The sequence below is a fragment of the Oreochromis niloticus genome, linkage group LG17, assembly GCF_001858045.2.
Source record: "Oreochromis niloticus isolate F11D_XX linkage group LG17, O_niloticus_UMD_NMBU, whole genome shotgun sequence".
NCBI classification, from domain to species: domain Eukaryota; kingdom Metazoa; phylum Chordata; class Actinopteri; order Cichliformes; family Cichlidae; genus Oreochromis; species Oreochromis niloticus.
The window spans coordinates 22,304,901-22,376,989 of NC_031981.2; the positions used below are offsets into that span (position 1 = coordinate 22,304,901).

The window sequence follows — 72,089 nt, forward strand, 5'->3', positions numbered from 1 at the left end:
TCTGACTTTAATCAGCTCCATAATCACCTAAATCTTCGAGAGCTGCTCTCACTTAATGATTTTAAGGACATTTGAAGTGATCTGGAGGCTATTGCGCTGACGATGATCTGTTCTGATGTGTTAAGGTGCCTGAGCTTTGAAGTTCATAATATCAGTCTTGATCTTCTGTGTGTATTATGGTCCATGTAAGTGATGGCTATCAGGGCATTCCTGCAAATGAGATTTATTGTCCTGGCTAAATAAATAACAAGGAATGGTTCAATTGAAAAAAAGTATCAAATTTTTGATTTAAAGTTGTTTTTTTAAAAAAAAAAAAAAAAAATTCCTGTGTGTAACAAATTGTTCAATATCACCTAAATTCACCCTGCAGATGTGACAGCAGAGTGTTGTGTTGAAGCGACATCAGCTGAAGTGGAGCCGTGGCAGGGCTCCACTTTAGTGTCATACCACTTTGTACCACAAGTAGCGAGTCAGTGTAACCCATATGACTCACCTGAGGGAGGAACCATCACCTGATGATTTTTTATCAGCCATTTATAAAATTATTCTTTATTCTTTGAGCTGAAAAAACAAACAAAATGTCGTCATCAGTCCACATTAAGGACGTCCAGAAACATGGTTTCTAACCTTTTTCAGCCTCTTTAGCTGACATCAAGGATTTCATAAAGGATTTCTTCAGATGTTCATGAACTGAAGTGCTGCAGCGAGGCCTGGTATCGGATAAAGAAGGATTATTTTGAACTCTTAATCATGCAAAGCTGCTCAAGCTGAGTCCAAGAGTTAAAAGCTGTACTTGAACAAATTGAGTCGCCTTTGAAAAGCCTTTTGACTCGAGTACAAATACAAGGTTACATGCAGATTTCCAACAGCTTGTTTTTATTGTGATAGAATAGAATTCCTCTAACATGAACAACTTTTATCTCTGCAGATGAGAGACAGAAAAAGTCAAGATTTCAACTTCTTTCAGCAGACATTTAGGGCTGGAGATGCTGACACAGACACTTAGTGTAGCTCTAAATGATCCTTGCATCTCTGATCCAAAATGTTAGGACCTGCTACTGACTCAAAAAGCTCAAAGAATTATTATTTCACTGAGTTCAGGGAAAAAACTGGAAATAATTAATAATGATTACACACTGAATGTGTCTTTATTGCAGCTGTATTTTAGCAGCTGACCTTCTACAAACCTTCAGGTCTTTCAAACACAATCTCAGCGCCCTTTGTGGCTGCAGAATCCCTGAAGTTATTGTTTGTGTTATCAGTGCAGCTTCCCTTTGAAACCAGCACAGAGTGGCGGCAGTAAATCATCTAAACTGGACGTGATGCGATGGATTCTGCATCGACTGTAATTATGTTCCTCTCCCCACAAGCTCTAATGTGCTTGCCATTATTCTTCGGCTGTATTTCTCTTGGTGTTGGGGCGAGGGGAGGGGATGTTATTCAGAGCTGGGTGATAGTCCGGCAGTTTCATCAAGCATGCTAATAGAGTCTGGAGCGAGGTCATGGCTGCAGACGTCTGCCAGGGACGGCAGCCTGAACGGAGGGAAACAACTGTGCGTAAGAAAGCTGTTAGCACAGAAACCACAAACCTTATAAAGACCCCAAGAGACCAGCTGCCAGTTTACAACAAAGCCAAGGACGCTGAGTTATTAATGAGTCCTGTTATCTGTTAACAAGCCCGGGAATGATAATTACAAACTTAGAGAAAATAAGGCAGCAAATAACAATCAAGTGGCTTCTTATTTATTTTAATCCAGTGAAAAAAAAACATGTCTCATATTTAATTATATAGTAAGTAAATATACAATATCCATTTTGCCTTTTAGTAGAAAGTTACAACAAATGTTCATTTTGAATAACAAGATGTTCTTCTCTGTTGCCGGAACTTCTTAAAAAATTGTAAAGATTTTTTTAGCCATTTTTAACCAGTACGACAAAAAGAAAAAGGAAGACACTCACGTTGGTACTCGCTGTTACTGTTGTCAGGATCTTGGATTTAATTTGGTAAATCGTGAGGAGACACTAAAGCTGAGGATGTGATGAATGACCAAATTTATAGAAAAATGTCCTTACTTTTCTGAATTCTTCAGCATCTAAACTTTTAAAAATGTGTTTCCTGTAAAAATCTCACAATTTACTAAAAGTATTATCGTATAAAGTATTACTTTGCAAAAATATTCACATATAGATTACTTCATCATAATTCAATTTAATAAATCACAAATCAAGTCTATTGACCTGACAGAGGAGGTGAGAGAAGCATCTGGACCTTCAGCTGATCATCTAGTGTTCACTGAAACCTCATCAGAAATGTCTCCGTGGAACGGTCAAGAAGCCATTCTTAAGGAAGGGAAACAGGAGGAAAGGCCGAGGTGTGGAAACTACACAAGAACTGGGCTGAAAATCTGAGACAGCAGGTCTGATGAAGAGATGGATTTAAATCACCATCAATATGTGCAGAGGTTATTTGATAGTTATGAACTGAATGGGACTGTGAATGGCTGTTTGTGTCTCTGTGTTAGCCCGGTCACAGACTGGTGACCTGTCCAGGCTGTGCCCAGCCTTTGGAGCCAGTGCCAGCTATCACAGGGAGAGAGGCAGGGGACACCCTGGACTGAATGCCACTCTGCTGCAGACCCAACGTGTAATTATTAGAGGTGGGAATTTAACGTGTTAATTGTGATTAATTAATTTGAAAAAAAATATCACGTTAAAAAAAATAACGCATTTAATCGCACTTTGCATTCCAAGCAAAGGGGAACTTTTTTCAATGCTCGATTTCCTGGTATACTGATTACACTGATGCAGCTCAGTATTACTATGACAGTAGTTTCCATGCTGCCAGACATTACTGTGCCACGCTCCACCTCTGCACGTGTCATTGGTCAAAGTCAAACTGAAAATGTTATCGTGACGAAAAAAAAAAGACTTCATTAAATGTTATTGATATTCTGGTCAGCTGCGTGTAGGTCAGTGTGACAGGTGACATTTGAAGTCCATCACCATTAGCTGTACTGGTTTGTTTTAAGACATTGGACAGAGCAGGAAATTAATTCATCGGGTTCACTGATAGTGAACCATGTAATCTTCTGATGCACCCCACAGTGGGCAAACAGTCACCTTGACTCAGCTGGCAGCTGAGCAGAGGAACAAACAGCAAATGCAGCTGGATTTATACTGAAGACCTCAGTGAAGACCTCAGGAGCAGCTGCAGGACATACAGGAAGTTATATCAGTTTGACTGCATGTGTTTGGAGTACCCGGAGAGAACCCGCACAAACACAGGGACAACATAAAACAGACAGATTCAAATATAAGTGCAAAATAAGTGTTTCACATATTTTGGTTGAACTCTAAAAATCTGCTCTTCATCTACTTTAATGACATAAAGCAGACATTATGATGTCAGTCCATATATTTCTGGATGCTCACATACTGTACATATACTTAAAAAAATCTCACAATATAAAAACACTCAAGTTCACCATTCATGCTAACATAGCTGAATTTGTACATTTATGTATTTAGTTACTGTGCATTTTATTTCCTTAAAGTTTTTATGTACATATATACTATTATATATACATATGCATTTATATGTATGTATGTATTTATGTAGTATATATAGATATATACTACATACATACTATTTTATATTTTGAAATGTACGTGGATCTTTATATGTTGAATATAAAGTGGTACATAGATTACACATATTTACATATGTTGACATATAGTTGCTTAAATTATTATAAATATGACCCAAAAAATTTAATGAACTCAAATATTTGTTGGCAGGAAGGTCATCTAAAGTACATAATATATAAATCTGTCCATTGTAAAATAAAGAAATATTAAAAAGAAGCTTACGGTACTGAAAAGATGATAAATCAGTGTAATGGAGTACATTTACAAACTATGGTAATTAATGGTAATTTTAAAAAAAAACAAATAAATATTTTCACTTTTCAAGAAAAAAGATAAAACTCAGCTGCATATGAACCTTTTTCACATTCACACATATGAGCATATGTCATACACCATGTTAATTAAAGAACTTATTTACACCTTTATGTGCTTAAAATCACAATAATAGTACTTTAATGTTGTGGTGTAGTATTTCCTTCTTTACGGTTTTAAATATTTTTTTTTAAATATTTTCAACATGTACTAAGTATATTTACTCCTACATAAACATCTAAATTCAGTATTTAGACACTTATTTGCTTATTAATGTTATTCACTTGGATTCTGACTGACTTAAATCTGGACACTGAAGCCAACATGACAGCAGAGAATCATAATCAATCTGATGTGGAAACATTTTCTCTTCCTTCAACCTTTGCTCCTTGAGCTGAAAAGAGTGAAGTTTTATTATCTGCATGTAGCTGATGATTATAAAAAACAAAGCCCGGACGTGTCAGTGACTTCAATTAATGATTCGTGTCAGGAGGAATCAGGGCTTTTTTCTCTGCTGCTGAGATAAGAGCAAATCCTCCTGATGGACAGAGCCAATTATTCTCCACAGAGAAACAAATGCCTTTAAACTGCCGCTTTACTCAAAGCTTCTGGATGATCTTTAGAAAACAGAACAGAGATATTTAACTTGGATATCACGTGTCTCATGAGATGAAGCATGAGTTTGGAAGGCGAGTCTTCCTGTAGATTCCCACATTTTATCGTCAGGAGCCGAAACCAGCATGACCCTTCAAACTTCATGTCAAACCTGAACAAAAATGTGCATGCAGCAACCAGTCAAAAACTACAAAAAAACCCAAACAATTTTTAAATATTTCAAAGTTAAAATAATTTTACAAATTGGAATCTAAAGAAAGTTGCACAGCCATCACGTTTCTAATTTAAACACAACCTGCCACCACTTCCAGGAGCCGATGAACGTGGAAGGTTCACTGAAGAAGTCACCTGGTACCAGTATTAAAGTGGGGGTGATATCCTTCTTTTAATTTGGTAGACTTTCAGTTGTAGAACAGATAACCTGCTTCCTTGCTCCCTGAGGGGGGGGAGCTACAACCATACATGAGCTAGTAACCTGCTGGATTAGTGTGTAATGGAATTAGGACATGAATGTAATGAACACATGAAACGGCCTCCTAAAGTGGGACACATCCCAATTGGTGAAATGTTACGCTCAAATATAAATCCATGTCTACAGCAGAGACTTTCGCTCGGCACGGATACAATTGAACTGAATCCTACTTTGTCTGATTGTGTTTGCTGCTGTGGTCTGACAAACGAATAAGGGATCAACCTTAGCAATCAGATACATGTGTAAAAAGGAAAAGACTGCCTGAAAAAGGTGTTGTAGGAAAGAGATTAAATAAAGGGGAAGATGATGAACCGGATGATGAAGGAGAAGACGGGATTATTTATACACAGGAAACTGATAATAACACCAGACAAAGCTGGGGGGCAGAGGACAGGTGAAGGTGACTGAGGTGGGGGATGGGAGGCAGACAGAGGATGTCAAACTACTGCAAGACAAAAAAAACCCTTCAAGTTAAAACACAAATGAAGAGTTGAGACAAAGAAAGAGTGAAGGAACTACAAAGAAATAACAAATGAAGCTCAATGAAAAGCACAACTTTAAAACTTTAACACAAGATCCCATGAAGTTCACCCAGCACTAGAACAACACCTGAACAGTTTACTCTCATTTAAGGGTCAATATTCTTGAACATGCGCATCAAAAGATCACACGAGTGTCCAAAAAGCCCCACCTCCTTCTGATACTGAAGTCAAGGACACATCAGACTGTTTTATAATCATCAGCTTCATACAGAAAATAAAGCTTCAGCTCCAGGAACAAAGGTTGAAGGAGGAGAAAATGTTTCTGGGTAAGACTGATGATGATTAACTGCTGTCATAAAATCGCACACAAGTGGTGGCGGCAGATGGCCACCCCTCCCAGAGCCTGGTTCTCCCGGATCCTAGTTCCTTCCTGTTTAAACTGAGTTCTTCCTTCCCATTGTTGCTAAGTGCTAGCTGATAGGGGCTATCTGATTGTCAAAGTTTTCTCTGTATTATTGTAGGGACTTTACCTTACAATATTAACACCTTGAGGCAATTGCTGTTGTGATTTGGAGCCATATAAATAAAACTGAACTGAATTGAATCTTGGACATGACGTCTGACAGAAAGCCATATTCGAAGATGTGGAATCTCCACGAGCTGTCAGATGTAAGCCATGACCCTTTGGAGGTAACCTGAAGTTCATTTTTCAGGAATCTAACAGCTTGAAATTAATTCCAACAAGCTGTTCCTGGATCAGCTACAACACTCAAATATAGCCCTGCATTGATGTTAGCATTGTTCTGTAGTTTTTTTTACTTTAAATCGAGTATTTTTTCATATGATTCCACTGAAGTGAAGTATCTGAGAACTCCCCTCTCACATATTGATATTATCTTAAAAAAGCTGACATGCTCCTGGAGCGTTTCAAAGTATACATGTTTCTGCTCTCTGAGGCCTGCCATCCTCGAGGACTTCTGTCATTTTTCATGTCAGACTCCGTAAGTGATCCAGAACTGCAGAGTTCAGAATTTACGTCCACCAACATCCATTAAAGTGACAGTCTAAAGAATTTGAGGGTGGGAAAGAAATCCTCTGTACGCTCTGTGGTCATTCAAAGAGGATGCTGGAGCTGAGCTGGTCAGTGCTAATGAGCTCACTAAATCTCAGTGGTATTTGCATGTCAGCTTGCAGCAAACCATTCATAACTAACAAATAGTGGAAAACAAGCCGAGGTGGTCAGGAGTGGAGTCGTGCAGCAAGAGCTCCTCTTCTCAGACTTAGAAAACTGTCGTGGTAAAAACATCCGAACCAAAAGTAAGTATCTGAAATGTTTCGATGATGGCTAGCTAAGGTCACACCTAGGGACTGGACAGTGGCCCTTGGCAACCTCTGGCCACTATGGAAAAATGTGTGGTCCCCAAATGTTTGGCAAGTGGTTAGTGTCTTGGGCCAGGTACACGGGTGGTCACAATGAGGGTGCAGCTCCTAAAACCTTCTTGTTTCTGCGTTAGTTGGTAGCAGATTGCTGCAGTCTCTCATAGTTTACATGGCAGATGGTAACCTTTCTACCAACTAACCTTTCCTAACCAACTACTCGTGGAGTGATAGTGAAACCTGGAAAAGTGTGATGCAAACTGGAAACATCTTCAGAGTAAAAGTCATGTCTTACTAACCAATTTGGCTAAAAAGGTGCAACTTTTACTTTGAAGTTAAAGAGTTTCTATTTTTGGTTTGCATCGCACTTTTCAGGGCCGAACCTGTTTTGTTCAGATGCTTTAACCACAAGAGTTACTGACTACTCTCTGGATCTGCATAACTGCAGCAATAACAGCAGGTGATTTCACAGCCACTGCCAGAAAACGCCAGTAACCAGTTGCCAACCAGTTGGGAATACACAGCTTTCCCTAGACACCAGTGGTTGCCAGGGAGTCACCAGCCAGCCTCTAGACCCACGTGACTGAGCCACGGTTCAAGCTCTGACCTCTGAGCTGTGGTTTTCTCGCTAACCTTCATCGCATCTGTGTTTCGATAGAAAAGCAGAGTTTTGATGTCAGTTGTTTGAGCCGATATGATTCCCTTTAACTTCAATGACTTCTCAAAAATGATGAAAATTACATAAGAATTATTAATTAACTTTAATGATTAGGTTCACAAAAATTAAATTTCTCTAAATTTCTCTGTGTGGGTTAATAGTAAGAGGACAATGAATCTCTGACACTGCTCAGTTCCTACACTTCCTGTCCACAAATCATCAAAATAAAAGTCAAACAAAATGTTTCTTGGATAAGATTAATGACTAAATAGCATATTTGCAGCGTACAGTTTAAGAGCATCCAGACACCAGGGGGCGCTAAACATAACTATCATGATTTTTAGTTATTTTATTTCCTGAAACATTTTCTTCATCCAGAATATAAATGGAATTTTGCAGAAGATGAGATTATCTCGATCTGACGCTCCTAGAGACAACTTAACTACCTGAGTTGACCTCTAACTATTGGGCATTTGTCAAATTAATATGACATTATGTCACGACTGTAACCGTGACACATGACTGTGTGGGATGACCTCATCTCAGACATTCAGGAGTGTTTTGGAACTGGCGGCCTGGCAGATGTCCTGCAGTAACCTGATGAGCTGCCAGAGAATCCAGCAGAGAAGCATAGTGAGTTTAAAACATCCTCTCAGCAACATGTGGAGAGGAGAAATCCAGGACTACTGTGTGTGTGTGAGTGTGAGTGTATTACACCAATGAGCTCACAGGATACAGGAAATGAGGTAGTGCCAAACTGAAGAGGTCGTCTGCAGGCAGCTGAAGTCAGGACTTCAGTATGAGTCAGAATATCAGGGCCTGAATAATGAGGTGAGCATGTGGGGAAGCACGGAGAAGACTTTAATGTTGGAAACACTGCTTCATAAAACAAAACAGCCCTGTGAGTCCAGCCAGCTGTACTTTGTACTGCAGAGGATTCTTATGCAGCTTCCACAGGGTGAGAAACCAAACAGAAACATTTACACTAGCCTCTAATAAATCGCTAATAATGCACTAATAAAATGCTAATAAAGCAGCTAGTGTAAATATTTATGTCGGTTTACCTGCTCCAACACTGTGCTTGCTATTACAGTGTTCTCCTTTTTGCTTCAGAGCTGCTTTAATGCTTCATGGCTCAGATTCAGCAGATCCATGCATTCGTGCTGTTCACACCAAACATCGAGACTGGTCAGAGCAGTAAGCATTTTACCATCGTACAGTATCACTTTTTGTTAGTCTGTGAGAATTATAGCCTCAGTTTCCTGTTCTTACTGGTGTGGTCTTCTGCTGGTGACCTTATTGGCCTTAAAGCTCAAAGATGCTCTTCTGCAGACTCTGGTTGTACCGAGTGGTTAAACTCAGTGATGGTTGTGGGAAAATCTCAGCAGATCAGCAGTTTCTGAAACCAAGTCACTTAAATCACCTCTCTTCATCGTTCTCGTGCTCAGTTTGAACTTCAGCAGGTTGTCGTCACTCTTTCTCTACAGGACTAGGCAGAAATGATGTGAGCAGGAGGCTCATTAACTTATAAACCTCTATATAATCTTCTTTATAACCAGAGGAGTCCCCTTCATTAGGGAGAATGTGAGTTTTAAATACTATTTTTTCTCAATTTTGGAAAAATGAAGATTTTTACCATTAACAAACCAGCGTTTTTAAATCCTATTAACAAGTCTGAGCTGACCTGAGCCGGACGTCAGAGGCATGAAGTCCTTTTGGTCAGTAATGATTGTTTTTCTGCTCGTGGGTTATTTAATGCCCGAGAGGATGCTCCACACGGTGACCTTTTCACAGTTTAACGATTAAAATTAAACAAGAAAAGCATAAAATGTGTTGATATCACATAAGTGAGCCTGAAGGGCCGGGTTATTTATACTTTATCACATGATGTCAAGTTGTCACAGTTTCAAGATTCCCTGGAAGCACAGTTTTCCTTGATTAACCCCAAACAGCTGGATCTGAATTTAATTTCTACATCATCCTCAGTGTGAACATGTGTAGCACTCCAGGAAATGTCCTCAAAGAAAATGTAATCAGGAGTGTTTTTCCTACTGGGGGTATTTCTGAGTGTTTCCTCTCTGCATGAGTCTGACCCTTTACATGTGACCACTCTGAAAAACAGTTCATATTTTGGCAGCTTCAGAAAAAGGGAGCAGACTTCTGGGTGAGGGGACATGTAGTGTTTCTCCTGCTGTCAGAATTAGTCCAGGTTTCATCCCAGCTGCTGTTTTTATTTCTGAATGACTCACGTGTTGTGTCTTCATCTCTGCTGCAAATCTGTTCTTTCCTTTTCATGTCAGCTTTTTTCATATTCCCCTGCAGCTCCCTCAGGCCATTCCATGGGAAAAGAAACTTTTCCTGAGGCCCTGGGAGAAATCCAGCTATTTTAGGAAAACACGTCACTGCTTTGAGCTGCAGCCCAGAAACTCTCCCTTATTTCCATCCCCCCCCCCAACCACACACACACACACACACCCTCCTCTGGACTTGTTGCACGCGCAGTGTTTACCTTCCATGCTATCACTGCTCTCTCATTATTATAATTGTTATTGTTGTTGTTTTTGTTGTTGTTGTTGTTTCCTGTTTGTTGTTGTTTCATGCCTGCAGCACACACAGCACAGACTCGCAGGTCGTGCACAACTTGTGGATGAGGGAGCTGCTGTGGAAACGTCAGCGCGGGTTTGTGTGGAGCGGCTGCAGCGTGACATTGCAGAGCCTGTCTGTGTCTGCCCGTTCACGCCGCCGTGACAGGAGTGAGAGGGCGGGAGGAGGACGCAGCACGGAGCCACAGGTATTCGTTCGGCTGCAAATTCAGAATGAAAAAGCGGATTTTTTGCCTGAAATTTGAGCGTTTTGCATGAAAAGTCTCGCGCTCTCAGTCTCCACACGTCTTCGCTGTGACTGCATGCGCGCTGTTTCAAACGTGACATCACGTCACGGCATACACGGCAGCCCCTGTGATAACCTTGAGCCCGCGCCGCGCAGGACACAACAGGTTCGTTACGCACGCAAACTCTCTCAGAATCCCGCATCTCTGCGGCGTTTCCGGAGCTCTGTGCCCCTCTCGCGTTCAGCATGTGCGCGTGTTTGTTTCCCCCTCCGTGACGAAGCGTGCACACACACACGTCAGCTCGGGGAGGGCAAAGTCTGCTTAAAATGCTGCGAGTGTGACGGCGGAGTCCAGAGCACAGCGGCGCGCGGACGGACAGGTGAGCGCGGGGGCGGAGAAGGACACGCGGAGGCTCGGCGGAGGATCAGAGAGCCCCGAGGAGCGCGCGGGGATCATGACGGTGGTGCCCGCGGAGAACCTGGACGAGACCGTGGCGCTGGCCGCGCTGTCGGCTCAGGACGCGTGCGAGCCGGAGCGCGCGGACAGCCAGGACTGCTGCGAACGCGTGGTCATCAACATCTCCGGGCTGCGCTTCGAGACGCAGCTGAAGACGCTCGCGCAGTTTCCCGCCACGCTGCTGGGAGACCCGCGGAAGAGGATGCGCTTCTTCGACCCACTGAGGAACGAGTACTTCTTCGACCGGAACCGGCCCAGCTTCGACGCCATCCTCTACTACTACCAGTCCGGGGGCCGGCTCCGGAGACCTGTCAACGTGCCGGTGGACATCTTCTTGGAGGAGATCAAGTTCTATGAGCTTGGAGAGGAGGTGATCGAGAATTTTAAGGATGACGAGGGCTTCATTAAGGAGGAGGAGCGCCCGCTGCCCGAGAACGAGTTCCAGCGGCAGGTCTGGCTCCTGTTCGAGTACCCGGAGAGCTCTGGACCCGCCAGGGGCATCGCCATCGTCTCGGTCCTGGTCATTCTCATCTCCATCGTGATCTTCTGCATGGAGACGTTACCGGAGTTCCGTGAGGAGGCCAGGACTTTTGACGAGCACCTGGCAGCGAACGGAACAGCGCGCGCAAAGAAACCGAACCCATTCACGGACCCGTTCTTCATCGTGGAGACGCTTTGCATCATCTGGTTTTCATTCGAGCTGCTGGTCAGGTTCCTCGCGTGCCCCAGCAAGGCCGCCTTCTTCAAGAACATCATGAACACCATCGACATTGTGGCTATCATGCCGTACTTCATCACGCTGGGACTGGAGCTCGCGGAGCACCAGGGGAACGGCCAGCAGGCCATGTCTCTGGCCATCCTCAGGGTCATCCGCCTGGTCCGGGTCTTCCGCATCTTCAAACTGTCCCGACACTCCAAAGGACTGCAGATTCTCGGGAAGACGCTGCAGGCCAGTATGCGCGAGCTCGGACTGCTTATCTTCTTCCTCTTCATCGGAGTCATTCTCTTCTCCAGCGCCGTGTACTTCGCGGAGACCGACGACCCGCACTCGGGCTTCAGCAGCATCCCGGACGCATTCTGGTGGGCTGTGGTCTCCATGACGACGGTGGGCTACGGGGACATGTGCCCGGTCACCATTGGGGGGAAGATCGTGGGCTCTTTGTGCGCTATCGCCGGCGTGCTGACCATCGCGCTGCCGGTGCCCGTCATCGTGTCCAACTTCAACTACTTCTACCACCGGGAGACGGAGCACGAGGAGCAGTTCCAGTACACGCACGTGACCTGCGGACAGCAACAGCCGGCTTTCGGAGAGTTCAGAAAGAGCGACAGCAGGTCGAGCCTGTCCAAGTCCGAGTTCCTGGGCAGCGAGGACGCGGACTCCATCAAGTACACCAACTGCAGCCCGCACAAAGCCCACAGCGGCAAACTCACCGACGTCTGAGCCGCAGCAGCACGCGCTCTGCTGTGACTGCACACCGGAGAGATCCTTTTTTCTGCCATCCAAGACCCACGGAGAGGACCCACGTTTACCCCCGAAACCGTCTTCCATCACGCGCGTCACGAGCGGACAAACAGAAGCTTAGAAGTGATGAAAGAGCCAGCGGCAGCACTTTATCCAGACATATGATTATTAACGTTTCTGTAGTGGAGCTGGTCACACACACACACACACACACACACACACACACACACACACCTGTTAAAGCTCAGGGTGGATCAGATGATGCTTGTTGGAAAATTCGGTTAATCTAAATTTAAAGTCCAACCCTGACGCCATGTTTGATAAGAATGTTTGTTATTACTAAAACAAACAAACAACAACAAACAGAAACAAACAATCAGGCTTCTGTGGGGAAAACTCCGAGCACGTGCTCCTTGTTATTGCCACGCAGACTGTGTGAGCGTTATGAAATCAGCCTCAGTTTCTCCAATCCAACAGCGCCGCTGTGCGGACGAGCCGAGGCCCTGCGTGTCTCTCTGTGGATGCAGTTTCTATAGCAACCTTCCAGACTTTTCTGTATTGTCTGCCACAGGAATGAAAGCACGCGGGCTGAGACCGCATAGGCCACAAAACCACCATGTTGTGGAAAAGCCTCCATGTTGTCTGAATCCACCGCTGAACATCACCTGCACCCCACAGAGTCATGGTTCACCTGCCATCAGCACACACATACACACACACACACACACACACACACACACAGTGATTCCATTATTTTAGGCTTTAAAATGCTCACAAACCCCTCCAGCTTCACATGAAGACATTAAACTCTATATTTTAGTTTTTTTTTTTTAAAATGTAAGAATCTGAGAAGAGCCTCAAATCCTCGCCTTCAGCAGCTTATTAGAATAATATTAATAATATTTTTGATGTTTTAGAGCTCAACCAATACTGATAAATATATATAATATACATAAAACTATTTAAGGAACAGTGACAGTATATCTGCGAACAATATTTTTGTGCTCTGAACAGCATAAGAAAAAACACTTTACATTTGAAGCAAACAATGAAATACAGAGTGGGATTATTGTATGGCAGCACCGTGAGGCCAAAATTCTTTTAGTTTCAAATCTAATTTACATTTCAGTTTTTCATAAGTTGCTTGTAACATAAAAATCTTAAACTGTGAAACCATCAGAATTATTTTAAAACATGACAAATTAAATCGACACACAAAGAAAACTAAATTTAATCGAGTGAAATTCTCATAAATATAAAACTCAAAGTCAGACAACAAACAAAAATTTAAAAGTCAAATATTTGAGTTGAAGTTTTACTCACTTTTGATCACTTGATCAACTGTTATTACATATTAGCTGCATATGGCAGCACAAAAAGGACGAAATTAATGTCAAATTTCACATCACGACTCAGTGTTCAGATGATAAGGTTGAAATGTTTGGCAAACTCTGATTTTATGTGATTTCTGTTCCCCACTTTAATTATAAATTAAAAATATTTTCAAAAGGAAATTTTTTCAAGCATTTTCAAATTAATATAAAAGACAAAACATATAAAAGTTGCTTAATTTCAACACATAAAATTAAAGTCGAATGAAAACAAAAAATTAACTTGCATAAATGTAAAACAGCGATTAATACATTTTATTACATTTTAGCACTTTAATGGAAATAATGTGACCCCAGAAAAACTGCAGCACAAAGACTCACAATTTCATGGCTATTTCTTAAAATTTATTGGAAAATTATGAAAAGTCGTGTTTCCAGTAAGGAAACTAAAATTAAAGAGGGAATTTAAACCACATACACTCAGAAGCTTTTCAAAATAAAATATTTAGATGCAGCAAGATTGTAACGCCAGCTTCACATATGCAATTTAAATTATTTTGGCACCTTTTTTCTTCCATACCCTGTGATAACGCGGTATTGGGCTGATAGCTAATATTCTTACTGAGCAGACGTGTCACAGGTAATGATTAAAGTCCGTGTTGGAGCCTGTGGGGTCCCAGTCGGAAATGAAGGACTGTCTGGATGTAAAAACAGCTCACCTGTACTCACCTGGACTCCAGGATGAACCATAAAATGGACCTGGAAACAAAAAAGGAGTTTTTAAATGACCTGATGGAATAAAAACAAAACAAAAAGGAAAAAAACAAAAACTATCCCAGGAGATGTTTTCACTGTGAACGTCTAATGGATTATTATCTGAGTGAAGGATGTTTAGATGGATTCATTGACAGATGGATGATGAGACTCCAAACAGAGGTAAGAAGAAGTTCTCTCTCTCTCTCTCTCTCTCTCTCTCACACACACACACACACACACACACACACACACACACACACACCTGTCTGGTATTGAGTAGGCTGCTTTGAGGTATTCCTGGGAATCAGAAGCAGGGTGCAGTGTCTTATTTTGGCCACCCAGTGGCAGCAGAGCAAACCAAACAGAACCACCATATGTGGCTGTAAATGCTCTCTGTGCAGCAGCTCCTCTCTGACTGTGTCTTGTGTTTGCTGCTTTATAAGGCCACAGAAGCTCCTCGGAGCTGCAGAGGTGATGATGACTCTGTGTGGGTTTATTTCTTTAAGAAGAACTGACACTGCAACTAAAATTTGCTGCTAAAAACAGGGAGAGATGCCAGCTACTAATAATTAATACTGTTTTCCCAGCAATTATTCTGTAAAGACAAACAGAAGGAAACCTGTAGAAAGACTGCAAAAAGTCTGAAGTAAAGCAAAACTATCATTCACAGGCTACGGCACTGTGAAGTATACAGAGATAAAACACAGTGTGCTTCGGATTTCGGTCAGGCTGCTCTTTAGGTTCAGTTTACACATTACACTGACTGCCTGCAGTCTTGTTACCTCCTCGTGGCTTTGAGTCAGAGCTCAAGAAGGAAACTGATCTTTGATCATCCTGAAACACAATCAGTGTCATTTTCATCAGCAGCGAGTTTTAAAATGGAACTTTTTATAAAAAATGAACGCATTGAGAGAGGTTTTTAGACCGAGGCTTACCTGATGAGACAGACTAATGCAAATATGACAACAACCACACACACACACAATCACAAAGATTAAAAATGATTTAAAAATCATGACAAACAGATTCCAAACAGCCAGAAAATCATGTATTCTGACCTCAACATGACTGCAGTCAGAGACAAAACGAGCATGAAGATGCAAAACACCAATAAAGACACACAGAAAACTTCAGAGTGACAACAGCCGCAAGGAGATAAAGAAACGCAAAATGATTTCAAGATGTAAGGTAAAAACTAAGGACTAAGGAAAAAAACTACAAAACAGTCATACAATACTTAAAACCTGTTCAGGATGAGTAAAAAACACACATGTAGAATCTCCACAAAACAAAGAAGATTTTAGTTTACTTACTTTTTCATGCTGTGTTAAAACAGAACACTGCATCAGTGTTCATGCTCAAGGTCATTGTTCCTGCAGCAGACCGGTGCATGGGCCTCAAACGTGACCATTATCCCTAAATACATTGAGAATTATTTAATGTGAACATCATGTAAATACAGGCAGTACAGATAGGCTTAGCTTCACAAAAAAGAGTTTTTCTTTAAATGTTTAATGTTGTCATCCTTATTTCAGTGATTATGTGTTTGGATCTTGACTGTTGTGTATATGTGTGTGTGTGCGTGTGCTGTCTCAGTAGTTACCAGGCCACCATGACTGAGACTGTTGTTCCGACTGGATAACAGCAGGGTTCCCGGGACAGTGTGGGTAATGGGGCACAAACAGTTGCGTCTCTGCAGTTAAATGCATAATATAAATGTTGAGTTTAGGCACTTTCTGAGAAGAATCTATAATTTAGGTTAGGGTTAGGTTTAGCTTTTATAAAGTGCTTTTAACTTAAAATTTGACCTTTTTCAACACTGATCTACTCTTAGGTTCACCCTTCTTCAGAACTGTACACTGTAAAGCTGGTGTTACTCACCATCAAGTTAACATTACTATTTTTAGGAAAATAGTTTGCATAATTCAAATTCAAGTACAGCCAGCTTATCATGTTTTACAGTGACATGGGCTGATGGTTTTATCATCAGAGTAAACATAGTTCTGGTGGATAAAATGCACAGAACAGGCGTTTTGTTGTGTGATGATATAATGAATGTCACAGATATCAGAGCAGAGCACGTAGTGTAAAAATAAACTCCAGTGTATTCAAAGTTAGCAGATTTTTAGCTCGTCCAGTTGAAGGACTGATGAGCTCACAGGAATCACTCCTCTGGTCATAATTTAATCAAACATACACACGAGGATCGCCTAAACTATACTCAAGGTCAATGTCAAGGTCAAATCAGTCTTACTATTTCTTTTAATTCTCATTAGTTTGTGCAAAACAACCAATCAGTGACAAGAAAACCTTAAAAGAAAACGTTATTTCTTGCTTCACACATCACAGAAACCTGTGAATTGTGATGGATTGTGAGCCCAATGAGCTCCTTGGTCCTGATGTTCTGCTTGGAATAAAAGATGTTTTAAGGTCTTTTTAGAGACTTTATGACAGCAACCAGAAAATGCACCACACCCATGAAGAGGCTGATCTAAAGTTCAGTTTGCTTTAACCTTTGAACTTCAAACAGGGGACACGTCAACCATCAAGGTTGGTGTTTAGATTCAGTTCATGTCCAACTCTTTATTACTAACTAACACTTCATAGACTCTTCTGCCGTTTCCCAAATAGATTTCAACAGGTAAGAGAGAGCATATTTCTCCTATACTGGCTTCTCTTCATTGGCTCCCTGTTAAATCCATCATTGAGTTTTTCTATACAAAGTCCCGAATCATCAGGCCAATCTTATCTAAACCTCCTGAGACTCTGGAGCTTCACACTGAGGCTTTCCTGCACCTTCATTCAGCTCAACTGTGTGTTTTACGTCTTCATATGAGAACATAATTAAAAAAGAAAGTATGTAACAACTTCCTGTTTAAGGATAAAGATGAGTTTTCATACTCGTCAGATCCAACTAATCCCAAATATCCAGGAGAAAATAAGAATGCCAAAGTTTTTGTATTTACAGCAGAAAAGCTTCAAACTACAAAATGAGGAGAGATGCGATTTATCCTGCTGCTGTCCATCTGTGTCTGTTTTGATCAATCCTGGACTTCACTTCATGGTTTGAGGTCATAAACAGGCTGCAAAGCCAACATCACGCAGCACCTCTGTCGGCCTGCAGGTGGCAGCAACTGCTGCTCTCTGCAGTTGTTTGGACACCGCTGGACCTTCGGTGCATCCAAAGCAGACTCACTTTAATCAGACCTCATTCACATTTAATAAATGTGTAATTTAATATGCAGCACAAAGGCATCGATGAGAGACCTGTGACAGCAGGAAACATTAAAACCACTTTATATCAGCGCTTTATTACATTTAAGGAGATCCTGCTTATGCAGATTTTCCTTTTATTTCATTGTTGTAACCTGCCAGTGTCCTCTCAGATTACTGCTGAGAGGTTAGTGTTATTAGTTGTCCTCTGGATCATCAGTCCTAGACTTTTTTTGTGGCTGTTGAGATCATTTCCATGTAAGTCAGGATGCAGAAATTTAGTCTCACAGACACAAACAGCTGGTCCGATCAGTTGTTCTCAGAACCTATAAATCGACTGAGTCATTATGAAATATTTTCTCAGTTTTATTTGCAGACTGCAGATTGTGTTGTACTCAGTCAGACTGCACATACTCGAGTGCTGCCTACAGTTTCTAAGAGCTAACAAGCTCACAGACAGAGTACAGGGATGCTGTGATTCAGGGATGTGTCCTGTAAATAAAACCAGCTCACAACAGGCCTTTTTTATTTAAAGCCGACCTGTTTGCAGCGTGTTGTGTGACCGGCTCGCTGTTACGTAACGCAGCGTGTCACACAGAGAGCTGGAGAAATGACAGCTATAACAAGCATCGCGCTAACTGCCTGCTCCTCCCTGGGGAGCGTTTTTGGTTAGATTCCCTTCTTGTGACCTCACCCCTTCCTCCCCCTCGTCCTCCTCCCTCTGCATGTCCTCTCTGAACATATGCATGCAGCCGGTGCAGGCGGAGGTAAACAGGTTTCCCCTTGGATGACACGGACGGGGCAGAGTTACACTCTGACAGCTATTGTTAGCGTCTTTGTCAGCGCTGAGGGAATCTGTCCCGAAGCCTCGAGTGGCCTACAGTGAGGTACAACACCACCACCATCACCCAGCCCACTCCTTTTTCCACTTCATGACAGACAAACAGGCAAAAGCAGCAGCACTGAGGTAAAGATGGAGGGAGGACAGAAGGAGTGACAGCACGAGACAGAGAAGATTCATGCTGACAGCCAAACCAGAAAAACAAAAAAAAACAATCACGGAGATCGTGAATCTGAAACAAGCTTCATCCTGAAGACAATCCAAACACCAGAAACACAACAAATGATGCTGAGGCCGACTTACCGAGCTGCTGTACGTCTTAGCACGACTGGAAGATGTATACAGCAGCTGCTTCTCTGCTGGACCGGGCCTTGAATCCAGTTCATGTACAGAGCACTGCTAAAGACATTTTCTCAGAAAAAGATTTAAAAAAAGCCAAACGAATTCAAATCAAAGTCACTTGTTATAGTTTTTTTATCATTGATTGTAAAAACATTGTCTTTATCATTACAGGTTAGATTTAGATGAAGTGTTCATGTTGTCGTGTCTGCTTCCCCTCATCCCAGACAGTTTCGGCAGATTTCTATTTCAATTCAATTCAGTTTTATTCATCCAACACCAAATCATAACAACAACAACAACAGTCAACAGTTATATTGTATTGTAAGTAGCGCCTACAATAAAGATGGCCACCCCTCTATGAGCCTGGTTCTGCTAGAGGTTTCTTCTTGTTAAAAGGGAGTTTTTCCTTCCCACTTTGGCCAAGCTTGTTCATAGGAGGTCATCTGCTTGTTTCTCTGTAATGTTGTTGGCTTTTTAGCTTACAATATAAATGTATTCCTATTGAAATATGTCAGTTTGCACATCAAGCTCACTGTCAGGTAAAAATACAGTGAACATGAACTAAGATATTTTTCACGATTATCTAATTTTTTTATTTGAGACCCAAGTCAGTGTGAACATGACGAGTTAAAAGTGTAACTAATGAAATCACAGCACACAGAGCACAGCCCTCCGCATGACAGCAGGTAATTAAAACCTTGTAAGGAAAAAAAGCAACAGCAACAACTACAACAACAACAACAATAGTAATAATAGTAAAGCTGTAGCTTTACCACTGCTTTGGTTAAAAAACACTGAACTGAATCTGCTGAAAAACTATGACTCCTATGCTGCTGGGAAAAAGAAATCATATACCATGTTGTGGTCTAAACTGTTTTTTGGGCATGAATGTTGCGTTCAAAATAAACTGAGGGCTGCTGCCTGAAGAATGTGAATGACTGGAAGGCTTGAACATGTATTTTTCCACCAAGAAATAGTTAAATAAAAAAAACATGACCTCATGAAAGAGCTTGGAGTTTGGCTGATAAAAGTTGTTTTACGAAACAGCTGTAAATCAATCAAATCGGTGAAAGAGAAAAAATAGAAGCAGAAAAGAGTCCTCAATCTCCGGAGACTCTGTTTACAAAAAGGTGTCTGCCGCCCAATGATATTTGACACGTTCATTCAGGTGGAAGGTCGGTGTTATTTAAAGGCCTTATGTCACGCACACTTGATGGATTACCGACACGAGGCCTTAAACCATCCAGAGCTCGGCAGCAGCTGAGCTCTGGGTGCCACGGTGACGGGTCACAACATCCACATAACCCCACACCGATCTGATTCAACGGTGTTTGTATGCCTGCTGTCATTCAGACATCAACCTCAGCTGTCTGCAGCGCCCCCTGTAGTCTGTTTACATTTGACACAAGAGGCTCCATGAAAACTTCACCCACCAAATAAAGACGACACAAACTCCCTCACTCTGTTCTGCTAATGTCCACCATATTCCGCTCAGTACAAGTGTAGCAGGTTGCTTTTTATCTTATTGATCTGCTGAGTCTATACAGGTTCTATAGCCCAGTGATCACTACACTCAGAGTTGTTCATTTGCACAGAGGCTTCAAAATGCATAAATAACTGCCCGCTGGCTTTAGCCTAGATGGCTGCAGAGTCGTGAGACCTGGGGACCTCTGAAGCTCCTGAGACTCTGATGTCTTTGAGTTTTCTGATATTTGCTCAGAGTATGTTTGTGATACTTTGAGCATGAAACATTTTCAGGAACCTCCCTCTAAAGACCCTTAAACTCACTTTCAGCTCTGCTGAAAGCACCAGCTGACCTTTTAGTATGATAAACATATAACCTGAAGTACCGTGAGAACACAGGCTTGATGACGGTTAATGAAAATTGATCTTGTGTAATTTGTTTCTACTTTTAGTTGAAATGTGTCATCCACGTGGTTCTGTGATGTTTACCAGGGGAAGTACTGAGCAGTAAAAAGTGAGGTGAGCTGGAATTCAGACAGAGAACACGTGCCACAGGTGTTCAGACAGTGGTGGGACAGCTTCAAAAAGGGTACATCGCCCCCTGCTGGTTGGATAACATACTATTTAAAGGCTGATGAGAATATATACGACACATATGATCATCCTAACTGTTGTGAACAGACATGCTAGTACATGCCAAGTAATAAAAGGCTCAGGTTTTGTTTGGGCATTTTTAATCAGTTGTGCTTCACTGTATGCTTTCCTCACACTATAAACTTTAATATGAGCAGTAGATTGGGCTCTGTGTGCGTGTGTGTGTCATCTAGGACAGGTTAGGATTATATTAGTGCCACATATGTTGCATTAGAAAGGTTCAGAGTTAATGCTGGGTGAAGATTGGGTTAGAATTCACTGAGAAATGGGTCAGAGTCAGGTCAGGGTTGGGACAGGGCTGCAGTGAGTTTAGACAAACTCCTCAGCTGCAGGAATGAAAACAAAGCTTTCTGATCAGACTGAACTCGTAGCAGAGCTCTCATGGTGCAGATATCCACTGAGACTTATTTCAAACCCTTTACAAACTCAAACCCCTTCTGTGTTCCTGCTTCACGCAGCCAGCTGCTCCAAAATAACCAAACAGTTGTGAATGAGGGCAGACAGGCCCCTCTTTCTCATGGATGCGGCCATGCATAATTATTCTCACCATTATGAAGATAAAGTTGTTGTAAATATGGCGGGTGCTCGTCAGTGAAGGAGATGATGTAAGTTTGTGAGCTTCATGAAAACTAAACTAAAAATCAAATAGAGTTGACACCAACAGGAAGTCAGACAGAGAGCAAGGGAGCTAACAGGTCGAGTGGATTTAACCTGCCTCTCCGGACCAGGTGTGCCAATCAGCTGACTGACTGCTTAGCATTGCAATACTACATTCCAGGATACCTAGAAAAACAGAGCTGTTAACCAGAGGCTGTTCATTACCACACTGCACACCAAGTTCAAATGTCTGGATTACTCTGCCTACTCAGCTGAAGAGAGAAGACAGCGTTTTACACGATAACACGTCACCTGGAGTAATGAGACATCAGGGTCACCCCTAGTTATCTGATTGGAAGGCTGATGCCTTTGAAAACTTGCTAGTTTTCTCTCTGTGATATTGATTATGATTTGATTCCTCAGCAGTTCCTCTTCCTGGATAACAGCCTATTTTTAGTGGTGGCTTTGTAGAAAATGTGCAGCCATGCTTAAAGATGCCAGCTGATAATACCTTGCAGAATCTGCTGGGGTGAAGTGAAGCTCAACAAAACACAGGGAGCAGTTTCAGTGGATTCATTTATGAATTCCATGCAGTCCACAGCTGGTTCAGCCGCTGCTCTTCATGCTCCAACTCACTGGCTGCTCGCTTGTCCTGGTTCCACTCATCACTTCCTGTCTGGACAAGCTTTTTTTTAAAAAAAATTCTCACCAGTGTCCTGAGATCAGTGTGGGCCAGGCTGCAGGTCTTTGTAATGTCCTGGGCCCCCTGGGTGTTAAATCTCAGTGGGCCACAGCCTATCACAATGCAGCGTGTCGCAGGTTTTTTCTTTTTATTTGGTTATTTAAAGTTTTTCATAATCATAATGATATTATATCCTGGGTTTGTTGATATTCAGCGGGTTATTCAGGTTATTCCACATAAGAGCAACCGAATCTGAGGAAAGTTTCCTCCTCAGCAGTCAAAATCAGCTGATTTTTACTCTGCAATAACCTGAGTGTATTTAACAAAGCCATTAAAAATGTCTACCACGTATATTTTCTGGTACTGGTGGTATTCACAGTTTATGTTTTTGCATTTTTGGTGTTCCAAAGCTACTGTCAGTCTTCACTAAAGAGCCACAGTGTCAGTGATGTGAGGATGGGGGTATTTTTGTGGGTGGTCATATTGCATGTGTTTTTTGGGGGGTTTTTTGGGAGCAGATAAATCAGTCATACACACATAATTTACTGCAAAAAGCATCAGATCTAAAGCTAACCTCTCATGCTTTTAGCCCTCAGTAAAACTGAACTTAATGAACTTACAAAAAAAGATAACTAGATCCAATGTTTAGTTGAAATCAGACTGATAAACTGATAAAGCAAAGTTTTGTCATGAACTGTGAAATGGTGACATACACAGCGGTGTCCTGTTGTTAGCTCTTGTTATCTCTGGATGAATCTTGTCTGCTGTCCTGTGAGTTTTATCCAGAGAAGAACTCAACCTACAGCATCAGTGTCTAACAGACGAGTTCACCTTCAGATCAAAGATCTATTGTCCTCCTTGAGCGGCAAACACAAACACCTGCATTACACTGTGTTATCCCAATAACCTGTGCTGCTCTTTTTGTTGGCAATCACTCACATGAATTTTCTGTGTTGTAGTTTATAAAAATGTGCATTGTCAGCAGATGACCTGCAGAGCTTTCTAGTCACATCAGCTTTATAAATCAAACCCTTCAATGGTGTAAAAAAAACTGGTATTTTAGGTGATTGTATATAAACATTTAATAAGTGCGGCTTTTGTCTGTGTTAGAATAACTGACGAAGAAAACGAAGGGATCCAGGATTGAACCCTGTGGGATGCCACATGCTTGGTGAGGATTAGTATGATGAAAAGACTCTGAATTGTTGTTAAGGGCAGTTCGAAAGTGCAACCAAATCAATTTTATGCCCACTCCAATCTGTGTTTTGTTCTGTGACCCTGAGCGTAGTGGATCTATCACTGCAGCATTTTAACGTCTGTGACAGAGAGCAGCAGAAACCAGTGTTGGTACCCTGGATGTGTTTTATTCAAAAAGTGTATTCTGGGTTAACTTTGAAGACTCATATCATATGTGGACTAAGTGGCTGATCACTTAAGTTGTGTTTTGTTTTGCATTTTATTTATTTTAGTGGCATTTTTTACAATGTTAAGTACTTTGTGCAGTATGGACTTGCTATATAAATAAACTTCACCTTGACCTTGATCACAGATCTATATTTCTCTTACATTTAGAGACTAGTACCATCTGCTAAAAGTGAAAAAAAAGCTGGACAAACAAAGGTGACTTAAACAGAGCTCAATCTGGAGGCATTCATGGCCTGAAATGCTGGAAATATTCATAGTATGAAGGTCAATTTTGCAGGGCATGCAGGGGCATGAATGTTTAATTTAAGTGGACGTTTGAGTAATTCGAGGGTACAAATGACCAGACTGAGAGGACAGAGGAGGAACTATTCATTTAAAGGGTAAATTTCTCAAAATTTTCCCACCACCGACTCATCAGAGTCTTTTAAATGTGTGTGATATCTTTAAGACCACATCTGACAGAGCGGGGCTGAACGTGAGCTCCTTTAACTCAAAGAAGGGCAAGTTCAGGACAAAGTGTTTTTTTCTTCTTGTGCCATAATCATCCTATAATGACCAGGCCAGTGGAAGACATCTGTCAGTCAGGTTTTGGTGTAAGTGTAACTCAGTGTTTGGAGTCACCAAAGAATAAACAGGAAGTGATGGCTGCTTTCTGTCCTGTCTTTGGCTTGGCTTCCTCAGCATGTGACTGCTTGTGGTGACGGAGGCAGGCCTGGAGTGAGAACACGAGTCTGATCACACTGCAGCTCTGAGCCTTAAATCTGTCAGCTTCAGGTGGAAATCAATAAAATTAACAAATTCAGGCAATGCAAAAACAAACAAAGAGACTCAACATGTGTTAATATTTGCTGGGAAACATATTTGTGGTCAGTGGTCACGTCCAAAAATCTATTTCCATACAATCTTAATTTTGACCTCATGTTTCTGTGTTCTGCTGTAATTAGGTGATAATGTATTCATATCAAACGCCTTCTTTAAAGGTACTTGTTGTAGTTGCCCTCATGCAGACTAAAACTCTCGCTACCAGAGGGCAGCACTTCACCCGTGGGTGTGATGAAGTGTTTTTGGATCTTTAATGTTTCTTTGGACTTACATTTCTTGGTGGAAAACCATTTTAAATAAAACTGTGTTATGTGAACGTTGCTGGAGAGACAATCTAATCCTGCTGGATTTACCTTCACTGTTTTTCTCTGTTTTCAGGGGAAGAACGATGAGCCTCGTCCAGCCAACAGAGTCCGACAACTGCTGCCATCACCGCTCTTCTCCTTCCTCTGATGAACGTGAAATAAAACAAATTGTGGATGAGACGCCCTCCCATCACAGGAGGACGACCTGATTTTTTTTTTGCACAGAGCAAAGCTAATGACTCTGAGGTACAAGGCAAATGTTACTTGAATCCTGCTTCATATATTTGCATCGTGTCTGCTGGCTGATGGAGGCCTCCATATAATCACGAGTAGATGCTCTGTGGGGGAATGCTCCTCCTGCTGTAGAGAAAAAGACCATGTACGTCCTGTCTGTGCGTTGCATATCATATTCAAACCAAAACATATTATTGCATGCTTGGAAAGTAGAGCATGTGAAGAGAAGAGAACACGTCCGACTGAACCCAGCACTCTGACAAACGGGAACAACAACATCAGCCGCTCATTGATATTCTGAAATGATTCTGTTCCAATGATGAACTTAGTTGCTAAATCTCTATTTTTTAAAGTATCATACTGTATATGTTTTATATGGAGAGGATTTGGTTCACTTGGTGAATTATTTTGTAGATTTTTAACATTTTTGCTAATGTGTTTGGATTTTCTTTTGTTCGTTTTTTGCCTTGGTACAAACAAAGCAGCTCTAGCTCCGGCGGGCAGCTCCGGTGAAGACGTCTGCCCCCTTTGAGAGGAATGTTTGTGCAGGAAACGAGGGTTCCAAAAAGAGAACGCTTAATGCATTTATCGCTGAATGTTTCTGTGTGTGGGTTCCTGATCAGAATGCTGTATATCTGTTATACCGAGAACATCTACCTCAGTGTCTGCTCATTACCAACAGAAGCTTTAACACCCGTGTCCCTGCATTAGCTCTCATTAGGCATCTAATTACTTGGTGCAACTAAACCCAAACGCTCTCCAAACTGCCATTTAAAATCTTGGAGGGAAAAAAAGCAACACATTAAATATTGTGAAATATTGAATATCTGTATGAAGCCGATCCTGACCTTGGATTTAAATATCAGAATTATGCAGTCTGCGTAAAACAGCTTAGAGCCTTGTTTTTGCACATTTTGTTAATTTATTTGTGAAGTTGGATGTGCTCGTGAGCAAATGTGACTGTTTCTGGATTCATTGTGTATTTAAAGGGCAATAAATGAACTGCAGGGTGGAACCAGTCTGGAACCAGAAAGGAGTCCAGTCCAGCAGGTTTTATGGGTACAGACCTGAGGCTGCAGGGTTTAAACTGGACTCTAGTTTTCCTCAGAATCAGATGCGAACATCAGCGTCTCAGTTTCGGGTAAAAACAGCAGAGAAATGAATCTCAGTTTCCGTCTGAAGCTGTTTTTAGTGGCTGTTGAGCTCATGTGCTTCAGGGCTGCTGATGTCTTCTTTGCTTAATCAAAGGAATTCCAAAGAAGCCGCTCAGCTGAAGGAACGCCATGTTCAGATGTCGTCTCTGAGCCACTGAGTGAGCCAGACTGTGACTTTCTTAACTGCCTATATGCGAATTTATGCATATTGTTCCATGACGATGATCTATTCTGCTCATTTCCAGCTCTTTGTTTTTATCATATGACTCCCCTGCAGCAGCTTTACATGATCCACAGTTCAGAATAATCCTTCTGTGTCTCACACTGGGCCACACGATTCATCCTATCTGGAACAAGCTGATTTAGCCCATCTCTTTAAGGCTTCCTCCCTAATTGCTCACTTCTGATTGGCCAAACTGAGGGGCAGCACGTGTGCTCTTTGAAGTTTTTTGGTGTTTTTTTTGCACAAATCATTAAATTTATTCATGTTTATGGTGGTCCAGATGTCCATGTTCTGTCTTGTATCTGTGAATAGGTTCTCCTTAAATCATTTTGATTGGACTGTTTGCACCGCCATCTCTTTCCGGTGTTACAGCTGCTTCATCGTATGAAGCAAAAATCCTCCACTCAGTGCTCATCACTGGAGAAGGAGCAGCTGTAAAGGCTGAAGTTTTTGAAGTGTGTGTCTACTCTGTGGGGTTGTCAGGTACCAGCTCTGACTCCACAGGTGTGTCACAGCTGATCATTCACAGCTCAGCTTTCTGACTTTGGCTCATTTCTCTCTGTTTTTCTGGCTCTGCGGAAGATGTGAGGTCACAATGTTTCCTGACATGCTGGACTTTTGCTGGTTATGCGGCTGCGTCCACTCTGCAGTTTTGTCTCATTGTAATTCTGCTTTGCTTAACATAAAAACAGCCGAGGGAGGTTTGTGTGTGACGGAGGCACTGATGAGCAGTGACTGGGCATTAGTTCTGATGATTAATGTGTTCTGCATACTCTACGTGCAATAATAATAGGGCGAATGCAGCCATGACTGAAGAGCAGTCAGTCTGGTCCAAGCGCCACATGTTTAACCATCATTGAGATTCACCACATCGTCCGTTGTGTTCATGCTTCATCTTCAGGTTTCAGTTCAGGCTCGTCACCGAAGCTTTTGTCATGCAACAAGGAAAAAAAGCAATAGTGATTTCTGTGTTCTGGGAACTTCAGCGTGGAAGTGTTCTGATTTCTGTTTCTCTGCTTTTGTTTCTTTCCACGCATCGATGCCATTTCTTTTTTTGACAAACTTTAATTGTGATCTATTTTTGATAAAAATAAATCTTTAATTCTGCTCGATCTCCATGCGTTTCCCATGAATGCACATGCAGATGTGTCACTTTCTGCTGAGTGTGAGTGTGTTTGTGTGCCATCAACATCAGCAGAGGCGCTGGGGTTGGATTTAAGGTTTGTTTAGGTCATTGTTTGATTTGCCTTCCTCATGCTGTGGCTCCTCATGGTCTCCTGAAGCAGCTGATGATGGAAGCATCAGTGAAAGGAAATAAAAATTCTAGAAGGAAACATATTTGTAAAAACTGAAAACCTGATAGAGTCTCTTCTCATTCTTATCTTCTACAGAAGTTCAGAGAAAACCACTCAGTGTTCCTGTTGTAAAGCATGATAACTAAAATCTTAAGATCATTTTATGGACTTTATTTTTAATTAATTGCACCATCTTCTTCACATGAACCTGCAACACCAAATGCATTAAAACAAGGAACCGGCACTAATTTAAATATTTTAGCAAATGTGGGATTTGTTGAATTGCTGTGGGAAGTCTTTCAGTCAGTTAAAAAGATGGTTAAAGTTGATTTAAGTTTCATCCAACCTGCAATATTTCTGTTAATGTAGCATAGACATATAAGGTATACATGGGTATTTGCCATGCTCATACATATCATACCCCAGTAAAGATGCCTCCTGCAACTTTGTGTCAATTAAAATAACTCATGTTCACATCTGTTCTGCTGAAGGTTGCAGGTCCGCAGCAAAAACTATCATTAAATAACGATCAGCTGGACCTTTTTCATTGATGTCGAGTCAAACTGAAAGTTGCGCTGCTGCTGGAGGTGTACATTTTGGACTGGACTTCCAGTTAGACATCCCAGTAAGAGAAATTTTGTGTTTTGTTTCACTGATGAGAGCAAATTGAAAGTATCAAGAACAGCTGGCACGTTGTGTTCAGTGAGAAAGTCCGGCGTTCAGACCCACTGGCTGTGTGGAGAACTCTCTGGTTCCTTCAAAGACATGCGTGGGTTAGATATGTGGAGTAGCCAGAACCATTTAACCAAATTATTTAATTTTGGATTAAAGAAGATTTACGTTTTTTTTTTTTATTTGATTGCAATAATCTGATCCATATTTGTTGATTTGTCTGAACCTGCATCATCTCGTCTGTCTGCGGTTCAGTTTTTGGTGTCCCACTCTGTCCGGTCTCACATGACTCTAGAGCCTCAGTCGTGTTTGCTGGGTACCTCACACTTCCTGTTTCCTTCAGTCTCCACAGCAGAGGTCAGAGCTGCAGAGTTAGGCCTCGGTCACAGAACAGTCACATTAATGGGAAATTCAGCAGGTTGAAGTTGGTCTTTAGAGTGAGAGTGCACTTCTTACACTTAACATCCACCCCGGCTGGCTGGTTCAGCGCATTCTTTATTCACTCAACATAAACAGCTTCCTCTGATCCAGCTGCATTCAGTTTAGTCTTTAAAAATATTTAAGGCAAAACTTTGCTTTGAGTTAAGAAATCTTGTCATCTTCTTCACTCTTCCCAACAATCGTTCGTCAAATCAGCTCCGAACATGTCCTGCGTATCGTTCGAGGACTCCAGTAAAAGCTGTATCCTTTTAAAATAGTTCAGATCATCGCTGCCAGCCTGAGCTAGTCATGATTTACATGTAGGACCCTTTCTTATCCAGAGCCCTCCACCCTCATCATATCACCTCATTTAAAGTATCCTGGAAGGAGACATCAGTGCTGGAAGGGCATGTGCCACTTCTGAAACCAAACCACAGCCTTTACCTTTATTTTTTAAACACAGCTGTTATAAATCATGAACGTGCGACCAGTGCAGAGCTGGTGGAAACATTAGACGGTGCTGTGAAAAGCACCACAAGCAGGAAAACCAGCAGAAACATGCAGTTATTCATTACTGAGCAATAATGCATGAAAAGCACGACATCATCAGCGGGCTGTTCATATCTGTGCATAAAAATGTTCACAGTGCCTTAAATCGTTTTCGTTAAAAACCCTGTCAAGTGCATCTGAGGTACCACAGAAAAAGAAAGTGTGTGTTTATCAGAGATGGTGGAGGATGTTGAAATAATGTAATGTACAGTAATGTATTGAATGTACAGTAAGCAGTCTTCCTGGTTCAAAGTGATGAAGAAGAGAGAATAATATTGTGCAGAAGCTCAGAGAGCTTCTGCTGTGCTGTGCTCTCATGTTTTAGGTGATTTTTACTATTTTTGCACATCTGTCTTAAAAACATGTTTTAGAGTACACAGTGTAATTTAGAGGAAATATAAAGTCTTAGTAAAGTATTCTTTGCATTAAAGGCAGGCTAATGTGAGCGTATTTTAACACCGTTACAGCCTCCCCTCCCTGAGCTTCTGCAGTGCTGCTTCTCGTTGTATGATACAGATGTTTTCCTGTTCCCGTGATAGTGATGCCATTCACATGTGTGTTCAGTTTGCTGCATTACTTTGTCAAAAATCCAGTGGTATTACAAAGTAATGCCTTCACTGGTATTGCTGTCTGTCTCAGCCTGTTTGTTAAGTTATGACCAAAGTTATTCCATCATCTTAAATGACTGCAGTTCCACTGTTAGCACTATCGTTAGCATTAGAATAAAACAAATATCTATGCTTTTCAAAGTAAAATGAAATGCGAAGACACACAAAAAGTAAATGTTAATGAAGTGAGGCTGAAAAAAGCCTGGTTTTATTCTTAGCTTTAGATTAGAGAATCTCAGCACATTTGATTACACAGCACACTGCAGCCACAGCCTTTAAAGAACCACACATGGTTATTCCACCTCAGTTCATCAAACTTAACACAAACCTTTGTTTAAAGAAATACTCTTTTTAAGAAGCTTTGACGTTTTTCTACCATCACTTTTGAACTTAGTGATGTAGAAGCTGGTGGAGCTCATGATGACGATGATAAAGGAAAGGAAATGATGTATGATCTGATAAAGGTTTGAGGTTTGATCTCTAAAAGAATTGTCCGAGGCAGTCCAAATATATAATAACTAAAATATTCTGTGAATTAAATCCAATGAAGTTTAATAGAATGAAGTTTATGTTTATGTGTCCTGAAATTCAGGATGTTACTTTGAAATATTATTTATGAATTCTGTTATTAATTCCAGTAAGATGTGTTTCATTGGAATCTGAGATGGTCAGATTTTGTATTTTTATTCTTCGTGTTTTAAATATGATAAGCTAACGTGGAATGACTGCGACACTTAATCCAAATCACACTCACTAGGTTCTGCTGTTTAAGGCTGTGACATCATTAGTTACATATCAGTAATAAAGATTAGACAGTGTCAGCAGTGTGGATTTAATGCTTTTATTTATTTTTAATTTTTTTTTTCCACAAAACTGTGAGACTTAGAAAAAAAAAGGAGATCCCAGCTGTGCAGCACCTGCAGTGTGTCCGTGTGCTCGGTCGTGTTTTCGCTCACTGAGCTGTGTGTTTGTGTTGAGCTGTTTTCCTGCTTCTGTCCTGCTGATACAACAGGAAAAAATACTCGTCTGCAAAACCTCAACTTGTGTCCTGAGTGTAAAAAAAAATCTCAAATAACAGATTTTATTTTTGGTAACTTGAGTATTTGTGTGTGTGTGGGTGTGTGTCACTGTATGAAAGTCCAACAACAGAAAAAAAGAGATATGTAATATATGTCTGGCTTGAGATCGTACATACTGTATATGCACAACAGAGTCATTCTGAATACTAGTTGTGACTAAGTTTAATGTGGCCTTTTCTTTCTCTGTATGTATTGCAATGTTGTAAATGATTTGTATATTATAACATAATGTTTATTAAAGTTAATGAGGCTTTATGTTTTTACCACCTATGTTTAATAAATAAATGAACTGTGCTGAACTGCAGAACCTGAGCCTTTATCACCCCACTCCGGTGGGGCTTCGGCAGCGCTGATCATTCATATCTGTGCATAAAAACATTCATGGATCCTTAAATCATTACCAGATTCAGTTATTCTTATGACTCGGTGCATCTGCTGTTTTTCGATGTGTTCCTGTGTCTGCCTTGTGAGCGGAGCCTTGAGTCTACACCGGTTCTGCTCTCCTGCTTTCCACTGACAACAGTCAGCAATTTCTGTTTGTGCCGGAATCCTTGACAATTATAACTCTGAGGGTCAGAAATGCTGGGAAAAAATGAAAAAGCTCCAGCCTTGGACCCACACCTATACATAAGTACGTAAAATGCATTTATACCGAGCTTTTCAAGAACAGAAGTCACAAACAGTGTTGGTCAAGTTACTTGAAAATTGTAATTAGTTACTAATTACTGATTACTACTCCAAGAAAGTAATCCTTTTACTCTACTGAATACTTATTTTCAAAAGTAATTAGTTACTTTATTACTTAAATAATTTTTAACAACATAATGCGCAACCTGAATACATAATAAAGCAATAGACTTTTCAGCCCAATTTTTCTGCATAATCCATCATATAAAATTGAAAAGTGTTTTATTAGTTATAATCTTTGAACTTTATGCACATTTCATCAAGCAAAAATTTAATTATACGCAACAGCCTTTGACTTGAGGATATTTGTTTAACATTTAAACCTATTTTCTGCATATTCCAGCATATAAAATAAAATATTTTTTGTGTTTACACTCGCTCTTTCAAATAGATGCAAGTAAAACACAGCAAAAAATAAATAAAATCAAAGATTCAGCATCACTAAGTCCTGTTGCTCTTAAATCTTATTTTCACCTGTTTCGCAGGAGCGGGGCTGTCACAGGTTTGCCAAGTGCTGCAGCGGCCATGTCAGTGGGGAGGATCTGGGGATTTCTCTGTGAATTTCACATTCCTGTGGCAGCGTGCTAGGTGCTTGCTCAGATTTGAAGTTTAATTTTTTGCTGTAGAAAGAAGTTTTTTCACACGCAGAGTGTACAGCAGACACTTTTTACAGAATCAAACTCAAAGTAATGTCCGTACTTCCAAGCTTTAAACACTGCATGGTCGTACTCTCTCCCGCACTGTTGATCTACACACGTCTGTTGCTGCCACGGACGTCGCATGCTGGTATGTCACTGTCATAACTCACTGACAAACAAAATCAGGGTTTAGTAACCCAGTAACGCAGCGTGCTTACGGGAAAGTAACAGTAATCTAATTACTTTTTGCAATATAATCCCGTCCTTTACTCGTAAAGTAATAGGATTACAGCGTTACTGTCTGTGAGTCATTTGGTACCAGGCCGCGAGAGAGGTGAGGTTCTAGTGTGAAATTTATGGTTTTCAGGGTTTTTATCATTTTATGAATAAATAAATAAAATAAATCTTCTTTTTTGGGTTTTATTTTCTTGTATTTATCCGCGACACCTTAAAAGCTGGTCCATGAAAATATTGTCGGACATAAATCGGTCAGTGGCGCAAAAAAGGTTGGGGACTGCTGATTTAATATAAAAAAAATAAAATGTAAAAATTGTACAGATCGATAAAGTGAAATCAAATCCAGCCTGCAGAGCTGCACTAGACAGATCATTCTCTTCTCTTCACAATACTTCCTGTAAAACAAATTTTGGGAAAAAAAAGCACTTTTGAAATGTAAAAGTGAGGTCAGAGGTCAAATATGACATGATATAATATGATACCTGTATCAGTATTGTTTCCTAAATGAAAACAAATGCAGCAGAATTTTTAAAGATAAAAGACATTTTTATGAAACTTTGACCTTATTTGAGCTTGAAGGATCGGTAAGAGGTCAAATGTCTTGTCATATTTTAAATCTTTATTCAGTATTTTGTACATGTTGGCAATGCACAGCACACTTCTGATGCTTTTTTTCTGTTAGCGTGACCCCACTCTGAACCCTACAGAGTTTTATCTGCGTTATCGTGATTACAGACAGAACGACACACAAATGCTGCCAAAAACATGACAAAATATCAAAAATCATTTCAATTCACTGAGACATCTTCGTACTTCCTACTTTGAAAATAGTATGAAAGAGAACTTTTGCATAAATCCATGAAATGGATAGTTTTTTCAGTCTGATTTTCTCACATTTGTCTGATTTTATCAGGAATGACTCTAATGTAAAGAAAACTAAAGTACAGGAAGCACAGAACGTGGCTTTTCAATCATTTACATACTAGAAAACTGAAAAAGAAGAAACATGAAGACAAAGATAAATGATAATTAATAACTGGTTAGCATTCAATTTTATTACCCTTAATTATTATTTATTTATTTCAATCTATTTGAGATACTTGAAGGGAAATATCATAAGAGAATAACGGGGTCCAAAATGAGACTTCATTTTAAGGGTCTCTGGTTTCTGCTCTGTAGTGAAAATGTTCCCCATGCTGAGACATGAAACACTTTTACATGTCTGCATCTTCCTAACACATAAAGTCACGTCTCTGTTTCTGTTGTAACATTTAACCTGATGTAATTGGTGCGACCTGTGGCTGCAGCTGCAGTGCTGGGACATTTGGAGTCGTATTGTTTGCTAACAGCTTGACTCGTGTTTGCAGAGCCGTGTAGATCCAGCAGATAACCTGCGTTCCTGCTACTCCAGCAGTCCCTGTTCTCATTCAAAAATAATGACCTGGCATTGCTGGGAAACAGATCCGTTACATAAGAAACCTGCAGAAAGTCAATACTCCACCGAGCCGAGGCCATTAGCACCGAGAGCTCCACACTCAGACGCTCTCACTGTGTTCATATATATTTTTGGCTCAACTCATTTTAGAGAACCTGAATATTTAAGGGTACATTTAAATGTTCTAACTGTGTGTCCTTTATACTTCCACAATAATCCACTACTGATACCTATTATCTAATACAGTACTAAAACTACTGCATTGTAATTATCCAAGATATGACCTATATGCTCACATCTGATAATTACCTCTGTTATTTTATTCTTGCATGCATCTATAAATAGTTTATATTTTAATAATGAAATCTCGTGTAGTATTAAGGGTACAGGACTGTTATATACACTTAAAGAAATATTATAATCTCATATTTACCAGATTGAAACCGATTACTTTATATTTGCAGCTTTAAAAATAATCTCTGTTTGTAGCTTTTTCTTAGAAACAGCTACAACGTTTGGTTTTAAGTGGTAACAAAAATGTATAATGGATTTGGTCCTCCTAGGTCATGAATTCTGTAATTAAATGTATCACATGGGTCCAAACAATAAAACTGAATATTAATAGAACACAGTGGCAATATTTAAATAATAATACAAAAAAACCATGAAATTACATTTGTGTGGAAAACAATTTTATAAATAACAAATGCACGTCAATGAATCAAAAAACATGTTTTCTCTAAAATTCTTACATGAGAAAGATGTACATACACAGGATGTTCTCGCTATTGTAAATAGTAATCTGTTATAATCTGCACTTGAAAGTGAAGCTGGAAACATCTTCTGACTAAACTGATCTACTGCTGAGTATTTAGGATGATTCAGTGGAAAATCCACAATAAGAAGCCATGACTCGATGATTGTGCGATGATTCCTGCCTCCAAAGTCAGTTAACAGAAAGCTTCCTCTGAGGCCAGAGGGGGCCAGCGAGTCCTGTGATGACAGCGTAATGTGATGGCCCAGATTAATGACCAGCGGCTACGAGCCATCTTCAAATGGATGGGAATGTCCTTGGATTACTGGCTAATCCCAGTTGAGATTTGAGAGATGAGAGAACTTTGTGGGCATGATAAAGCCCAGCGATGGCTGTGTGTGAAGCAAAGATTAGTCGTCTAACATGAAAGCACCACACAAAGCTCCGGTGAACTCTTCACCTTGGTCAGCTGTTGCTGATTACACTGATTACATGAAATAAGCTCTTCATTGACATGTCGCATAAAGGACCCTGCGGACAAAGACCTTGTTAAGCTCGTTTCTACGAATACCTCCATCTATATTAAACCCCACCCACCCCCTTGTGTGTAGATGGATTACTGAACGGCCTGCAGAGGACTGAGAGGTCATGCTCTGCTGCACTTTGATGCTCAGCTCAACACGAAGTGGAACAACCCCTTTGGTGAGATAATCTCAATGCATCACAGCCTGGAGTAAACCAAAGATGGTAGTATGAACACCGGAGACATATTCCAGGAATACAGGAAGAGCTTTTTGTTATTGATGTTTTTAAGAAGAACCTTAGCCCTTCTATTCAACACAGGAGCTTACTTACTTTTATTTTTTAAAATCTTTCACTTCTGCCGGGTATTTATTTGTATTCAATTAGATACGAAAACTTTTGCAAACAAGAATGGTAAATTTACCCTATTGTTCCATTTATTTTAAGTCTTTTTCAAATGCTTAGTTAGGCTACCTGGCCGACCAGCCCGCAGAGTTTGGATTAATTAACTGACCAATAACTAACTCAGCAAACATGGCTGAAACAGTGATGTTATCTCCAGGTAAACACTGCAGGGCAGACAGACGGATGATGATGTTTCACGTAGAACAGTCAGAGCATGAAGAAAAAACTCTGCACATACATAGTTGTGAACATATAGCCTCTCTGCTCCTAACGTCAGTATTATAAACCTGTGACAGCTCAGCATCCAGCCAGTTGTCTCGGTAGGAAGAAAATTGCTCATCTCATTCTTGATGTTCGTACTTGTCATTCAATCAGGAACTTCAAGAACTTTTTCTTTTTTTCGCATCAATGAAAAGATGATTTCAAGCAATTTTTTATCACAATTTTCTTTTACTAGCAATTCTAATGACTAGTCTCAAAATGTTTGCTGGTTACCCACCTGAGCATGTGATCCAGCCTTACCAGAGAAGTTAATGTTAGCTTTAGCCATTAGAAAGTCTGTTTAGTACATCAGTACCAACACAACCATCATCTACAAAACAGTTATAAACACTTTATATGTGGACATAATTTTATTGACCTGAGTTAATACACTACCCAGCCACGTTGTGGGGGATGTAGGAAAATTTGACTCACTCTATAAAAACAGTGAGAAACCTGCTGCATCAGACAGCATATGGGAGATGTTACTGTTATAAAGGGCTGACGTATCCTTATAATAACATTTTGCATAAAAGATTTAATTTATAAAATCACAGCGAGCTTTCGGAGAGTTCAGTGGTTAGTATATGTGTCCACAGTGCACCTGAAATATCATCGCATACAAAATCACATCATCAGCGTATAATATCACAGGAGCCTTCCATCCTGCTATAACAACTGAGGCTCAGTGCAGCTTTATAAAGCAGAGTTCACTGAGCTGCCCTCAGCACAGATTCACTTCCTGTACCTGCTGTGTTCCTGCCTCCACCTGAGGATCCATCAATTATTTATCAAAGAGCGGCGCTGAGTTTCACTAACACAAAGGCCGAGAGTCTCGCCTCTCAGCCGTCCTTTCAGCAGCGCAGACAGCCGCTGATCCAATGATAGCGCTGTCACAAAGTTATGCTAATGAGGAGTGATGTCATAGATAGGATAGGAAATTCACAGAAACCTGAAACTACATTTCATCTTCCTGAGTCTGCCTTTGTGCTGGCGAGGAGGGAAGGGGGTTGCAGGGTCGCACCAGAACAGGTGATGATGACTTTCCAAACCTGCACCCCCATAGTGCTTACTTACCGAGTAAGCACTATTTTTTTTCTATTACAACATGAAAATAAAACACTGCGCAGGGCAAAAAAATGATTTATAACAACCACTATGGACAAAATAATGAGCTGTGTATTACAGCAGCTCTTTTGCTCTTTTTCTGCAGGTTTGAGTTCAAAGGTTCTTTCTCTTGTTTTATTTTTATAATATTTTGGCTTAAACCATCAGTGAACAGAGCCAGAGGAGGAGGCTATGCAACAAAATGCAGCACAGCACCTGTCACCGTGGTTTGAGTCCACACACTGACTGCAGTACTTGCTAAAATCCCACACTGCTTTAATTGCTTAAGCTGTTGTGTGCTGACAGCCAAACCGCTGCAATTTCTCATTCAGTCTGCACCACTGACTCCCCTCCTGATGGTAAATGGTGCAGACCATCAGGACCCTCAGCAAAAAATAGACTCCAGAATCCCCTCAAAGAAAGATGAGCTTTCTAAAAATAGAGTGCACACCCACAGAAATGTTGTGGTCACAGCAGGGATTTCCTGAAGGTGGCTGAACATTCACGTCTTTACTGGCAGATAAAACAAACAAACGACAATAAAAGATCAAAAAGTCTGTGTGTTCTAATGAGCTAATATTCATAATAACATTATTATTATGGGAACACTTCCTTTATAAAGTCCTTCTTTGCAGTGAATCCATTTCATATATGATCTCTAACAGAGAGCATATATTACCATAATGTACCGTCACCTCGGAAAATGTTGGAACACATTTACACATTTTAAATAAATTTTTTCCCATCAATTCAGTCTCAGTAAGCCACAAGGATGTTTTTAGAAGATTTTAGGGGTCTTTACTTCACAATAAAAACACTTCAGACCTTATTTTTGTACTTTTTAGAAGACTTTCTTAGGTTGTAAGTATCAGTGAACTACCATACTGCTAATACTGCAGTCTTATTGTAGACTCTTACAGTATAAAGCATCTGGAGGTGTCTGTTGTTGTGATTTATTGCTATATAAATAAAATTGAACTGAAAATGCCATGAGGTCCATTCAGGACCCTCTAAAGATGTTCTGTGGGTTTGAGGTCCTTGGAACTCGTCAGACACCCAAAACCTCTCCAGTATTTTTCTTCACTGATTGCTTCAGGTCATAAAAAATCAGGCACCTTCTTACACGAAGCTAAATTTATTGTGCAGAAAAAAGATTCAGCAATCCAGAGCTGAAAACAAGACAGGACAGTGATGCAGGTTCAAAACAAAGACATTAAAACAAGTATCATCAAAGCGTCAAAAATAGCATCAGAGTCATGACAGAGTGCTTCTGCACACACACACACACTCGCTCACAGCTTAAAGTGGCCTGCATGAGTGAAGTGCATCATCTTATGTGAGCTTTGTTTGGTAGTGCAGTAGCTGCAGGTGTCTAAAGAATTTCTCTGACCTTTTGTCTTCTGCCTGAAGTCCTCAAACTGACAGCCGTAGTGAGGGAGGAGGAATTCATGTCCAATCAGTTCACTCAGGTTGGCTCACTAAGTAAAAACATCAAACAGGACGTGCCGGACCACAGTGCAATCAAAGAAAGTCAGATTTTTGGTTTTTAGTCAGATTTCTAACAACATGTTTTGACTTGATCTTTATGGGTGTAGACTGAAGGGTGTATGGACAGATGCTGCAGGATTTCCAGCACAGTTTTCTTCATGAGAGAAGTGCTGTTAGATATTGTGTACAACCTGAGCCCTGTGAGACAGCCTCTGTCTGATTGGGTGAAGCCTCCCTATGCTTCCAGCCTTGAAGCTACAGCTAATGTCCCAGTCACTTTCACTGCACACATGAAGCCATCTGAAACGTCTGACAGATAACAGCAGGATCTCCCCGCTGACTTGCTGACATGCTGACATGCATACAGCTCATGTGGATATAACTGCTGACTCGTTAACATGGACAGTGGCTCCTGCAGGATCCAGCAATGTTGTGATTGCTGTGTGTTGTCCAACTGTGTGGGGGGCTGACATGCCATTTTCCAAAGAGATGTGAGCTGGGCAGCTGCATTTTCAGGAGGAACACTGCCAGGGTCCCATTAAACACTGCTGTGCACTTGCCTTGCTGCACTCAAACACAATGCACAAAATGGTTAAATGGAAAAGGTCAGCTCTTTAAAAGCCCTAACTGATGATGTGATGTTTTCTGATCTATTTTCTGTGGTGGAACATCCAGACTGTACTGTCAGTGGGCTCCAGGTGGATCGAGAATCAAACTAATGAAGTGGAGTAAAGGCTAAAGCTGAGGCCAGAGCCAAGGGGTTGGGGGATTAATGTGAGGGTGTACTTCCTGGAAAAAAGATTGGAAGCAAAGCAAATACTTGTTCTTTCCTTTCTAACCAGACCAAAGTAAAAACGTCAGTCTTCACTAAACCGGAAGAAATCATCACGATTAACTGCTGCAGAAACCGCTGGAGTCTGGCTAAAAACCACTGGAGTCAAAGGATGTCTGCTTTTTCCATCATGGTGTAACCCAAACACAGCAGAACAATGATGTACCATTCACAGACTCACACACACACACACACACACACACACAAACACACACACACACACACACACACATATATATATATATATATATATATATATATATATATAAGGAGGTGGGGTGAAGTCGGGGTGGAAAGTAGCTTAGACTAGGGTGTCAAAATCCAGGCCTCGAGGGCCGGTGTCCTGCAGGTTTTAGATCTCACCCTGGGTCAACACACCTGAATCAAATGATTAGTTCATTACCAGGCCTCTGGAGTACTTCAAGACATGTTGAGAAGGTAATTTATCCATTTAAATCAGCTGTGTTGGATCAAGGACACATCTAAAACCTGCAGGACACCGGCCCTCGAGGCCTGGAGTTCGACACCTGTGGCTTAGACAGTACACTCTGAATGGGATTTGCCATCAAATGTGCAGAAGTGTGGTCTGGTCCATCCCTTGGTCATTAAATGTGGAGAAAGGTATTGTTCCCTTCCTGATATTTGCCACATTTAAATATTTCAGATTATCAGATAAATTTTAACTTTAGATAAAGAAACCCTGAGTAAAAAATTCAATACAAAATTCAATTTTAAAAGGTTAAAAAAAAAGAAGATTAAACATGGTGGTATAATGGTCTGCGACTGCCTCAGTGTTTCACAATCTGGACGACTTGAATCCTGCTCTCTGACAGGAGATCCTGAGGGAGGTCGTCCGGCCATCGGTTCATGCCCTGAAGCTCAAGAGCACTCAAGGTTTGCTTCAGGACAATGATCGGAAACAAGGGTGTGTTTTCACATTGTTACCATCAGTTTCACTTTGTTATAGAGTTACATACATTTCTATATAATACTACTGTGTTTCCATGTTATTACCCTGTATTATTGAGATGTAACAGAAAGTGCTAGCAGTGGCAGAGTAAGTGAATGCATCACGTACTTCCTCTCCTGATGTTTCAGTGACACATATGCTAGCATCATGTGTTCATGAAGGAAAGCATTCCTTCGATTTGTGTAAACTGCACATTCGGTCATCTGTAGCTCTGTGAAATGCTTTTATTAAACTAGTTTTTATGTGTTTCTCTGTGATGTTCCTCTGTTTAATTCACACCTTCCTTTCGTTAACCCATGCCGCAACACGGTGACCTGACCACGCCGTCCACGCCAATGCAAACCGTGTTAAACAGGAAGACAGGTCTTCCTTCACTTCATGTTTCCTACGTTGCTGGTGTCCTGCCACGCTCCTCCTGTGTCACTACATGTGGATCAACATGTGGGTTTTTCTGCTGCAGCATTACGAGTGATGCTCCTAAAAATCCAGCACGTTTGCTCCGTCTGCAGCTGTAAATGGTTCAAAATGCTGACATATTTTCAATCTCTCAGTAATTTTCAAAGCACAGAATGAGAATGTTTTCATGATGTTCTACTTAAGCTGCAGGCTGTACCTTGAAAAGCATCTCTAAATTCAGTCTGTAACGCCTCATGGAACGTGGAACCAAACTTATTCCCTTATTCTCCCAGGTCAGCAGACACATTCAGGCCTAATATCTACTAATATCTACTTTTGACTCTTTGACTCCATCAGTGGCAATTGTTGTGTTGGCCAAATCTCACTACACACCTGACATCAGAAAAATATGTGTCGAACCAACCAGAGTGATGTCATTCAATGTGATTCAACGCTAAACTGTTGCCCATCAAAAGCTGCATATGTGGGTGTCTCTGATCTGCAGAGCCAGAGTTTGTTCATTTGGACCTCTAAGCGGTGGAGCAATAACTGGCATGAGGCTGATGCCATAGGGAAAATGATTTGTGCTGTTGGGATCCAACTTCTTGGTCTTTTGGACACCACCGCAGAGAATACAATGGCAAGCGCCTTTTCCCCGCCCCTCCTCCTGTGGGGTTGTTTGAAGTTATCTGAAGACACCAATCAGCTGTCAGACCTGGCAGGACGTCTCTCCTTCATCCTCTCAGTCTCCTCAGACGTCAGCGTGTCACTCGGCTCGCTGACATCTTGAGTGCTTGAGCTCATTGATGATGCTTATTTATGTCAGTGATGAAAGAGCAGTTTAGACACTGATGTGGTCAGCTGGTGTTTTCTATAATTACACTGACAGCATGTCTCATGGCTCCCTGGAGCCATAGAGATGTTAAATAACGGCTCATATTTACATCCATGCCCTGATCTAGAGTGTGCAGTGTGTCTGCAGTATCAACAGGGAACATAGTAATATAATAACACATTTACAAAATGTAAAACTCTTTCAGTGAGGACAACCCAGAACAGATTATTCTTACCCAGTGTGTTATTTAGCTGTTATACCCGCTGTAATGTAACTGCTGTAAGTACTTGTGGTTCCGAGAGTATTTAAAAGTAGAATGGGAGGCAGAGCCTTTACTTTTCCAGCTACTCTTTTGTGGGACAAGCTCCCAGTTTGGATTAAGGAGACAGACACTATCTCTAATTTAAATATTAGGCTTCAAACTTTCCTTTTTGATAAACCATATATTTAGGCAGGTGACCCTGAATCCTCCCTTAGTTATGCTGCAATAGGTGTAGGCTGCTTGGGGATTCCCATGATGCACTGGGTGTTTCTTCTTCACTCACTATGTGTTTATACACTTCTCTGAATTTAATCGTTAGCTATTATTAATCTCTGGCTCTCTTCCACAGCATCGCTTTTGTCCTGACTTCCTCCCCTCACCCCAACCGGTTGCGGCAGATGGCCGTCCCTCCCCGAGCCTGGTTCTGCTGGAGGTTTCTTCCTGTTAAAAGGGAGTTTTTCTTTTCCACTGTCACCAGAGTGCTTGCTCACAGCTTTTTCTGTTTTCTCTGTGTTATTGTAGGGTTTCTACCTTGCAATATAAAGCACTTGTGTGCAGCTGTTGTGATTTGGTCCTATATAATAAACCTGAATTGAATTCATGCTTGTTACCACAGTGAGCTACTTTCGCCCCAATTTTAAAGTAAGAAGTAAGACACCAGTATGAACAAAGCCTGAAATTGTCTAATGAGCTGCTCTGAGACTAGCTCAGCAGCCGAAGACAGATGGTGATGAGGAAGAGGAGCTATCATGGAAGTCCAAGTCTCTGCATGGGATGTACCATCTGCAGAACTTTAACAGTCTCAGTGTAGCCTGGGAAAGAGTCATAACTTTTAACTGCTTAATTTTAGATTTTACAATTTTTAAATAATTAATGTTTATGGACTGAAGGCAATACAAAACATTCCTACTGAAATACATCAGTTTCAAAGTCGTGTTAAACAGGACAGACTGTGTCTTTGTATTTTAGCATGTATTTTATTTTTTGTGATTATTTCCTATTTTTCCATGAAAGCAGGCTGACAGTTCATGTGAGCCACAAAAACATTAACAAATGTAATAACTGTGTCCAGTTCTTATAGTCAAAAACTGTATTTTCTATTAATACTATGACATAGAAAATAGAAAAAAAGATAGAAGTGATGAGGCTGATTATCTCTAACAAATGAAAATGAGGGTAACCATAACTATACAAAAGCATAGAGAAAGAGCAGTCATATTCCACATGATGATTTCATTTTTATCTCAGCACAGCAGACTGAAATAGCTGCTAAATACTTTCTAAATGTATGTAAATATCAGAGGTCAGATGTATTTTTATATGTATCTAGTGGCGCTCTCACAGATCTGTTTAATGTTGTCGTGTGGTTAAACATGGACTTCAGGGTTTTCCCAGCCTTTACATTCGCTCCATCAGCAGCAGCTCCGCCGTTATCTCCCCCTCCCCCATCTGTCAGTTCGCCTCCCCCTCTCCTCGCAGGCTCTCCCATGACGTGATTCTAATAATAGCTCCCTGAAGTCGGGCCCGGCAGCCCCCGGGGGGGCGCGTGTTGGTCTTGAAGGGCACAGCATGAATTGGCCGCGCTCTTTTCCATGCGAGCTGTGGGCCTTATAAATAGCACTGGGAAAGAAGGGGCTCTGCATTAGCGTTATATAAGCATCTCGCGTGTTTATGAATGGGGGGGGGGCATTGATAAGTAATGCTGCAGCTGCTGTTTCACACACTCACCACTCTCTCATCCCTGTGTGAACAAATTCAAATTCTGCACGGTTACTGGATATACTACAATAAAAATGTTCTGTTTTCTGAGATCCAGTCACCTCCTTCAACCTACAGTGTGCTTGATCCTGACACAGAAGTGGCTGTGACTTTAAAATGTTGTCTGAAAAGGTCACAAGGAATCCAGTTTGGACATCCTGTTTAATTCAGAATATATACACCACACACAGGCACAGGTCCAGCACACACATCGTTCAGATAGCTGGGTTTCCATCCAAATGTAATCATTTTTAAAGAGAAAGTCTTTGTCATGTGCAGGCAGAGGAAGAGTCAGACACAGGAGCTTGAGGAAGGGAGAAGAAGACCAAAACCAGGAGCTGATTAAAGAAGAAGACACAGGTGGGACAAACAGGACAGGATGTTGAAATAGCAGAGACATGAGAAACACAAGGATGAGCTCAAAAAACAAAAACAGAAAGTAATCAGGACATGAAATTATTGATGTTAATGGCCACCTCCTCCCCCTTTTCCCTTATTTACTGGGCACCAAAGTAGATCATCTGCCTCCATCTCCTCATATTCCAGCATCCTCCTCTGTCACACCAGCCCTCTGCATGTACTTATCTCCTCAAACCTCATCTGAGGCCTTCCTCTTTTCTTCCTGCATGACAGCCCCATCTTCATCATCCTCTCTCCCTCCTCTGACAACATGCAAACCATCTCAGCCTCTCTGACTCTGAGCTGTCCCTCTGATGGACTCCTGTCCATGCTACCCACTCCCAACGAACATCTGAACATCTTCAGCTCGGCCTCCTCAAAGCATACATCACATGTCTTTATCTTCTTTTAGGTCCATCCACAGCTGATGCCTTTGCCTCTCCTGAGGCTGGTTTTATGTTCAGGCCATCAAATGATGTAGTTTTGTTAAGGTTAGGGTTTCAAATGTACTTCATGCACAGGGTTTTGAGAATCAGGCTGAAAACATGTTTCTTTCTGCTGTAAAGTTTTAACATGATGTCTGTGGGACTGAATCAGTGCTGGAGCCCCTGCTGGACATTAGAGGAACTGCTTTTGGTTTTTCAGCTGTGGAACACACATATTCACATAAATTCAGAAGTGTGGAAGTGAAAGAAGTCAAATTGAGCTCCAGGGTTTCCTCATTTATTCTACTATCACACAGATTTTCCTCCATAATTCTCCATCTTTTCTCCTGAGGTTCACCTCATTGTCACTAACCGGTGTGTTTATTATTAGATTAATATATAGCATGATTACATTGGATTTTTCGACCATCTTCACCTTCCCCTCTCTCTCACTGTCTCCTGAGGTTTCCCTGATGGTACACTGAGCTGAGAGTGAAGAGATAAGTGGGATGTAGGATGAAGTGATGGCTGCAGTGTAGAGGAGAGGCGGAGGATGGAGAGAGCGATGAAGAGCTCTGTGGAAAAGAGGAAGGCTTAATGAGTATGTTGCCCCTGACTCGGGCACGAGCGCGACGCGGGAGATGACAGGGCTGCGCGTTGCCACGGGGGATGTAGCGCCGGCCTGCACGAAGCAGAGGCTGCCCCCACCCCTCCTCCATCTCTTCTCTGCTGCTTATTGGAGGAAGACCAGAGCGCACAAGAGTGCCGCTCAGCCACTTCCACTCAGCATTACTGCACTATGGTGTTAATGCAGGCCTCACATTGTGATGGAAATGTGGTTTAGCTTTAGATGATTTACATGTAAGAAAAATGAAATAAAAGAAACTTTCTCTTTCTGCTTTCTTGATGTGTTTGATTTTACTGGAGTTAGAATTTGCTCTGTGCGTTACACTATGTGCCACTGTGAATTTCGATTTTGAGAAGGTAAGCATTTAAATGTTTCAGAAAAACCCAGAGAATAGAGTTCACTTCATTTTACACGCTGTAATTTTAATTTCTGTTCTCCTGAATATAGGGTTCAGGTTTTTTCCCCCAACTTTGCAACTAGAAACCAATGACGTTCTGTTAGGACAAGCAAGGACAGCAGTGCTTGCCCTGTCAAATATAAAAATATCCATAAATCAAAATGTACCAAAGTAAAGGGATCTCGCTCCTTTTGTATCGGACAGCACTGTTATACAGCTCCTCGCCTGTTTGTAACCATCCTTTACATTACTGCCATCTTGTGGCCACTTGTGTCACTGAATGCTTAACTTGTTTCTTACTCGTAGGAAACTGTACGTTTCTCCTGTTTACAGGGTTTGTGTCTTCCTTTAACAAGCTGGATAAACTGAGAGGTCAGCAGTTTTTTTTTCCTGGTGCTTTGCACATTTTGGCTAAACCTCTCATCTTACACGTAAACTGATGGCTCTGCTTTCCAAGGTCCAAGGTTAGTTACTATCAGCACTTTGTGTGGAAACCCATCTAGCATTAGCAACTTAAACAAGCTTCAGAGATTTAGCATCTTAACAGTTAACTTTAATCTTGCTAACTAACTAACTAACTAACTTGCTAACGCATAATTTAAAAAACATGAAGTTTGACAATGAAAACATTTTTTTTCTGTAAAAGTCATTGCACACCACTGCTAGAAACATTGGTTCACTGGTTCCTAACAGCAAAGCACAGCAGAAGAAGGCATTAAAGTATTATATTGTAAATATTTTTTCATATTGATGCGATTCTAAAACAAAGGAATCTGACTAATTCTGTTTTTTATTTTAAATAATGTTATTTTAAAAAGAAAGAAGTACAGATTTATAACCGGCATGGGCAATGTCTTCTCTGAATGTCAGACCGACTTAGATAAGCCAGTAGTCCCCAAATATGATTCAGCTCCACAACACAAGTGAACAGAAAGTATTGAGATTTGAATTAGTACACATCAAAGAGTGTAAGTGATAGTGAAGAGGTAAAACAGATCACTCTCCTGTTTGAAGCAAACTCTGGCTAACTTTCAGTGTCCAGGTGTTCCTAACATTTCATCTGACATTATACAAATAAAAATGTCACATGTAAGCTACTTCATGCAAAAAAGGGCACAATGACACAGACAAAGTGCTTACATATGTTCAAATCCATAAATTCTGGGAGACAAATAACTTTAAAAATCCTAAAACAAGAACTGTGGAGTTCTCAGTCCTCAGTGGAGAGACAGCTCACATTTATTCTGTTACTTATCATCACACAGTCGTTAAACTGTGCTCACTAATTTACTTAGAGTGCATGCAGTCTGAGCTACATCGTCCCTTTGGGAGGAGGGTGTTTAAACTTTGTATTATAGTAACCCTAATCTCCCGTCTTATAATGTTAAATCATCTTGAGGACACTCTTTTTTTGTTAAAATTCTTACCTTGCCTAAAGTTACTCACAGTGCTTCCACTGGAAGTATTTCACTCTGACTTGTGTGCTGTTTAATGAAGTGCCGCAGTCTTTGTGCTGTCACTGTTTGACTGATGAGGTTGTGTTCAAATAATTATCCTGTGCAAATTAAAAAGCTAATCCTCGTCCATCCTTAAAATCATGGCCTCCCAGCAGGCGACACCGGGCCCCACAGGAGCTTAGTAACTGCAAACGTCTGCTGCTGATTGGCTGAGCGGCAGATGGAGGAGCTGAGGAAGAGTGCTTTCCAAACTTCAAGTGCACATTAAAGTTTCCACTCACTCTGAGACGGGATTTTAGGTGCGGCATACGTCTTTGGTTTCAGCTGCAGCTGTAATCTGACACAACGCCGCTTATAGCAGCAGCAGCAGGCTGTCTTTGTGCAGCAGCAGCATGCACGGATCGTCTGACAGCAGATAAAGAAGCACGTCGATGAAGTCATCCGAGGTGCATCTGTGTGCCCACGTCAATGTGTGAATATGTGCATTCAGCACTATGTCAGCTTTTTCAGGCTCTGCGCCTCACTTATTCTCCCCATCAAGTTTTCACATGGTTCATGCTTTCTTTCACAACAAACCTTGTGAGCATGTGCTGTCCAGCGGCATTAATCTTGTGGAGCATGAAGTCAAGCTAGGAAATCTTCTCATCGGGTTACCGCTGTTTACCTCCAAAACAGACTTTACAGGACAGTTTACCTGAAATCTGCAAACCAAAAGCAGCGGGTAGGAATAAAGGTTAATACTACCACAGACGGCCAGGAAGAGACAGACCCAAAAACCACAGGAGACACAGGTTCACTCCATCTGCAAGGAGATGCAACTCAACAGAAAACAATGAGAAAATGAAATCTGGGAAGAACAACAGCAAACAAAGATGTGCACTGTTGTGACAAAAACATGGAGAAATGCAAACCAAACACACCACAGGATAAAATGAACAAGAAAAGATGATGTCAGAAAATGGATCAATCACTGGAAAACAATCCTGTGATTTAGAACCTGTTCTGCTCTGATGTTGTGACTCTTCCGCTCAGTGAAAGAATTATATTTGAGTTCCAGATATGTGCAGATGTGTTGGAGTCTGTTTCTTTCTGGAGACTGGCTCAGATCTTTAAAACCAAGGCCTACATTTCCCACAGTGCAACTAAGCAGCATGTTGTCCTGTTTGTGTGTAAAACTAGGAATATATGTAGAATATCTCTTTTAAAACTAATTGTTATTGCAAAGACGTGAGCCTCAGTGAAGGACGGCCAGGTTATAATCTGGCTGTTAGAAGTCAGAGGTCAAAGGTGAGCGTAACATATGGATCCAAGCGTCTGCCATGTGTGCAGATTGGCTGCCGTGCATGACCAAGCACACATTCAGTTCCCTGTATGGTGGACATGTGCCAGCTTACATCCTGCCCGTGTGTTCCAGAAATAATGATGTTTCTGAGCGTTAATCATCCACATGAGCGCTCCTGCTGCTCACAGCTTCTTAAATTTAGTTTTCAGGAATTTGTTTGGAGCCACCGTGCTGAAGAACCTCAGCCAGCTGTCAGACAGTTACAGTGACAAACCACAAATATAGTTCAGTCGCCCACACAGAATAACCTTCATCCACAGTAGAGGACATGCTGTACATTCCCTTCATGCTTGCTCCCTCTCTGCCTGATTCACACTGTTCAGCTTTTCATTTTTGATCTTTCATGTTGAAACACGCTGGAGCTTTCATACTCAGAGTCAAGCTTAAATCAGACTGAAGAAGGAGCTTTATTGAGCAGTCACTGGTGGACAGGACAGGAAGCCTTATACATATCTGCTTGCTCAAACCACAGACTGTATACAAAAGATGGACATTTCCACTGCAACATCACCCACTGTTTCTGAGTATTTGTCAACATTTATGTTTTGGTCTCCACCGGTCGTCTGTGTTCCCATCCACCTGTCACTCATAGAGGCCACACCTCCCAGAGCACCCTCAAGTGGACATTGAGGGAACTGCACTTTCTAGTTGCTGCTCGGCTGCACCAGAATCGTTCATTTGAATATACTTACATCAGTGTAGAGAGCAGTAAGAGAGACATTAACGTACTAGACACATCATCACATTTATAGTGTGTTCTCAGTAAAAACTGATCATAATCATTAGTATCAAACTCAGGTACTATTAACATGGTGGTACTAATGCTTTTACTAATGCTTGTAGTCAATCAGAGGAGAAACAGCACATGGCAGTAAAATGAGATTTGTGCCATAATTCTTTTCACCTGGCGGCTGATCATGTGACTGAGGTATTTTCCCTTCACAGCAGTTGTGACGACACCCTCACATTACCAGAAGTCTCGCACAGCCTGTTGTTCCAGCATTTCCCATTAATTAGGGATCTCCATCTGCGAATACCTGCAGACTCACCTAATTACCAACACACTCCGGTGATTATGAGTATCCCATGTTGGAGACCCCTAACACACTTACCTGGTTTCTGTGCTTCCTATCAGTCAGACAGGAAACAAACATTCTGAATTATTCTTGTAGAAATTTGATTCTGCTGTCAGTTTTTTAGAACAGCCCTAACATCCCAGAATAAACAAAAAACAAAACAAAAAAACCCCTGAACCTTTAAATGTCAAAAACAAACAAATGAGGTTCTGTTTATGTTTTACTGTCATTTAATGCCACTGCTAAGAAAAATATCTTCATTTGTAACAATGTTTCTGGATTCATTATGTGTCTGATTATTCTCTGTGTTCTCCTTTTTGTCTCTGAAGTGATTTTTTTGTCCTCTCAGTCTAACTGGGACTGATTCCAGCTCTCCGGCCAGCTGATCCCACTTCTTCCTGGCCACTGCTGCCTCCGTCTGCTGGGCTTTCACTCCTGCTGCCTCCATCAGGACTGAGCCTGCTGCTGAAACTACACAACATATATTTTTTTAGAGGACTGAATACAAAAAAAGAGGAAAATAGTTTGAGGATATTTGGAGAGGTGGAGCTGTCCGTGGTGCTGGATTCTGTCTCGTTGGATTTTGGAAACGCTCGTCATACACACTGCCTGCCTGAATTACACAGTCTCATCCCAGCAGCTGAAAAATCTTCATCAGACATGAGAAATCGTGTTCAGGGACATGAAATCTAAGAGGGAAAACAAGTTGACATTAGAATCTGAAAACAAACGAGCATTAAATTAAATAAAATATTGTGAGCATTTTTCTTTTTCTAAAACATGATGATGTTAGTGAGCATTTGAAGCCTCAAGGTCATCACTTTCACTATCTTGGTTTCTGAAATGCGAACATAAGGAATGAGGAGCAGAAACCAAACCGCATTGCAGACTCACACAACAACGTTACTAGCCCCGCCTTAAATCCTCTCTTTCCTGGTCTCATCTGACTGTAACAGGACCATCATTTCTACAATAGGAACATAAACTGATTAACCGAGCACGAGGCTCATTTTCTCATAAACTATAAAACAATTCGTTACAGTCGCCCCCTGGTGGACATCAAAAAGAATGCAGGTTAAAGTACTTCAGCGTTAGTTTCACATTTCAAAGCAATTAGTGAGGTTGTTCTTTTATCTTTTATGAAAATGCCTAAAAAGGTGGAGCTGGAGCTGAGTCGAGTTGCAAAGAAGAAACTGTGGGTTGAAAATGTTAAAATATTAAAAGGTTAAAATGTTAATAAATTATTGAATGAGTCAATGTGTCTAAAGCTGGCACTATATATTTATGAGTTAAAAATATCAAATTAAACCAAAGACAGAAGGTTTTGAGATGAACAGGATTTATTTACAGACATATTTACACCTGCAGATTTTCTCTAATTCATACATCCCATTTAAAGCTTCTCATTAATCTAAATTAGAGGCAGCTGGTTAATCCACAGCACACAGAAGATTTCTCTATTTCCTATTTTATCTTTTTTAGACTCTAATTTTAAAGTCACACCAGCTGGATTAGACTCAGCCCACTGAGCTGACCTCTCCGATGATCGAGGTGAGATAACTCAGACTCAGTACCAAGGCTAAGAACTCAATAAAGTCAAATTAAACCTCAGAGCGATTCAGGCTGCAGGTTGGGGCCTTTTTTTCCAAATCCTTTATCTCACTATCACCTCATTTGCATTCGTCACACAGATTAGTCCTTATAGCAGGAGCAGTATTTTTATAAAAATGATGATCAAGTTTAATTATTAAAAAGAAGATTAATATCTGTGAAGACGCAGAAGGGTAAAGATTTCGTGGAAATTCTGATTTTTAACAATAAACTTTTATAACTAAAACAGCAACAAATATTCAAATTCAAATATTTAAAAACAGATTTTTTTATTTTCAAGTACAGTGGTCCCTCGTTTATCGCGGGAGTTACGTTCCAAATATAACCCGTGATAGGTGAAATCCGTGAAGTAGCCATTATAGATGTTGTAAGGCTGTAAAACCCCTCACTACACACTTTATTAGAGTTGGATGTCTCGAGACCGGTCCTGGTTTCTAGATGTGGTCTTGGTCTTGTCTTGTCTTGGTCTCGCTGTCTCGGTCTTGCTGTCTCAGATTGACATAGTAGTCGGGAGATTTGGAGTCAACAGTATCCATGACACACAATGTAACGTTCGATAATGTGTCATGCGCAAAGCATCCGCTCTAAGAGCCGTGCTTAGAGAGTGCTTTGTAGTGAATCAGAAGAGTCGACTTCCATTGAGCGAGAGCCGGCTCCTCACTTAATTTCCTTTCGCTGCTCAGCTTTCACACAGTGGCTCAGCTATGCTCCAATCCCTCCATATTGTGGCCAATCACATGCAAGGATATATAGGATAATATCATTATGTGAAAAATAGAGAGTGTGCGAGACGCGTCAGTCAAGTGGAGCGTGTGTCTGTCCTCTCAGTAAGTGAGTGACACAGTAGACAGCGGTGAGGAGGGCTGTGCGAAAGCAAAAACACATAAATATGCCTGACACCTGTAAACGAAGCAGCATCTGGCTGCAGTTTAAAGACTTTTTTTGTCTCGGTCTTGGTTTTGGTCTTGGTCTTTTCCTGGTCTCGATACCTTCTGGTCTTGGTATTGTCTTGGTCTTGGTTTAGGCGGTCTTGACTACAACTCTACACTTTATACACTTTTCTCAGACAGGCATTAACATTTTCACACTTTTCTCTCTTGTATAACACTCTCAAAGTTCAAACCTTAGAATGAAACCAAAGGCACCCGCAGGTGCATTTGACGGTGCAAAACGTTTCGTTGACATTGTTGTGTTTGCTGGAGAGAAAACTTACAAACATACAGTACAGCACTTCAGAGTCACACTGCTAGCGATCGAAGATGTATGTAAATTTGACAAGCTGAACACATTCTGTACTGTACAGGAGACACGGTATGAGATTGATTGACAATGGTCTGCAGCCAATCAGGTCGCAGAACACAATGCGCTGTAAAAAAACAAAAACAAAAACAAAAAAAACATGCAAAATTGCACAAAAAAGAAATCAGCGAAACAGCGTATGTAATTTAAAGTTTACTTTAAAAAACAATTAGTCATATATTTTTATGAGTCATTAACATATTTTAATAGTCAAATTATTTTATTAATCTGATTCTTAGTTTTTAATAATAGTCTTTAAGTTGATCATTGACAAGTCTTCCATTGTTTTCTGCAAGTTAAATATTTTTGAGGGTCATTTTAGCTGCTAGAACAGTTTGTTTCAAGAAATTTAGATGTTGACTGTAAATATATGATGATTAAATTCTTTTGTATTTTCGATCTTTGAAATTTAATTCAGGATGCTTTTACTTGTTTTGCTCTGGATTTTGTTTCTGTAATTCTTTCCACTGTGTTGGTGAGTTTCTTTTCTTGGCATTAATGAGCTTCGGTACCTGATGGTGATAATTATATTTCTATATTTCTCTCATGTATGAGGCTCTCTGCGTGTTTAAATAAAGCTGTTTTTTTATATTCTTGATTTTTCTCTGTTACACAGTCAGAGCAGATGAAGTCTGCTGATTTTTCTCTGTCTCCATAGCAACACGGGGGTATTTACACCAGCATGCAGGTCTGACTGTCGCAAACTGCTCAGCAGCCAATTACAGAGGCCAGTTTGATCCTCTGCAGATTCCTGCAGTCAAACCTGAGACCTGCTCGCTGTGAGACACCTGCAGCACAAACACGTCGGACTGGTTACATAACCCATGATGCAGTGCGCTTCTTTCGCTCTCGTTCCTGCCGTTGTGGGGCGCGTGTCCGCGGATCCTTCATGTGGATTTTAGCGGAACTTGACGGACAGGAGCCGAGCAGCTCAGCTCGACCTGCTGCACGACTCTCCGCTGTTTGTGCGCACGTTCAGGACCGGAGCACCTGCTGGCTTTTACAGTCTGTCTGCACTGCGTCGAACCCCCCCTCCTCCTCTTCCTCACTCCCCTCCCTCCCTCTGTCGCTCACTGGTTTTCTCCCTCTCCCTCTCTCTCTCCCTCTCCTCGTGAAATCCTGCAATATGCTTCCAAATTCCCGGACGCGGACTCTCTCCTGAGCCGGTTTTCCTTCAAAGCCTCGGATTTTTTTAAACCGTTTTTACCGCAGAGAAAATCACGAGAGTCTCTGAGTGCGGATGCTGCTGCAGTGCCAGTCCTCCCAGTCCTCCCCTTCAGACTGAGAGCCAGCTCTTCTTGGGAGTTCTATCTTCTTTCCAGCATGATTTTAAGAAATTGTCAGTCAGGATTTTTGCTGTCTGAAGCCTCCTCCTTCTCTTCTTTCTCCTCCTCCTCCTCTCTCTGCGGGCTTCTCCGATCGACGCTGAAAACCTACACCAAGAGGATACGGATGTTGACCAAGACAACATAGTCTATTAATATTTCAGAGCTACTGTAAAGCAATATCAGTATTAAACCCCAGGTTGTGGCGAGTGGCTGGGGAAGGCGCACAGGATCTCCATCTGCTGCTCTCCAGCTCTGCTCAGGTGGGTTTTATGTGTCATCTTCATCACTTGGATTCGGGTTGAAACTGTGTGCTGGTGTGAAGGTGAGAAGCTTTTCGTGGCTGAAGACTGAGTGATGTGCGCAGCGGGGCTGCAAACTCGAGTACTGATGTATGCGGTAAAATTACAGCAGATGCAGCGCGGCTTCTGGAGGTGCTGCAGGATTTTTTTTCTTCCCTCTCAACAACAGGAAGCTCTCCAGCCAATGAAACATGTCTGCGGCGAAAAAAACCCACGTTTGAGTGACGGCATGTCATTTTTTCTGTCTTTCAGGTGAGAAAAAAAGAGATGTGATGGCGATGGTGCTGAGGATGATGATGATGATGGAGAGGGAGGTTCTTCACAGCTCCTGGCCGCAGTAGGAGCTTCTCCACTCCAGCCTGCCACCTCCTTCTCTCCTCTACACCTAAACTTCCTCTTCCTCTCCTTCACCCGCCAGGAAGGATGACTGTGGTGTCCACAGAAAACATGGACGAGACTTCCACCCTGCCGGGTCACCCGCAGGACCCCTACCCGCCTGATGATGACCACGACAACCATGACTGCTGTGAGCGGGTGGTTATCAACATCTCAGGGCTGCGCTTCGAGACCCAGCTGAAGACCCTTGCCCAGTTCCCGGAAACCCTACTGGGGAACCCTAAGAAGAGGATGCGCTACTTTGACCCCCTTCGAAACGAGTACTTCTTTGATCGGAATCGCCCGAGTTTTGATGCCATCTTGTACTATTACCAGTCAGGAGGACGGCTGAGGAGGCCGGTCAACGTGCCGCTGGATATGTTCTCAGAGGAGATAAAGTTTTATGAACTCGGTGCTGAGGCAATGGAGAAGTTTCGGGAGGATGAGGGATTTATTCGGGAGGAGGAGCGACCTTTGCCTGAAAACGAGTTCCAGCGGCAGATCTGGCTCCTCTTCGAGCACCCAGAGAGCTCGGGGCCAGCTCGGGGTATCGCCATTGTCTCGGTGATGGTCATTCTTATTTCAATAGTCATTTTTTGCTTGGAGACATTACCAGAGCTGAAGGAGGATCCCAACGACCGGATTCACATGGTGGGCAACACCACCATGTTCTACAAAGCAAACGTCCTCACAGACCCTTTCTTCGTAGTGGAGACGCTCTGCATCATCTGGTTTTCCTTTGAGTTGATAGTTCGGTTCTTTGCCTGCCCCAGTAAGGCAGCGTTCTTCAAAAACATGATGAACTCTATCGATATCGTGGCTATAATCCCATATTTTATCACTCTTGGCACAGAGCTGGCCGACGACCAAGGCAACAGGGAGGGGAAGGGTGGCGGGGAGCAGGCCACGTCTCTGGCCATTCTCAGGGTAATCCGTCTGGTGAGGGTGTTCAGGATCTTTAAACTGTCCCGACACTCCAAGGGTCTCCAGATTCTGGGGCAAACTCTAAAGGCGAGCATGCGGGAGCTGGGCTTGCTCATTTTCTTCCTCTTCATTGGCGTGATTTTGTTTTCCAGCGCTGTCTACTTCGCGGAGGCTGAGGAGAAGGACTCGTTCTTCTCCAGCATCCCAGATGCTTTTTGGTGGGCCGTGGTGTCGATGACGACAGTCGGCTATGGGGACATGTACCCTGTGACCATCGGAGGGAAGATTGTAGGCTCGCTTTGCGCCATAGCCGGAGTGTTAACCATAGCGCTGCCGGTGCCTGTCATCGTGTCCAACTTCAACTACTTTTACCACCGGGAGACAGAGGGTGAGGAGCAGGCCCAGCTGCTCAACGTCAGCAACCAGAACTTGGCGTCGGACACCAACTCGAGTCGCCGCAGCTCCTCGGTGGTCAGCAAGTCGGAGTACATGGAGATAGACGAGGACTTAAACAACAGCATCGACAACTTCAGGGAAGCTAACCTTAGGACTGCCAACTGCACAGCTCCCAGCCAGAACTGTGTTAACAAGGGCAAGCTGCTCACCGACGTGTGAGGCGGCATGCGACCACCGCTGTAAATATTGTAGAAATATCTGGATGCTTTATATCCATTGGTGCATTTTATTCTCATTTTTGCATTGATTCATTCAGACATTTGTGGAGACTTTAATGCACATGCGGTCAAATTATTCAAAAAAACAACAACAAAAAACAGAAAAACGTGTTTGGCAATAGTACAAAAATCTGCAGGTTCGGGGAAACATTTGAGAAATTATTGACAAAGTTTAGTAACTTGCACCCTTCGATTTTCTAATGGTCTAAACATTAAATAGAAGCTTCACTAATTTTACTTTTAGTCAAGGATTTCCATAGACTGTATATAAAAATATGGGTGAAAGGTATAAAGAGTGAAGCCAGTGCTGAGGTGGCTTAAACCTGCATTCCTTCTTCTGCAGCGGGTGACCCCTCTTTGAGAAGTCTATGAGAAAATGAGCCTACTGCTTAACTGACTTCTCAGTTCAGCAATATATTCCTGATGAGTTTATGGTCTCAGTTGCTGGTTTCAGGTCTTACTGAATAAAACACGATGTTTACTTTGGAAACTACGGTCCTGTTCGAGTCACATGCGACGATAAAAGAGGGGCGGAGCTAGAACAGAGCTTCCTCGTGACTTTCTGAGTGTGCGGTGTCCCTCGGTTCCCCATTCATCCCAGATCTCACGCGTCATGTTCAGATTCCAAACTGGCTTCAAACGAGGCTTCACAAAACAAAGCGTGTCATCGTCACACTGGCTACATCCATCTTTTATTTACAGTCTCAAAAGTTAGTTTAAATGTCTCAGCTTGTCAGTTTATCTACATTAAATTTTGTGGTAAAAACTGGACCTGTGGATTTTAAAAGATATGAAAAGGCTGCAAAACAAATCCCCACATTGCATCCTGGGAAATGCAGTGTTTTGTCCCAAACTAGAGATGGAAAAGTAAGAGTATTCCTTCTTCCTGTTTTATATAACTTTTAGCCATTCTTCCAGCTCAGTGTAAAAAAGAAGGGAAACACTCACCTGATGGAGTGCACCTTTAACAGAGTTATTACGGTAATATCCTCTTAGAATCCTTTTATAATTACAATTTAATTTAGGATGAATTAAAAGAAAGACTTTAGAGCAAAGCAACACAACTTTTATCTGTGCTTCACTGTTTGACAAACAGATATTACGCCACAGAAAAAGTGGATCAAAAATAGCCTTAGAAGTAACAGAGAGGATTCAGAAAGTATCAAAAGCAAGCTAAGACATTGACATATATGCAAAGCATATATTGTGAATTTAAGGGTAGAAATGACTAATTGTACAATAATGAATCGAATGTCTTCCCGACACCTGCCAAGTTTTGTGCAACAGACCGAACTTTCAGGAAAAAAAAGGAACAGAAAAAAATAATTAAAGCCCAACTGAGATTCGAAGAACGATTTCCTCCCTGAAGAAACGCTTTCTGCGTGGATTATTTCAGGTGTGTCTTTCTGCGGCACATCCAGGGAAAGTTTGGAAAATATGACGCCGGATGTAGACCCCGGCTTTTCAGGCACCTTATCAGAGATAAACAGGAAGCGTGCCGAGCCTTGTGAAGGATTACGTGCATCGCTGCTGCTGCTATGGGTTGGCTGGAGGTTCCCTGTATGATGCCATGCAACACTCCTTTATATAGAAGCATGTGGAGACTCTCTTCTCTCTTATATCGGCATGCACAAGACATTACCTCATTTTATTTCTACATTCTTCTGTGCGTCGAGCTCCATCTTCCGCTCCTGGATTTTTTCTCTCATTTGTTTTCACCAAAAGTGCACTGGCTGCTTATTCTTATCATTTCAGTTGTTTCAGAGCATTTAAGTGTTGAATGTTTAAGGGAACAGGAACTCTTCTTCTTTTGAAGATCATGGCATGTCAAAATACTAAAGCATTATGGCCTAATTAGCTATGGTATAGCTATGTATACTCAATGCATGACGTCAGTATTAAATTGCTTGCAGTTGGGAGGGACCTGGGGAGGTGGAGGATGATGATGATGATGTGTGTTCTCATTACTGTCGCGCTAACGACAGAATTTGGTGCATGGTGGAGCTAAACTGTCGGAGGGGACAAATCTGCTAAAAAAAAAGAAAAAAAACTAAATTAAGAAAAAAATGAGATATAGCCGATGATCTCTAAAAAAAAAAAAGATCTCAGAAATTCCATCCTCTGTTTTCATTTGTTTAAAGCTTCGATCTTGGAGTGCATGGGATCATTTCATGTGATTTGTGACCCCAAGAAGGAAAGCAGTAATATTTAACAAATTTCATAGGTGTATCTATAATTAGTGTCTTAGTGCCTTGAAGCCCTTCTCGTTCTAGAATTGACTGAAGTGCCTCCCGTTCCAAGAGAAAAACAAAGAGCTTACTGTGTGCAGCTTAACTTCTCCTGCCATAAAGATGCACTGCTCCCTGCACTTATGGAACTAAACATAGATGAACCCACATGTTCAGAATTTAGTCCTGATTCCTGGGCCTAAAAAACACAAAGAAAAGCTTTCTGGGATGATGACACACAGCATTCGTGCAGAAAATTTCCTTATTTTTGGTACATTTGGAGTTTAATGGTATGTATACCACATGGACACTCAGCCTTTCCAGATATTACCCATCAGAAAAGTAACATGGAGGTGATGTGTTGGATGTTCAGGGAGTGACTGTTGAAGGACAGGAGCTGCTCAGCTGGTTCAATTAGAAGAGGACAGAAAGGTCAAACAGCTCGATTTAGGAGAAAGTCATGAAGGAAACGGTCAGAAACCAAAGCTAGCAGTTTGAGGATGGTGACCCTCATGCTGGTGCAGTACATCTGTGCATAGGTGTATAAAGAGGGATATTATAGAGTGATTGCTGTGTGTAAAGCCCTTCTTAAAATAGATATGAGGAAAGAGGCAATCGGTGATCGGGTGATGAGGTGTGATGAGCAGCGAAAGAGCAGTGAAAAGCTAAACCCTGCGCTGAGGGTGCCTCTGTCATAGTGTCGAAGCACGCATGTTGTCTGAAGGTTCCTACAGACTGTGATCTGATCTGTGCCCATATCTGTAGTCAGAGCACATAAGCTTCAGGTTTAAATTAGTAGTCTGGACTCTGCTGGTGAAGTCTGGACAGGCTTTGGTTGGATGCAGGTACCCTCCTCTGTGCACAGCAAAGAGGGATTATAACAGCACCCTCATCCACCATCATCCAAACACTGAGGTGGTGTTTATCCCTCCGCTCAAGCTCCGAGCCTTCGAGAATAAAAGCCGAGCACCACCAAAGTTCTTCATGATGCCATAACCTTTAAATGACTTATCAGTTCTTCCTTTAATTCCTCACATGAATGCTAAAAGAAGGCACTTCAATCAGCTGCTAAGGGAGCAAAATACCTATTCAGACACATGAAACTAATGAAATTAGTTTCTTATTTATACCAGCTAACTGCACAGAACTGTATACACTGTCTAAGGTAGCAAACATTTTTAAATAGCCACAGAAACGAGGACACAGAAAAATACATTTAAAATAGCATGTGATCAATAACTGGTGCTAATTACGGCTCATTATTCTCACTTTTTTTAAAGAAATAAAATTAATTTGGCCACTTTTTTAGGTACACCTTTGAAATCTAGAGTCATACATTTCGTGCCTTTACAAAAACAGCCATGTAAAACAGGTGATGATTTCTGTTTATTACCAAGCTCTTTCTCAATTATGTCACATTATTTTAGATTTTACAGGTGTACCTGGGTTTTAGCGCAAAATGCTGATTTTGTGGTTTCACCAAAAAAAGTGCCTCACTTTCTTAAAAATCTAACAATTATTGGCAATCTGTGAATACAAACATGGTGTGGGCGTCCTCGATGAAGTTAGGGCTTCAGCTGAGGCACAAAAATGAGACGTCAGCATTAGGGAGCCTATGAACTGAACAGAACAGCAGAACACTGCCACCTTCTGATGCCAGGGACCAAAAACTGCTGGAGATTCGATCAGAGTCTTTGGAAAGAGTAAAAACTGCAGAGAAGGATACTTCTGTCATCGATCTGCAACACCTTCACCTGCCTCTAGTCACTGCCGTGTTTGTGATGCTTTTTACTAAGCCCGTCCTGAGTGAACGTGAAGGGATAAAAGCCTCTGCCTGTGTGTGGATGATGGTGGATCTGACCTCAGTGTTTCCTCTGCAGAGCGTCTGAACATTACCACGGGTGTTAGTCACTCAGCACGCCAACAAAATGGCACTGCTGCCACTGCTGTTCGTACAGGGGAGAACCTGCCTGTGTGAGGGAAGACTGCTGTGATATTTTTTTCTTGTTAAAGCATTGGCTTTAATTCCACACGGTCGATTTTCAGTGACATTAACAGCTGTAAGTGATTAATCATCACTTTTAGTGTTAGACTGCATCCACGTGTCCAGAAATCCATCCAGTCAACTACATGACTGAGAGGGCACACTAGAGGGAAAGGATCAGGACTTCTAACTGCCCCCCCATCCCACACACACTCACACACATACACACACACACTTTTAAAATATCAGCTGTACCATGTGGACGTCAGAGGAAACAAAGGCTTCACTTTTGGTTAGCTGGGAGCATTTATAACTCAAAGCGACTCGACGTGATTTGACACAAGGCTTAAAATGTCATGAATAACTGTCCAATCACAGGTTCTTGGGGTGGGAAGCCTCGACCCTGAAGTTTCCTTAACTTTTAGAAGGTACTGCCACAACTTTTCCAGAACTGTGCCGGTGTTTTTTATTCAGTTTGTAAGGCCGAGCCGCTCTGCTGTGGTCGCTATAATGACATTATGACTCATGTCTATTTCACAGAAATACGAACAGGAATGTTATCAGGTTTCTCTGGTGGGAAAATATCAAGGATAAAAATGCTGGATTTTGATCCTGATCCTGGCTTCAGATAAAAACACCTGCAGACTTTCAGGCTGCTGTTACATTTGAAGCTGAACCTCAGAGTCAGAGCAGCGGTGACCCGAGGAGTCCTCTGCAGCCACCCACACAGCTGTTTTCACTGATTAGAGCTCCTCTCAAGTCTGTGTGGGCATGTGCAGACTGGACCTGGGACCGACAACATTTATCACTAAAAAACTAAACAGAGATTTCAAGTTAATCAATTAATTATTTATTTATGTAACCACCATGTTTTAATTATTATGCCATATTTTACTCATCAGTCTGCACTTAGTCACAAAATGAAGTTAAACGCAACACACAAGATTATATTTATGCTCTCTTGGCTATTAAACTTGAAAACACAAACTATTATTAATGTGAAAAAGAGTAGATAATCTGAAACATGCATGATGGTTTACACCTGAAAGATGAATTTAAAAATGAATAGCTATTAGACACTAATAATCCATGCATAAAGTGTGTTTGTGTGTGAGAGAGAATTATTCTAATTTATTCATGCACATGAACAGTTTCAGCTTAGCACAATGTATACAAGCACAATAATTTTGTTTATGCATAAACCGAGGGAAGTCTTGTTGTGTGCAGAATTATACATTACAAGAAGAGTTTACAGAAGTTTGTCCCTGCAACTCTGAAATGTTGCTGACAAGAAAACGTGTTAATGATCTGATTTGACATCATAGTGATAAAAGAGCCTTCTTGTGTCCTCCAGCATTTTTATCACAAGCAAACTGGAGTCTCTCTTTTGCACTCAACTATCATCCATTTATAAAAAAACAAACAAACTAAAAAACATCTATTTTCAGCCCTGCCTATGATTAGAATTAGATTTGAATTATTATTTGATCTCTTTTTGTCCAGAAGTTGTCTTATTGTTACAAGATGCTGATAAGAAAAATATGTTTTCTTGATGCATAAATGTTTGTATTTTGTGTCACAGTCACTGATTTCTGAAATTCTTATTTTAAGATTAACTTCTGGCACAGAGCACAGCTTCGTTCGGGACTCTTCTGCTTCCTGAAGCTTTAAATTTATTGCTGCTGTGAGTGATGGAACATCAGGAGGAAGGTTTATTGTGCGTCTCGGCTGTGTGTCATCATCCTTTTACCTTTAAGGCTTGTCTTATAAACTGCTAAGGAAAAAAAATCCCTTTAATTAACATTTCAGTCTGATGGAAAAATTAATGCATGCAACGAAGGTGCTACGTGTTAAACATGCAGTATGTCCTAGGGAGCAAAATTACAAATTCCACATGTTTTTAAAGGAAGGATCACACTCAAAATGTCTATATTTTTTTTGACAGCTGTTTAAACTTGTGATGACATCTAACATCAGGGTGATCGGTCGTCTTCTTGTGGGTTGAAATTCTGTTTGTTCATACTTGTTTACCGCAGGGTAGAGTTAGAGACATATCTGCACCCGAATGGACCAAATCATCATCAGAGCAGCTAAACACACGGATGGTACACAAACATTTTCTAGATTAAAGCTCATGTGTTTGGAGAGATTTTATAGTGTGTAGTTATTTTTAGAACCTTTATCATTTGGTTAAGCAGTAGCGATGAAGAGAAACAAGTTTCCTTTCAAATTAGAGTCCAGTTTTTATAACTACTGTAAACAGAATTTATTTAAGAAGCTTCCAGCTGCCATGCGCAAACCGATCAATTAATTAATTTGCAGATGACAACATTAAATGAACTGCAGAGCAACCATTTTTATTCTATCTGCGTTTTCATTACAGGATGTTTGATTTTTTACAAATATTCATTCGGACTGCTGACTCAAGCCATCACTGCAGAGTTTCTCAGCCTTGACGAGATCGTATATCCATATCTGTGTATTTAAGGTTATTACAGCAAAGTGTTGTGCAAACACAAAGTGCAGGAAGCAAGAAATCAGTTGTTGGAACATTGCCGACTGTGATTGTTTGCATTCCATTAAAATCAGACATTAAGAGTCTTTACTAATTATTGATGAATACCAACATCTGTGGGGTTTGTGGTGAAGATTCTTTCTAAATTGAATACCTCTGGAGAATATTTCAGCAATATTTAAGCTTTTTATTGTCACTAATTTAAGCTGGAAGAAGGAGTTTTCTTTAAAATTGAAAGTTCAAGGACAACATAATGAAAATTATAGGTTAATCAGTTATGAAAAAAATAAATATAGTTTATGTTTTAATTTTGCAACATTAGAATTAATAATTAATCTTGACCTTTGAATGACTTTTAGTGAATGACCTTATGTAGCTGATGAAGGGTTGATGCCTGCAATCATCTGGAAGAGGACATACATTGAAACTTCCTTGTGAAAGTTCACCATTGCACTTTTCAGCCTTGAAAATTCAAATATTCAGACATTCACAACTTATTTTAAATTATATTCTGTGAGTTAAGCCTTCAAAATGAAGAGAAAATGTACGTCACACTTTACAACAGTTAACCCAACAGATTTGGGGTTGAGAAACTCTGTCTTAGGTCATGTTTCATAGGTTTTTGTGATATTTAAAAAGCCATGACGCAAGTGAAAATTATTCTTATGATGCAGAATTATAAAAAGTATGTAAATGTGTTTCATGGACTTTTGGAAAAACTGTGATTATGTGCTGATGGTTTTGTCAGCACTGCAGTGTAAAGAGAAGGTGCATGGATGAGTGAAGACTGAACTGCATGAACTTAACATTAACATAAATTTATGCTGGTGGAGATATATTTTTGCTTAAACAAACACTCTCATGATTGTTTGTCTTTTTAGAAACTCATAAAAAGATTTCCAGCTGGTTACTTTGGGACGAATTATGTTCGGCTTAACATTTAGCTTAAGTAAGTCTGTTCCCTCTTAGTCTCAAGCCAAAGTCATCATTTACAAAACAATATGATAAACGTACTTGTTTCCCCTTTGCTGGGGTGCTGAGATCCTCCTTGAACTCCGCAGTCATCAACATCGCAATACGTCTGTTTTATTCTGCTTTTATTGCTTTTTTAAATCTTAAAGGCTCTTACTGGAGAGCACAGCGTTTGTCATTTGTTGTTGAGGCATAGTCTGTAACCTATGCAAGGTTAGTCAACGACATATGTCCATTCTGATTATCGTCATATAACAGCAGTTTCAATAAATCTTCAAAGATGAACCATTTCCTGTGATTCATTTAAAAGCATCCTCATGTGGACTGTATGTCAGTAAGGTGAGATTTTCTTTGCAGACGACCAACCCGTTTATGTATTTTTACAATCAGTTTACCAGCTTCTCATGTAAATACCACAAAGCCACAGTTAATGGCCTAAAGACACTTGCATAAACACATTTATCTACATTTTTCATGAAAACTATGATGGTGGTCGAGTAGAAGCAAAATCACTTACAGAGCAACAGCTCTACTGATTTCTCTACTACTAATTCACATGATATAAGTGGTGGAAATGAGCTTCCTTCAAAGGGTATCTGGTCTCTCCCTCAGAGATATGGTGAGGAGCTTGGTGATTGGGATGAGACTCAGAGTATAGCTGCTACTCCTCCACGTCAAGAGGAGCCAGCTGAGGTGGTTTGTCCTCTGACCATAATATCACCAGGTGATGTGATACAAGTATTTCCAAATGAGAATAGATCGCAGGGCAGATGCAGAACAGTGGAGGGATTTTATTTCTGGGCTGGTTTGGGAATGCATTGATGTTCCCCCAGAAGAGCTGGAGGTGGCTGTGAGAGGGAGATCTGTCTGTCTCTGTTTTGACTGCCTCCAACAAGAACTAGACCTGCATGGGCATCAATGGATGGATGGATGGATTATGTTTTATCAGCTTGTACTGTTTTTAAGGAACTTTCTAAAATGGCAGATGGCAGGTGATATACACCAGCTTTTTACAATTTTAAATGTCTGGAATTTAATAACATTGGTAATAATATTTCATTTGTTCATCTGCTGTCGTTGGTAGAGTTAGTCTGAACTAATTTACAAACTTGAAAATTACAATGTTCAAATTTGCTGTGTTTTATCAGTTCATCATGTCTTATGTTAGAAGCACAGGCTCGTTTGAAGCTGTGCAGTGTTTGGAAAGCTCAGTGTCAGCACTTTGAACAGTGTAATATAATATCTCTGCACATTTTTTCATGCCTGGGAGTCAATTACACTTGAGCACAGGATCAACACGAGCAAAGTCAAACTCCAGGAACAAATGTTGCAGAAGAGCAGCAGCACGTGTAGATGTGACCGCTCTAAAATAGCTTGACATGTGAAGCAGCTCATAGAGTCCAAAAGAGATCCTGCTCCACATCAACACTCAGATCACTGTGATGAAAACAAGCATAGAAATGTGAACTAAAAAGTCCCAAACATTTATCCAAAAACATGCAACGGAACGCTTTATAGACTCTAATGACATGGAAGCTTGTTCGTTAGAGTCTATAAAACCTGTTTTATTCAGTACTGTCTGTGCCAATTAAAATTAATAAAAGGAAAAATAAGAATGGAAGTGAATAAAGGAAGGAGGAAAGTCGAATAAATTGAAATAAGTCGAAGTAAATGAAAGGTATAAACAAATAAAACCAACTTTTAATGAACAAAGACTGATAAAAGAAACAATCTTTGAGAAAAGAAAAGAAAAATATAAGGCTAAAGAAAACCAAAGGGAGAAAAGATGGGGGGGAGCCAGAGGAAACAAGAGAAACAAGGAAGCAAAGCAAAGACATAAGATAAAGAAATGTCAGGAAAGATGAAAGGAAATAGGAAAAAAACAACACAAGACAAGGGGTGTTAAAGGTAGACGACAAAATTAATATGGAAGGAAAAGTGGTGGAAGTTAAGGGAGAAAACTAAAAGGAAAATAAAGGAAAGGAGAAAACAAAGATAGGATACGAGAGAGAGTAAAGAAAAAATATTTAAGAGAGAAAACAACATGATAGGAAACAGAAAACTGTTAAAAAGAAAAAACGAATATAAGAATGAAGGGAAAATGTATGTTAAAGAAAATACAACAGGAAAGGAAAAGAAAGGATAGGAAAGTGACAAACACGAGGGGATTTATTTTACATGCTGGAGATATGAAGATGTCAGTTATGTGATGTTTTCCTGTATGGAGTGCTGCCGGCCTGGTGGAGGGCCGGTGTCTGTGCTGTTTGCTGTGCAGGATGTGTTTGTGTGGAGCTGTTTGAGATGCTGCTGCGAGTTGTATTCTTAGCTCGGTAAGAATAGCTCCTCTGTGACTCAGATTGTTCGGTGCAGCCCACAGAGCGGCTTCTCATGAGGACAGTATGGAGTCTGTATGGTAAAACGCTACGGACTCTAGCTTTAAGGTCACCGGCACTGCAGCAGGACTCACAGTGTGACTCACGCATGTCCTTAAGCCCAAATACTCTTCCTGTTTGCCATGCCTCTTTTTGCGTCTTGTCCTTTTTTTTTAAACTTTCCAGTGTTTTTGTTTTCTATTGCTTCCTTTCCTTCCTCATTTTTCACTGAGTTCCTTCTTTGCCTTTCACATCTTTTCCTTTTTTCTTCCTGTCTTTTCCTTTTGTCTTACCCTATCATTTTTTTCACCTGTTTTTTCACTTACTTTCAGATTTAGTTTTTCTTTCCTTTCCCCTTGACTTCCTTTCCACTTCCACTGCCTTTCATGTTATTTCCTTCTTTTCTTACTTTACTTTCTTTTCTGTTCTTCAGTCAGAGAGTTACCTGACCTACAGCTGACTGGATTTGGGGATGTAGGGTTTCTTTTTTTTGTTTGTTGTTCTCTTGATTTGTCAGGAAAACAAATATTCCCATAAATGTTGGTCTGATTCTTTTACACAGTGTGGATCATCTCTGTTACTCATCTGCTCCATGTCTCCACTGGATGTAAATCCTGTTGATTTTCCTGACACTAATTCCTCCACCATTTTTATAAGAGCTGTTTTTGTGTGTGTGTTCACATGAATCATACCGATGCTGGAGACCACTGCAGCATACAGTAAATGTTAGTGTGTGTGCTGAAAATGAGAAGAGCCATTTCTGTATATATGGAGACAGAGAGCCTGCCTGGGGCAGAGTGCATGTTAGGTTAGTGTGGGTGGATGCAGAGGGAGATCCAGAGGAGAAAAAACACAACAGAAACAAAGAGAAAGAGAAGGAAACAGGGCAGAGGAGGAGGAGGTAGACAACCAAACACTGAGAGGTCTGCTATTTGTGGAAAGAGGAGAAATTGAGATGCAGCAATGGAAAAAAGAAAAAGTTTGAGAGCGATAGATTTAGTCACATCGCACATGAAGCTCTGTTAGAGTCCTGGAATAATCCATCTGCTGCTGCTTTTTCATGTTGTTTATGTTTTATTGAGGTTCTTGGCCATGAAGAACATTCTGGTGACCCTGGATAATGTTCTCTAATGATGAAGAACATCCTGAACTGTTACAGATCCTTGGATACATCCAAACATTAGCCTCTGAGGCTGAAAAATAAAGGCCCCAAGCCTGCAGTTTCTCTAACGTCCACTAGAGGCTCCAGCAGGGAGTCAGTCTCCACAGACTCCGACGTAGACATGTCCAACTTTGTCTCTGCAGCTTTTCTTTGGCTCACATCATGTAAGCGTGTCTTTGAGCTTGGTTTTTAAAAACTACAGCCCATGGGCTCATAGCTTTTAAATTCTTTAAAAACAGACTTGCTCTCAGCCCAACCAACATGTCAGTGTGGTTGTTGATGCCCTACAAACAGCACAGCAGCAGAATGATGACCAACCTTCTGGCGTTTGTTTCTGACCATCAGCAACTTTTACTGAGGACAGTTTAACCATCATCCACCATCCTCCTGTGCTCATCTATTCGTATTAGCTTATCCACAGTTCTGTAGCTAGCCACCAGATAGCACATCATTATGCAGGGTGCACCGAAAGGAATCATCATGATTTCACGATTTATTTGTAAAGTGATGCACATAGAAGCTTGCACTAAGATTTGACATCAATCACTGAATATAGAGTTTTACATACAAAACATCACAAGTGCTCAATGTTTCCCTGCTTGGACACACAGCACATGTCCATTCGATAGACAAGCTCGTCCAAAAAGTCTGTGAGCATGTGTGAAGTCACTACTGTTGTTATGCTAGCTGCCGGAAACTTTGTGAAATTCACAAATCCGCCCTTTCTAACAGGACGTTTTTCCATCATTACCAGTGAACAGCTGCAGAATTAAAGCTCTTTGAAATCAAATTATTCTTTTTGATACACTCTCTGACTTCAGCAGCTCTTCAGACATCATTAGGGTTTATGTCCAAGGTTATATCATGGCTGTATGGTACCTCGGTCAGCTAACATCTAATACAAGATTCATACTTCTGTGTTAAATCCATGCCATAGGTAAACTGTAACCAGACACCCTTCTGAAACTTTACGCCACAACCTGAAATGTAGAAATGAAGTTGCATGTCAGCCAGCAGCAGCATCAGCCACATGAGCAGGCTACACTGGATGTTAACATCTATGGGAACAGATGGGAGAACAGCCACACAGATCATTTTACCGGAGCTGAAAGATTTTCAACTGTTTTTAGCTCTGAGAGTTTGGTGGATTTTTAGATAATGACAGAAAAATCTTTGACCGGAAAGGGCTAATGACGTCAGACTGAAACAGCAATAAACGCAGTTCGATGACACAGTATAAAAGGGCCCAACCCGACGGGTGACGTCTCAGTGACAATGGGCATCTTTTAAATAGAATGAGACCCTTGGAAGCATAAATATATTTTACTGAGTGTTTAATGAGTGTTATGGGTTTGGGTTGGTTGCATAATAACTTTCGCTGGATAAATTCAAGGGGGTGTTTCATTTTGTGACCTTGCTAATAATGAAATGCCTTGTGGTGTTTATTCACAGCTTAATTAAAATCTGGAAATAAAAATGATTTTTGGCTGTTATTGCATAGCAGAAAGGCGACTCTGTGACTCTTTTCTTATGGACATTCCCTTAGGAAGGTGCGGAGAGCATTTATGCAGCCTTGTGATTGGTTTGTTGGTGCTTGCCAGTAACTCTCTCAAAGACAGTCAGCAACTCACAGAGAACAAAGAGTCCAAATTTAGTTCCTGGTTCTCGTCCACAAGCTGGACAGAGAGGAGAGGAAGAGGCTGAGCCAACAGCAGTTGGTAGAAGATTTATTTTGTTAAGTTCTCACAGTGGAAACAAGTTAATAATGCAGCAGCTTTCAGTATACAGGTAGTCTGAGATGATATACTCATGTGATCTGTTTCAGGACTCCTGTACAGTGAGCCTGGCTCTTATTGCTGTGCTTCTCTACAAACAAGCCTGCACATTTCCTCAAGGAACAAAACACTGAGTGTGGAGGCCAACGCTAACCACAGCCCAGCCTTTACCCAACACGGCTCTGGGGCTTGTTTCACTGTTTGCTTTAACTGTGGGCTCACACACACACACACACACACACACACACACACACACACACACACACACACACACACCTACACACACACACACACACACACACACACACACACACAGACATGCAGCTGTGTATCCCTGATTTCAGAGAACATTCACATATTTGCTTCCTGGATATTCTAACCTTAAACACTGATACTTAGTTTCTAATCCAAACCTTAAAGATGTAACATGAAGACATGCACACACACACACACACACACACACAGTCTCAGGTGACTGAATCAGCTGTTGGGTTTTGCACTTTGCACCTTGTAACTCCAGAGCTGGAGCGTCTGCTTCTCTCTGTATCATCCATCATTTAAAAGGCTCCTTTAGAGAGCTTTGTTTGGTATCAATCATTCAGGTGTGTTGTCCGCATGCCAGCGGAAGCTCACCTGACAGAGAGCAGATCTCTGCTGGACTGCGTTTAACAGACCTCTGAGAGCAGCTTTTAAGTACCAGCTTCAGAGAAATCATCTGCTGACTGAATGTAAACAAACAGATTTCCTCCAGCACACGAGTTACAGTGATGGAGTCCGTGTTGCTCACAGGGGGGTGGTGTGGGCCTTCCTCAGGCTCAGCTCTCATAGCTATTCCTCGGACTTCACTCTTCTGGAGACCTCTGATGTTGATGCTGGACTCTGCTGGAGCCACTCTTCCAGTCCTAAAGCTACTCTTACTGCTCCCACTACCTTCAACTTTACCTTCCACATCTGTTCCAGCTGTTCCTTCAGCCGCTGGCTCTTGTCTGCTTTCTCATGCTCCTTCTTTCTCATGTTGCTGTCTGCTGGGATTTCCACATCTATCATAGCTGTGGTCTTCTGCTCCTTGTCAGCCGCAGCCATGTCTGCTTGGTTGGGTAGCAGCTGCTTGTCTGTCTGGAACTTGAAGTCTCACAAGATTGTAGCCCTGCTGTTCACAACCACCTTTGGAGCTGTTTCCCATCAGGTCGAGCGAGCTTCTTCTCCCTGCTACAAAAACTGTTTGGGTCTCTGTAGATAATTTCATAACGGTTTTTATAGCTCACCTGTTTAGACTTTAAACTGAGGTGTCAACATTAAGGGTGCAGGGGAGGTCGACAAGTGTGTCTTTATTGGGAAAGAGTTAAGGCTTACAGTTTGCATTACTAGGGGCATGGCCTCTGACTGACAGATGGATGGTGACCCATGTGGCTGTAGCTGCTAGCTTCACCTGAGCTGGATATCTGAACCATGTTTATGCTGTTGGAGCCTTTGGGAGCATTTTTAATGCCATCATGTGGCCAATAATAGGGCTGCTGTGAGGTCACTGTATTAACAGACTGTAGGATGCTACTGAGCTCTGATTAACAGGTGTCTGTGTGCCATACAGGTGTGGGGATCATCCAAATTAGGCTTTAGTTAAGCTTCAGAGGAAGTGAAGAGCTGAACAGTGACTCTGGCTTCAGTTTCCCTCTCAGCTCTGAGAGGACACACGTGAGTGCAGCCTGTGGACTGAGGCATGATGTTAGGATAACTCATTGCTTTTTAATGTCTTTGTGATGTTGTACAAGCATTAATTCCCTGATTTGATAGTGCTTTAAATGACTCCATTAACATGCTGCGTCTGTTTCTGTGTGCTAACCGGGCTATGCCTTATTTCATTCCATCCTAAGTGAATATTTGTCTTCCTTTATCACACTCGAGCTGTTTATTGTGACAGTGTGTCAGCTCTCGCTGTCTGTTTGCTGTAACAGCGACTTTCATGCTCCCCTCTTGAGATTTGATGTTGCTTTTTACAAATTCAAGCAGCGTTGCTCCAATTTCATGCTACGCACTTATGTTCCTCTTTCGCTTCTGGATAAATATTTGTCTGGTGTGGCCTTAAAATAGCAATGCAGATGACACATTTTTACATTACCGCTGGTGATAAGTGTGATGGGCTGTCAGTGGGTCGCCTTAGCGAAATGTTGCATCCCAAATCCCCTCTCAGCTGCACTAATCTAATGTGAGAAGAGGGAGGGGGAGGCTGTTAACCCGAAGACCAGCGGCTGAGGTGACTCTGCTTTTGTAACCTGCAGAGAGGAGGTCGGAGCAGGCTTCAGACAAACTGGTGACCTAGATGGGATATGAAGATATGAAGTACCTTCGGCTCTTTATTCCAGATCATGCTATGATCTTATATGTCTTCTGAATGACCACATGCTGCCCTGATCCTCATATGAAACACTGAGCAAATGATTCTACAGCGTCACAATGAAATGAGACAAAAAGAGCTCGCTCCTCATTAGTATGAGACCAGCAGACACTTCATTTATCAGTGTGGGATCACGTGAAGCGACAAATGTTGCACATTCATAGCTATAACATGAGAAATACCAACCAGTTGCACCTCCACATGTTCAGCATCGCTGGTTCTCACAGGTAATTTCTTTTTACAAGCCTCCAGAGTTTCTTTAATGGCTTCTTAATTCCTTTGTATGTGCAAATAAAGAAACATGAACAGTTGCTGCTGTTCACATGAATGAGATGTTGAGGTTGCTCGACCTTAGAGAGGACAGAGAGGAGGAGGCTCCTCGGGCCTCCTCACATGGCTGGGAGAGAACAGGTGCATGCAGTGGAAGGCTTGTAAAGATGTGGCTGGTGGAAAAAGTTAGAGTGACGCAGACGTGAAGCTCACATGCTACAACAGGTGATGCTAAGCTGCTGCTGCTGTTCTGCTAACGACTGACAGGAGGCTTAAATTTCCTCCATGAAAGTTCCAGTGGACAGATACTGCAATAAAAACCTCTCACTTTATATTGACATTATTACACCTGAAATATATGTTCATTGTTCATCTGTTTGGGATTAGTTTCTTAGGTGGATTAAGTCACATTTGGTACCTTAGTGTATTGGACACAGTGAAATGAGATTGGTAGAACTTCTTTGTTTTTTTGTTAAAAAAGTTTTCACTCGGAGGGTTAATTCCACTTCTTCTCTCATGAGAAAATGACATGTCCACTGATCACCGTTTGAGGTCAGTTTAATTCTTCCTCTGGTTGTTTTACATCTTTTCATAGTCATTTGGTGTTTGCATGGAGATGT

At 41.3% G+C, this 72,089-nt stretch overlaps 2 protein-coding genes across 3 annotated transcripts; both read left to right on the top strand.

Annotated features, from left to right (window-relative positions):
• The first annotated feature begins 10,361 nt into the window (after positions 1 to 10,361).
• LOC100696727 (shaker-related potassium channel tsha2) lies at positions 10,362 to 31,282 on the top strand. 2 transcript variants are annotated; one of them, XM_013273558.3, is made up of 3 exons: positions 10,362 to 14,579; positions 23,303 to 23,363; positions 24,818 to 31,282. In XM_013273558.3, the coding sequence occupies exon 1, from the start codon at positions 10,849 to 10,851 to the stop codon at positions 12,289 to 12,291; it is 1,443 nt and encodes a 480-aa protein (XP_013129012.1). In that variant the 5' UTR covers positions 10,362 to 10,848; the 3' UTR covers positions 12,292 to 14,579; positions 23,303 to 23,363; positions 24,818 to 31,282. The 2 variants fall into 2 exon arrangements, with proteins under 2 accessions (XP_013129012.1, XP_005475793.1); XM_005475736.3 differs by lacking the exon at positions 23,303 to 23,363.
• A 21,099-nt stretch (positions 31,283 to 52,381) lies between these two features.
• kcna1b (potassium voltage-gated channel, shaker-related subfamily, member 1b) lies at positions 52,382 to 63,783 on the top strand. The gene is made up of 2 exons (XM_005475735.4): positions 52,382 to 53,787; positions 54,079 to 63,783. The coding sequence occupies exon 2, from the start codon at positions 54,250 to 54,252 to the stop codon at positions 55,738 to 55,740; it is 1,491 nt and encodes a 496-aa protein (XP_005475792.1). The 5' UTR covers positions 52,382 to 53,787; positions 54,079 to 54,249; the 3' UTR covers positions 55,741 to 63,783.
• The last annotated feature ends 8,306 nt before the right edge of the window (positions 63,784 to 72,089 follow it).

Coding starts and splice junctions, on each gene's coding strand:
- kcna1b (XM_005475735.4), top strand. CDS start 54,250: ATGACTGTGGTGTCCACAGAAAACATGGACGAGACTTCCACCCTGCCG.
- LOC100696727 (XM_013273558.3), top strand. CDS start 10,849: ATGACGGTGGTGCCCGCGGAGAACCTGGACGAGACCGTGGCGCTGGCC.